Raw genomic sequence first — 72,089 nt, forward strand, 5'->3', positions numbered from 1 at the left:
CCTTTTGAAAGGATTACAGGCCCTGAACACTCATCCAGGTGTTTACTCTTACTCTCTTGCTGATTACATAGTCAGGTCGAAGCTATGCTGACAATTTGACCACTATGGGCCAATAAGAATGATGACAAGGCAAACTGGCCTGCAAACTATAAACAGGAGTGTGAGGGAGGGAGCTGTCACTCAAACCATAGCTTTCGCGCACGCCCCCACACAGCCCTGAGAAGAGGTGTAAGCCGTGTAATCAGTGAGAGCGTAAGCTGAAAACACCTGTTGGTGTTTCAGGACCTTTCATTTTCATATATCTTAAAATGGAATAACTGCGGCCTGTCTTCTTGTATAATTGAGCTTGTGCCTTCAGCGTTGCACTACCACCGTTTTTACAGGGTTCATTTGGAGAGCAACAGAGAGAACTCCCCCCCCCCCCCCCCTCCTCAAACACATGCCCCACCTCCCCAGCAGCTGACCTCTTGCTTTCGAAACAATGAGCCCCGGCATGGGGGGGAAATTACAGACGAAGCTGATAGGTGCAGGGAGCTGTCGATCAAGCCTGCCTTTCACCTGTTGCCCTGCAGCAGCTGTGTGATGACACACCCTCAAACCCTTCTGATCCCAATTTAGCCCAAAGCGTCACCACTACACTATACACAGTACAGGCACGTTTCAATCTCACTTGCGTGAAAGCGCCTGGCGTGCTCGCTGCAGCCATTTTGTGACAGATTGGATCCTATTCCACATCAGCGGTCAATCATGAGACTGTCCAAAGATTGATTGAATGAAGGAAGGAAGGAAGGAAAGATTTCAAAATAGATGAATGAATCAGTCAGTGAATGGAATGCAGAGGCTCTGATGAATCCTTTCAGAATATAACACTCCAGTGCAACATTATTACGGGTAATGAGCTCAGCTTGGCAGACAGCACTGACATGTCATTGTCCCTCTTTAGCTACTGTTAGAACCCCAGGCTGTGACACTTTGGGGGCTGTGTCATGGTGGCGTGTGCCCCGTCCCGTCCCCCCCAGTCACACACTCACTGTTCCAGTTGCTTCTTTCACTCTGGTATGGGGGCAGCTGCACTGGGACAGGGCCTCTACTCGGATTTGGCCCAACCAGACTCCATTGAGCTGCGGCAGGGAGGTGAGAAGGGGTGTGTGGGTGTGGGTCTAGGGAGCTAAATTTAGCGAGAGCGCAGGATTAAATTGCATTGCAGACTCTCTAGGACGGGAACCCTTTCCTCTCCACTGCCTTTTCCGTCCAGCGTCGGCTGCCAGGAGGACCTCTGTGTGGAAGCCGTCTCCTCTCCTCCGCGAACCTCTCCCCTCGTTTCGGTTTTCGTCCTCGCCTTTGTCTTTGTCTCGCTCCCCCCCCCCTTCCCGTCTTCCCTCCCTCCCCCCGCTCGCCAAAACCAAAATGGACCCCAACGCCATCAAGGAGGAGCTGAGGCTCTTCCAGAGCACCTTGCTCCAGGACGGCCTCAAGGAGCTGCTGAACGAGAACAAGTTTGTGGACTGCACGCTGAAGGTGGGCGACCGCTGCTTCCCGTGCCACCGGCTCATCATGGCCGCCTGCAGCCCCTACTTCCGCGAGGTCTTCTTCACGGAGGAAGGCAAGGAGGTGGAGAACACCAAGGAGGTAATCATACTCTTTATTGTCCCTAAATGATATTTATCTTCACAGGTCTGTTCAAGCAGCCACAACAAAAACAACACATAGCAGAGAAAAAAACATAACTCCAAAGACACATGCATAAACATGGCAGGGCAGTTTGTTTAATGCCTCGATGGCTGGAGGCCAGGACAAAACTCCTACTAAAGCGGGCCTTTTTCCAGGCTAAGGTTCTGTATCTTTGTTCAGGTGAGATGAGGTTGAAAAATGTCATGTGATACTGTAAGGTTTGTTTCTGTTGGGCATGGACAGTATGTAGAGTGGTTTTCAACCACTTTTCTAACCAAATAGATTGTGTGCTCTCAAGAGTTAATGTATTGTTAAACATCTGCATTACTTCATTTACAAGAAGTGTACACAAGAATTGTTATTATTATTTGTTATTCATCTCCTATATGGACCATCAGCATGGCATTGTGGACATCTTATTCAACGACAACAAAATAGAGGGCTGAGAGGCGGTCAAGGTGGTCCGTGGCTTAAATGCAGAATAAATAATGGACCTTGACATTGAAAGGGTTGAAACAACAGGTTGACTAATGCTTTAATTTGTCCCGCGGTCAAGGTGGTTCTGGAGGACGTGAACCCAGATGTCCTGGACATGGTCATCCAGTACCTGTACTCGGCCGAGATCGACCTGACCGACGACAACGTGCAGGACATCTTCGCCGTGGCCAACCGCTTCCAGATCCCGTCCGTGTTCACCGTGTGCGTCAACTACCTGCAGAAGAAGCTGTCGCCCGCCAACTGCCTGGCCGTCTTCCGCATGGGCCTGGTGCTGAACTGCCCGCGCCTCGCCGTGGCGGCGCGCAACTACGTGGCCGACCGCTTCGAGGTGATGCGCGTCGACTCCGAGTTCCTGCAGCTGGCGCCGCACGAGCTGTTCGCCATCATCGGCGGAGACTCGCTCAACGTGGAGCGCGAGGAGATGGTGTTCGAGGCGCTGATGGCGTGGGTGCGCCACGACAAGGCCAGCCGCGTCAAAGTCCTGGGTGACGCGCTCGACTGCGTCCGCTTCCGGCTCATGCCCGAGAAGTACTTCCAGGTACACGGGTGCACGATTATGAAATTATGACCGATATGATATCCAATCTCCGATTATTTGCAGGGTCATATCTGCCGATACTGATTCTGACCGATTTCGATATTATACAGAGGACCACACTGGAAACAAGCCTATAGGCCCTATAGGGGCTTGGCCCAAAGCCTGTTAATAAAGTATTCAATCAATCAATAAATAGCCTATAGGCTACTCTTTTCACTACTGAATGAGTAGTCAAATTAACAAATTAAATGTAGACAAATGTAAAGTTTATTTTAGTTTTTAGATATAAAGTTTTATTTTACTTAAGATTTTACATCATATCTGATTAAGCTTTTGTTCTAGACTAGACATATTGAACTCATTTTTTCATTTTTCACTGACTGATCCGACACCGCTATATGGCATTTATATGGCCGATTTCCGATTTATATCGCGCATCCCTATAACTTCCAGGACAAGGTGGAGACGGACGACCTCATCAAGGCGGACCCCGACGTGCAGAAGAAGATGGCGACCGTCCGGGACGCCTTCAAGGGGAAGCTCCCGGAGAAGCCGGCCAAGAAGGAAGGCGAGGAGGAGGAGGGCGAGGAGGAGGAGGAGGAGAGCTACCCCGGCTGTCTGAACGACACCGTCCGGCACGGCATGTACGCGCGCGACCTCATCCTGATGATCAACGACTCGGCCGCCGTGGCCTACGACGTGGTGGAGAACGAGTGCTTCCTGGCGGCCATGTCGGAGCTGGTGCCGCGCAACCACGTCAGCATGACGACGGAGGCCAACCGGCTGTACATCGTGGGAGGCCTGTTCGTGGAGGAGGAAAACAAGGACATGCCGCTGCAGTGCTACTTCTACACGGTAAGAAGACGCTTCTTATACCCATTCTGACCTGAGATCAGATTCTAAAAAATGTCTGTTTGAAAATGACGCTTGAAAAAGCTATGTTTCTATATGTCAGTCGTTCTTAGATTTTTCGAAAATAGCAGACCTACAAGTTCGTATGAGCTTGTAGATCTGCTATTTTTAAATAGCTAAAGCATAACATAATGCTAAAACCAAAATGGGTTCCCGCCCAAAATGGGTTAACTCCCGCAATGTGCGACGTGTCGAATCTATTAGTTTGACTCTTATAGGGGATTCACACTTGGCAGATGTTGTGGTAGTGTGAATGATGCGTACCGTTCCCGGGAGCGGATCTCCCAACCGTCCCCGGGAACGCATGGGGGGCGGGTCTCTGGAACTGTTTTTTTTAAAGAACGTGACATAATCTCTAGTCGACGAGCCAAGCCTCAACAAAAAAAAACACAGCCGCTGCACGACACGTAACACCAGCGCATTTCTCAACGCCGCCCGTCTCCTGTTGAATCTGCTTATACGCGCAGCACCACGCTGATCTTATTCTGCGGACTACACGTAGCTCTTGGGCTTTGCTTGGCATAGTTTCCAAAGTAAAACAAAATAATAATAATGCTATAAGTAGAATCCATAGCAAACTAATACACTGGAGCACAGAACTGACTGACACAGTGAATAGCAGGCAGGCTGACAGTGAAGTAGTATAACGGCAAAAAGCCAAAGAGGCAATGCAATTCAGTGTGTCTGGATTTATTTGAGACAATGTCGCACAGTTGATGGTCAGTGTCCGTGCGCGCCAGCCATCAAGCACACCGTCATCTGGAGGATTAAAGTGTGTTATGCAAGTGTACCCGGGTGCGCTGTTGAGTCAGGACCAGGCAACCGTATTCGGAAACGGTTCCAATGAAACGGATTCAGTCCGTCTCAGTGTGAATCCCCTATTAGATTACGATTAGGGTTGTGTCCGGGTAGAGGGTATAGAGGCACTCGCCTTTCGACCACAAGACCACGGGTTCGAACCCGGGCACCACCGACACAGCATATGAGCAGCAGGGCTTGATGTCGTGTGGTAAGTGCTGGGCGCTGATGGTAGGTGTTGCGCTCTACCTCAGCATTTCATCTCCCAGAGGTCTAGCGCATTGAAGTGGCGATAGACACCCGCACCTTGGCTGATACCCACAATAAGCCTCTCTGGCTTATTGGATAGAAATGTTTTTTGCATGTGTACAGGACGTTGCGTGCGTGCGTGAGAGAGAGAGAGAGAGAGAGAGAGAGACACTGGTGCAGTCATATTGTTTTTTTTTCTTTTTTTACAAAACCCAGTGTAAAGCAGCTTCACAAAATAAAATAATTATATTAAAACAACACAGAGTAAATCAAAACAACAAGTCCTCTGTGGTTCAAAATGATTGTTATTAATATGATATATTATTCATATTAATATTACAATAATTAAATAATGATAGAAATGTACAATGCACAGAAGGTGAAATCATGAAATCGATTATACTGTAATAAATCTAGATGTTCGTCATAATGTAACTATCACGAATCGTTAATGGAAATAGATAGATATGCTCAGCTGCTGAAGACACTGTTAGTCCTCCCATCGTCTGGTTTGTGAAGTTAAACTTTAATATTTGTATGCTGTCTGAGTCTACACGACTCCTTCCACAAGCAGGGCAGAGAAAGGCTGAGTAATAAAACAGCAGGGATTGGAGATGATGTCAGTTAAACTTATAACCTCTCACAGACCTCGCAGGGGTCTCACAGTATGGTGCTTTTATGTGATTTTCCTTCAGCATTCATTCAGTCTTTATTACTGATAGTGGCAGTGGGAGAGGGACAGGAAGGAGACTGGGGATGACGTGCAGAAAAGAGCCTGGGGTCACATTTGAACCTGGGCCAGCTGTGAGAATGACGATAGACAATATTTATCCCATTTAGACTTGAGGCCGATTCTACAAAATGTCTTCTAAATCCCAACGGTGTTCTGAGAAACGTTATGTTGCTACTGTATATCAGTTGGTTCTCAAATGTTTTGAGGTCACTATTAATTCATCATTATTTTTTTCGGTGAATTGAGTACGCTACATATAAGGACCCCAATGGAAACAAGCCATAGTGCTTTCTTAAGGGTAACTGTTTGCAATATTACTGAATTGCAATATTACACTCGAGGGTGTAATATTCAGTGATGCTTGCGGAACTCGACTTCGCCTCGTTCCTGACCGCATCACTGTCGTGGCAATAATCATGTTAAACAACACCCTCTCGAGTAATATTGCTTAAACATTGAACTTTGAGCAAAAATGTAATGTCTGCGCAGTAAAGATATGCATGCCAAGTGTGTTGATGTATTCTTGTCGTCGTGCATCATGAGAGGGCAAGCCGAGAAGCGTAAACTCCAGACAGTTAAATTCATTTCTCAGAGTTTTTACTGCATGTGTACTCATGACATGGGCCCTGGTTTGTCCCTGCAGTTTGACTCCCTGGCATCGGACTGGGTTGCCCTGCCTCCCATGCCCTCGCCAAGATGTCTGTTCAACCTGGGCGAGACCGGGAACCTGATCTTTGCTGTGGCTGGGAAAGACCTCCAGACCAATGAGTCCTTAGACAGCGTCATGTGTTTTGACACAGAGTGAGTCCTCTTACCTCTTCATAGTTCTCCTTTTTGTGTTAGTTTATCTTTCTTTCTTTCTTTCTTTCTTTCTTTCTTTCTTTCTTTCTTTCTTTCTTTCTTTCTTTCTTATCGATCTCACTCCATTCTGTTTGGCTGTCTGCAAAGTTTTCAGGTAACAATTGCCTTTGATGAAGACCGGTATAGGTCGAAAGTCGAAACATGTTGGTTTAATAAAGTGTTTCCTCCTTTTTAACTATTTTGTGTGCCCGGATAGATGATTTGAAAAATGTATTGATGAATAACTGCACAAAGAAAATATGTGACAAATGATGAGCTGCATATCCATGTCACCTCGCCTAAGCTGTTTGCTCATTAGGAAATATTACACTGCCTGTGAATGGAGTGCGTTTCAAATTTTATGTACTGTACGTACAGTGTACGTGATCACCCCACTACAGTAGAACATAATTATATACTAGCTGATCATGCAAAGCTTGGCCAATCAAATCCAAATCTCACGTTTGTGATGCACAGGGCAATTTTAATATATAGGATTTCAGACTGTGTAGAAGAGGGAAATATTTACTGTAGGTGTTGTCGCTTTACTTCCAATGATAAAGTTCAGAGTCAAAACAGTCCTGAGAGAAAACCAGCAAGGATATATACTGTAGTGTGAGACAGAGGGGGAGGGGAGACAAACATGTGACTGATTGTAGGCTACCTGTATGTAAGTGACAAATACGTAAATATCTCTTCTTGAGAGGGTGTGAGACTATTCCTGTTCGTCTTCTCACCTATCAGGAGGTTATAGAGGAGGGAGGGGGAGGCAGGCAGGCAGGCAGGCAGGCAGGCAGGCAGGCAGACAGACAGACAGACAGACATCGAAACAACAGTCTCTGTCTATGTGGTTCATGTCTGTTAAGTGTGAAAACGCATAACATGAAACAGAATGTACAGGAGGAACAACAGAGAACCTTTAACTGATGACCATATCGCCCCCTCTGCTCAGGAAGATGAAATGGAGCGAGAGCAAGAAACTCCCACTGAAGATCCACGGTCATGCTGTCGTCTCCCACAAAGGACTGGTCTACTGCCTCGGAGGAAAGACAGACGACAAGTGAGTAACAGTGTGTGTGTGTGTGTGTGTGTGTGTGTGTGTGTGTGTGTGTGTGTGTGTGTGTGTGTGTGTGTGTGGTGTGTGGTGTGTGTGTGTGTGTGTGTGTGTGTGTGTGTGTGGTGTGTGGTGTGTGCGTGCCTGCGTGTCAGGCCATATGTTGTGAGTCACAGCTGTTTGTGTTCCGTCATTCTGTTAAGCTCTTTGGAAGGTGGGAGTGTGCAACACAAGTTAGCAACAGTTTGCTCACGTTGCTGTTTGTTTGTCTCCTAGAATAACCAAACGTAAATGTATTGTTCGTGTAATTGGAAATTTGGTTTAATACATGAAACCCTGTGACCAGACATGTCTGTTAAGGGTAGAAGAACTACAATAGTTCTGGACTAGTATATCATCCTCGGATGGATAGTTATAACTGTGCTAACTAAACTAAACCCAGCTAAGATAACTGATACAAATGCTATGGATTCACTCGTTTCTGTCAGACTTAGCCTACTGACCTGTTACTTTTTATTGTTTTCTTGACAAGCAACTCATCATCTTCCTCCCCCACAGCAAAGCCTTCAACACAATCATTTGTTGTGCCTTTAGTGGCTTTAGTGGCACTCTGTCCTGTGCATAATAATTTGTATAAATTGTAACCCGTTTATACTCAGTGGAGAGACATAACTGAAGGAAAGGTTCTGGCACAACTTCACCCGCTAGCAAGATGCCTGAAAACATTCTGCAGAACTGGAAAAAATGTAATTTGCTGAACACTTACTTGCTGTACTGTAGATCAGAAGAAAAACGACTTTTTTCTAGACGTTGAAAAGAAAACTTTGGTAACACTGTCTATGAATGCATAGAGGTAGATCGGCCCTTCGACCCCGGGCTCCCCCAGAGCTAGTGTCCTTGAGCAAGACTCTGAACCCCTGGTTGCTCCCGATGAGCGAGTCGGTGCCTTGCATGGTTTCCTCCGCCAATCGGTGGACATGCACAATGTAAAGCTCCCTGGATAAAGCCACTATATAAATGCATGCACCATTTACCTTAAAGGCAATGCATCATCATGTGTTGTGATTATTGTTTTAAAAGGATTCAGAATATGAGTGCTTATAGTACAGTACAGGCGTACTGCAAGGACATTTGATACCACATGGCGTACTAATGGGGAGGATAATGCGACTAATAGGCATTAAACTCCATGAACTGTAGTGTCGGGTGATGGAGCTGCAGGTGCCGAGTTGCTTATATTTTTGCAGTTGCTTATGCAGGTGCTTTTACTGTACACTATGACCCCTCTAGACATCTCAGGTCACCTGGGACTGATCCGCTAACTGTTCCCAGACTTAAAGGACAACTTTAGTTTTTTTCAACCATGGTTCATGTTTTAGGTTGTTATTAGAGAAAGTAAAAGATGAGTCTTAATTTTTTTTCATTTGCTGCTTTCTTTCGTTTTAGGGATTGTAGCTGTTTTTGACAGGGGGGCGGGGGCATTCGAGCATGGGGCTAAATATGTATTTTTTTACAACATTTTATGGTGATTTATTTTTGTATTATTTACTATAGTCCTAATAAACCCCAGGAAATTACATCTGGCCACAGAAGATCACAGGATCTACTGAATGTGAAGGTAGCCTAATGGGGGAAGGCTTATACTGTGTGTATAGGCTCAATATGTCAGTTTGTCACATTCAATAGATCCTGTGATATTTTGTGGTCAGATGTAATTTCTTGGGGTTTATTAGGACTATAGTAAATAATAAAAATAATAATCGCCATAATATTTTGTAAAGAAATACATATTTAACCCCCCCAGTATGTAGACGTGCTGCGCGACAGCTTGGCTGACAACACTGCAGAGCTCAAGAACCTACTTGGATAGGAAATTGTGGAGGGCAGCGATCCAGGAATCCTGTGTTGGTGTTGGCTAGACCTCACTCTCGCAGCAACTAACTAACTGAACAAACAATTCATATTTTTTGTTATCTTTCATTTTTATCTAATACATTTTTGTGCTTTATATAATGGACTGTGAAATTGGCTTTGGTGTGAAATGCGCTTTACAACTAAATATCCCTTGCCTTGTTTTAGACCCTCCATGCATGTCACGACGTACACACCCCTGCTAAGGCCCACGACTGAACCCCCAAATCAGCATTTCCCCAAGCTGTGCCTACCAACCTTCCAGCCTTGAAATATGATATGATATAGTACTGTGTCAGTTTTCACTGACATTTGTCTTGTGACCCAGCTGCCTTGTATGCAACACATACTGTACAGTGTGCACACATTTGACGTAACACAAAACAGAAAAGAAAATACAATGACATACATATAAACATAAAGGCAAGAGCAATGTCCACAGCTCAGTCTAGTCCTGGCCAAGGACAAAATACCTCTTCAGTCTGACCTTATTGTTATGCTGGAACACCATATCTCCTTCCTGAAGGCAGCAACCTATACTCTCCATACAACCTATACTCTCCATACAAAACATGGCTAGTATTTGAGATGATATTCCTTGCTAACCTTAGGATGCCGTTATCATACATGGATGTATAGAGTCTCTGAAGTAGTTGTCCAAAAATATTTGAACAACATTTTCAGTTGTTGCAGCAGTTGTGAATTTAGGGCTACAGACAAGCATCCATACCAGGTGGTACTACAGTACTGGACACTCATAATAACAGAAGTGAAAAACAAAAGAAGAATCCGTCTACTAGCACCAAAAGATCTTAAACAGCGAAGAAAAGAGATTCTTTGCTTTGTTTTCTTACACACTGATTCAACCTGATCTTTTTCTACGTCAAAAGATGGTCTATTACTACTCCTAAGTATGAATATGAACATTCCTGGTTCCTTCCAACCTTCTTTGCTTATGAATTCCTCCACAGCAAAGCCCTCAACAAGGTGTTCTGCTACAACCACAAGCAGTCCGAGTGGAGAGAGCTGGCGGCCATGAAGACGGCCAGAGCCATGTTCGGCGCCATCGTCCACAACGGCAAGATTGTGGTGGCCGGAGGCGTGAATGAGGAGGGCCTGACCGCCGCGTGCGAAGTCTACGACTTCGCAACAAACAAGTACGCAACCTGAACGATAGCCTTAACCACTTTAGATTCTACTATTGTAGAGAGTAGATGGTGTAAAGTAACTAAGTACATTTACTCAAGTACTGTAATGTACACTTGAGTTTATTTGATTTTTTTTCTTTTTTTCTACAATTATTTGAAAACTCTAGTTTATAGTTGCTTTTGATTACAAAACATACTTTAATCACTTTTTAACCACTATTTTGGCCATTTGAAAATAGCCGATCTACAAGCTCACATTGCAAGTATTTTTATACATTTTATACATTTGAAAACTTGTGAAATGAGACATTCTGCACAATGAATACTATTGGTACTTTATGTACATTTTCGATACCAACACCTTTGTACTTTTACTTTTACTTTACTTACTACATTGCAGTATTGATACTCGAGTGTGAATGCTTTATTATCCACCACTGGATGGAGAGTACTATGGCACAATGTAATGTATGTTTAACATGGTGTGTGTGTGTGTGTGTGTGTGTGTGTGTGTGTGTGTGTGTGTGTGTGTGTGTGTGTGTGTGTGTGCGTGTGCGTGTGCGTGTGTGTGTGTGTCTCCTCAGGTGGGAGGCGTTCACAGACTTCCCTCAGGAGAGGAGCTCTGTCAATCTGGTGAGCAGCGGGGGCTCCCTGTACGCCGTGGGAGGCTTCGCCATCGTCCAACTGGAGAACAAGGAGATGGGCCCCTCAGAGGTCACCGACGTCTGGCAGTAAGTCCCTCTGTCACTGCTTCTCAGCTATGGGCTTCTCCTTGAGGGTGGTTACCAGCGAAATGAGGAATCACTCAAAGCTATTGCAACGCGGCGTGAGCTTGTATTATTATTATGAAATTGATTGGGTTTTTTCCGACACACAAGACATACCTACATACATAATACACCACTAGACTACACATGGGCATGAGCTTGTAGAAGTGCAAATGTTCTCCTATCTATAGAATCTTTTCAAGTGGGGTCCACTGCCAAATAGCCTAAATACCTGTATACTGTACATGTGAAGGTCCTGCACTACATGAAAATGTTTGAGCACCACTAAACCCCCCACACCCAACCCCCCCCCCCCCCCACCCCACACCGCAGCAAATTCAATCCTATTATTATTTTCACTTGCTAACTTGCAAATGATGTGGCAATCATACCATTAAAGTCCTCATATTGCTTATGGAAACACACATTTTCAAGCTTATCTTAATTGGTCCTCACTAATGCTCATTATTACAAATTTCACTATAAACAGATGCTATCAAATATCACTGACTGACTGTTGTGACGACACAGAGACAACTCCCTGACAATATCGCTGAGACAGTTTATTAATTTTTGGGGCCACAATGCTTATATGAGACAATTTAAAATGAAACTTCTATGGCCCTGGAGGACCAGGGGATGAGCGAGTGACATCAGGACTTCGGTAGATATTTCACCGTCTGTCCGCTCCGCTGTAGTGCTGACTTAATGAAGTGACATTATTCTGGTCTCAGCTGTCAGCCCTGCAGTCGCTTCTCGCCTTTATTAAGGTGTCTTACTGGTAAGATATGGTACTATATCTGTCTACTCGCTCTGTGTCTCAGAGGTGGGTGGCTGTGGATAGTTGGTAAATTTGCCTGCCAGTGACATCATTTGTGGGCATTCCAAGCTAATGGAAACCACCATAGACCAAGAATGCATGCTGATGCCACAGTAAAAAAATCAATAATCTTGTTTTAAACGAGCACAGATGATGTCATCGATAGGCAAATCTTCTAACCATCCAGTCCACCTCTGAGACAGAGCATGGATGACAGAGCAATAACGAGAACCCATACCGCATCTATGAAGATAATGTTGACAAATGTTGACAAAATGATCCCCCATCTGAAAATGTTTTGTGCCAGGGACCCCCAGGCAAACAATGCATGGCACAGGTCAGGAGCACAGACCAGTAATGAGGAGATGCTGACCATGGGAGATATATAACTCAATAACTGGCTACATCTCTCACGACGGTCATCGTGCACAGCTCGTAGCCACGATGCAATCACTTTTTTTATTTTAGTTTCGAAGTCCTGACGTTACTCGTCCATCCCCTAGTTCATGGAAGTAATTTCTCTATGGAGTCTAACATTGGGCCATCTTAGAATGGTCACGTGTAAGAACTGTGGTCCAAAAATAAACAAATTGTCCTGTGTCAGGTAGGTGGCTCTGCATCGTTAGTCAGTCACGCACACACACACACACACACACACACACACACACATATATATATATATATATATATATATATATATATAAAAATGACAGGCATGCTTTCCCAGTTGAAATGGGTTTTAAACAGTGACAATATTGAAACTTGTTTTGACTCCCTGTGGTTGTGCTCTGCCCTCATCCAGGTACGAGGAGGATACCAAGCAGTGGGGCGGCATGCTGAGAGAGATGCGTTACGCTGCCGGATCCTCCTGCGTGTCCCTTCGTCTCAACATCGCCAGGATGCCCAAACTGTAGAGCAGGTGTCCTTCATGAGCCCCCAAATGATGCCCCCCTCCCCTCCCCTCCCCTCACTGGATAAAACACTTTGATGACACAATTTGATTTGTATTATTTTAATCTCTCTGCTCCGTCATCAACATTTGATACTGACTGGTAACTGGTTGTTTAAAAAAATCACACACGTGTGAACTGAGTGGTGCAATTCCCCCCCCCTCCCCCCCCTCTCTCTCTCTCTCTCTCTCTCTCTCTCTCTCTCTCATTAGAGTCACTACCCCTCTCACTGTTTCTGGCGCCCCCTACTGCTATTATTAAGTCACATACTCGTGCTTACACAGACAGACACACACACACACACACAAACAAACAAACAAACAGACAGACACACAAACAAACAAACAGGTACGAGGACATTGCAAGCTGGTTGTAGGAGTGGTTTGCACCACTCAAAAAATCAATAAATAAGCAGTACAATAATTAGAAAGGAGATTTTGATCGATAGATCGATTAAGTTAATGTTTCTGACTCTTCGTCGTCTTTTTGTAAAATAAACGTTTGTAAACTTCTTTCATTGGTGTTGTGTTGATCTACGCAGAACGAGTCGGTGCATGTATCAACACGCTATAGCAGGGTGTAGTTAAGCGCCCCAGTCTGACAGGGGGCTCTCAAAAGATGCCATTCCCCCATGGTTTTGTTACAGTATTGTTCGGTTAAATCAAATATCCGGTCTGATATGTTCGACCTGTAACTCACTTTAAGACGCTCCAAAGCTAAAAATAATACAACGTTTCGACCGTGAGGTATTTGTCAAGACTTGACGAGGCGTTGTTTTGCTTGCTGTGTCGCTGAATAAAACTTTGGAGCATCTTAAAGTGAGTTGCGAGTCCCCTGCTTTTTTCTGTATGTTTTAAAGCTTTCATGACATTAATTTTCATTTATTTTTAGGTTTTATTACCGCAATTACCTCCACACAACCTGAACTTTGAACATTCAGTGGATTTTCTGTGGGGCTGGGGTTTTCTCTGTGTGTTCTGAAGCCTTTTGAGCTGCAATGAAAACAGGCAAAATCCCTCAACAGTGACATCTGCTGGCAAATTCTGATGTCAGATATGAGATTTGTGGACTCTTACATCACAGTCCACAGGCGAATCAAAGCACTTGTTTGAGCCAGAAAACCCCAGACAACAGAAAATCTACTGAATGTTAAAAGTTCAGGTTTTTGAGTGGTGCAGCCACTCCAAGGAACAGCAATGCATGTCCCTTTGTATGTATGTAATTATGTGTTTAGAGTACCAACAGGTGACAAAGTCACTGTTGAGCTTCACACTGTGCACAGGTGCATGATGGGAAGCTGAGTTAAGCTGGGCACCGCTCTAGTGACATACAATTCTCCATTCATTGTCAATGGGAATTTAATGTTTGTGTAAGACAAAAGTAGACACTATGATGTAAAATTCTCCATTCATTGTCAATGGGAATTTTATACACATCAGAGATTGATATTGACACGGGAAAAGCCAAGAAAATACAGAGAATTAAAATGAGGCTAGCTGACCTTTATTATTCATGCAGGGGAATTCCGTTTCAGCTCAGTGGTCACAATGAGTATACTCTGGGGAAGCACTTAGGGGTAAAAGTGTCTTCCTCAGGGACACTTCAATATTATATAGTGGGCTACGATAGGGGCAAACTGGTGACCTTCTGATTAACAGAGACCACCTCTCTATCTCTAAGCAGTCATCCAAATGAAGGAATTATACATTTGTGAAATTGTCGGTATATTATATGGAAATGGTTTCAAGATGGGTCACTGATTCCCATGGTTTTAATGTTGGAAAAAAACATGCCCCCTTTTTCTAATGCCCAGATGTTGCTGTTATTGCCCAATGCCCAATTTGTTATGCCCAGAAAGCCTCCCTAGCTAATGACAAAATAGGCCTAAGGCCACTCACACGGTCACAACAGATTGTTGTATAGCTGATGCATGAGACTTGTTTACTGATGCAAGCTCGCAATTCATTTCCAATGTGAGTCACATGGTTTGACACAACATTTTTGTTGTATGAGGTGAGAGTGAGGCCTAAAGCTACGTTCCAAAATTCAAATACAATCACAGATTTAGACCAAGTCAATAAGTAATAATAAGTAACACATACAGGTTCGCTGTGCCACCCAGTGCAAAGTACACGTTTAGGCTAAACATTATTCATAGCCTATTATATTGTATTTATCACTGTATACTATATTTACACATCCTATAACTATTAGGAGCAGTGGGAGCAATTCATACAGTGGCTGGGGAGCAGTCAGAGGTTAAGTGTCTTGCTCAGAGGGGCGAATCGGTGACATTCTGTCTCCCAGAAGGATTACCCATTCAAAGGTGCAGTACGTGATATTGTTTTCTTAAAATAAGTGTTAAATAGATATTTATATTCTGCAATCATTGAGTGTTCGTTCAGTAAAAAGGGCCTCCCTCCCAGCTGTCTCTACAGCTCTAGAAAATAAATCCGGGTACCAGATAGGATACACATAATAGATTATAGGAAGTGATTACAGAAAAAAACTCAACATAGAAAATTAGAACTGGACCACTATATCAAATGGAAGCTGGTAAATGAGTACTCTCTCCTGATTGGCCAAATGTATTTTCTGTTCATTAGACACCTGGGGAGTCAGGGTTCCCTGATCAAACACACTATAGCAATACTATCCGAATATAGACCTTCAACTTTATAACAATACACGTTTTGTTTAACTCCCAAACATATCACTTACTGCACTCTACCTTTGATGCCCCACTTTTTTCTTTCTTTCTTTTTTTTTTACACCCAAGAGATCTTAAACGAATCCTAACAGAAAGCTGCTTCACCCCCGTCCTGACATGCATCCATATGGAGGTGGAAGGAGAGAGGAGATGAGAGAGATGTTATAATAAACTGACACCTCCTCAACAGCTCTTCATCACGTTCATAATGAGAACAGATGGAAGCTCCTGTCAACCACACTCTGCCTGCAAGCACTGTCGTGCACTGCTGGGAGGCTCGTTGGCAACGCTACTATTGATGAGGGAGGAGAAACTTTATTTATTTACCTCACACTGTGGGCTTGTTTTTTTTTTTTTTACTTTACTTTTCACTTCCCTTTGAATGTAAAACAAGGATTTTACTAATCTGCACCCCTTGTTTCGTCCTCTAATGCATAATTCTCAATTTCTCACATAGTCTTTAAAGGTGTGCTAGAATTTCTCTCTCTCTCTATATATCTCCCTATACTGTATATATAGAGAGATATTTTTATAGCCCCCTCATCAGTGACCTATTTTGCTGATTCTCCAAAAGCTGTTAGAAAAATATAGGTCAGGTTTTGATATGTAATTATGTTTGTGTCTGTTCTGTTTGGTTTTGGAATAAGATGGATGATGGGGTATGACTCAAAACCAAACAATCTTTATTGTTTCAGAAAGTTTAGTTGCATTTTCACAAAGGCATTATTTTTAACTCACGAACCACATCATTGCTCACTCCCAGAATGAATATATCGTGTGTGTGGTCAAACTAGTTCAACGTTGAATATAATATGTACATTATACATTATGTACAGTATGTACATTCTATCATCAACAATGAATATTAAAATGAATGCATCAGTTGTCAGGCATGAGGCATCTGTCAAAAGTATTTCATTCAGATTCCATGCACACACACACACACACACACACACACACACACACACACACACACACACACGTGTGTGTGCGTATGTGCATGGAATATCTGATGCACTTGCACATGAATTTCTAGAATGTAAATGAGTGAGTGTTCTCAAAGCACCCGCAATGAGTGAAATGACCCCTAACTGCATTGTCATGCAAATAGCAACTCAGTGCTCTGGTGCTATTTGCACATTTAAATGACGTTGCTGTCCTGAAGAAACCACCTTTTGATATATATATTTTTTTTCATAAATCATTGCTATCAACACTAATCAACACCCTTTACGTCTGGGTGTTCGATAAAACAAAAAGAAAAATCTCCTAACTCCACTTGAGCTGGATGTTTTTTTTTTCATTTCCTGAAAAATGAACATGTTGTGAGTTTGGTGGTTTCTTCCAGACAGCAGAGACTATATTTGTTCGGCTCATAGACTTCCCTGTGAAGATGACAGCTATGATTGTAGCAAGGCGAAGAAAAGGGGTGTCAAACTCATTTTAGGTGGCAGACTGGATTTGTCAAATAGTGTCGCTGTGCGAGCGGAATTGCTTTCTGTATGTCACGATCTTGCAACAAAAAAAAAGGGGAAAGAATGCGAATACTCAAGTACAGTACTCAAGTAAATGTAGCCTTCTCATTGTCCTCCGCTGGTCACGACACACAAAGCATGAGGGATAACCTTATTCTACAGTACGTAGCCTATTACAGGTCTAGGATTAAACAGGAAGGTTTAGATTCTATAGCCTATATTTTATTGTATGGTTTACCGTGCATTATGATGGAGTGAGTGTCAGTGTGCATGGTGCTGTTAACACCCTGAGCGGCAAGGACAGAGTTCTCCGTTCAATCAATTAGTAACGGCCAGCGCTCAGGACGGACATTGATAAAAAAAAGTACGGAGATTATTGACATCAAAACCGATCGCATCGCTCCACAGGCTGGGAGCGTCTGTTAATTGCGCAACATTCAATGTTATTTTCCAGTGGGAGGTCATCGAAAATGTCCCTCCCCATTTTAGCGGATGAGATCGAAAATCTTAAAACGTGAATAACTCTTGATCTAAATCATTCCGTCCAATTCTAAGCAAAGATCATGTTGTTCGCCTCGGGAGTGTTTTGTCTACATCAAGCTACTTCAGCTACATTCGGGATAGCATTCGGTCCGTCGCTAAATGTGCTCCGCTGCTATAATAGCCTAATAGATTAAATAACCCCGGGCGTTCGGGGTGTTTTAATGTGGTTCAATGGTCTATCTAACTAACATACTGATTTATTTTTCTTTTGATTATTTAATTTGAGGTTTGGTCAGTACCATTATTTATTTTGCAAATAGAATAGTAATAAAAGTAGAAAAACACTTTGCGATCTGTCTCCCTGCTGTGTTTTCTTTAGGATTTTACTTTACACTTGCATGGCTTTATTTTGTAGTGATGTCCCAGTGTTTCCTGTTTAGGTCACTAGTTACCTGACTTGTCTCACCTGTGATTATTCGTTAGCTCCACCTGTGTACTGTATGACTGTCCCTGGCCCTATGGCCAGGAGTTTCAATGTTTTTCAGACCAAGGAGTGAGATGAAGCAGGGACATCTACTGCATATTATTTATTGAATCACATTCTATTGTATATTACACTTTTCTTTCAAAGTTTTCATAGATAGCTTCATAGAGTTGTTTGACCTATCATCAGTGGTGAGTAATTTAATATTTATTTTTGTTTGTTTTCACCAATATGTTGGATTCATGTTAATGTGTATGTTCAGACATTTGAGCACTTAAACCCTCAATGCATCTCTCGCCATAGATTCCCGCGTATCCCCCTTTTCATGCAGTGTAGCCCTTGCAAAATTCTGGATGTATCTAGATTCAAATTTGCTTCACGAATCACGATTCTCCATGTATTCAAACAGTAGATAGGTTAGTTTCAAAACTGTAGATCATGACTATTTATGGTCACCGACGCTCCGTTTGGGTTGCACACTTGCGTGCGTGCAACACACACACACACACACACACACACACACACACACACACCCTCACACACACACACACACACACACACACACGCACACACACACACACACACACACACACACACACAGAGGGAGAGCTATGGAAAACCTACAGAACAACATCAACCTACCTTTCCGCCTCAGCTGGCGAAGAGGTCAACTCATTTCTCATTTTTGAAAGCTTCCACATTGCTGTACACAGTACATCACTGTGGAGCATGAAAGACCCAAAGAAACTGAACCTGAGCTGCGCTGCGAGGGCGTCGACAGGCTCCTACACACAGCACCGTACATCCTTTGATGAAATTCTTTGCGTTACAAAGGGGAGAAAAATAATAATTCTAGGCTGTGTGGTGAGGTGACTTTAACAAGCTTTGGGTCAAACATGATGGAGAGAATTCTCATCTGACCCGGAGCTCCTGGAATAACTGCTCCTTATCAGCAGTTACACGTCCTCTGCAGTCTCAGTCATTACCTATAGGAAGCTGTGTGGTGCAGAACTAGAATAATGCTTGGAACGCCAGTCTTTACACGTCAATAGACATGAACATCCAGGACACAATGGTGTTTTTTTTTTTTTTTTACACGGCCAAGTCCATATTTCAAAGCAATTATTATGACAGTCGGGAATACTTCGCCAAAGCATCACCTTTGTGCTTCAGTGGGCCATTTGGTGGACGCTTTTATCCAAAGTGCCTCGGATTTTGGAGCTAGTTTTAGCACGCTAGTTTTGTCCCCCGGGGGACATCAGTCACCTTAACCCTGACAATGCTATTCTCTTCACTGAACTGCACACGGACTGCAGACCACTGATAACTGATTGTGTATCGTCGTAACCTCCTCCAGTTAAACAGGCCAAGGAACCCCTAGATGGCTATTTTAATGTATACTTTGTTTGTGTTGTACAACTCTACGAATATGTTCGTACTTAAAATAATTAATATACCATACCGGCAGGCTGTGGAGGAAATGATTCCAGCTGGGTCTACAGTAGAAGGGCTATTTTAGTCTGAGAACGATCATTCCCTCTTCCGTCATCTAATGCATCAACCACGCGTCTTCCTCCTCCTGAACCCACGAGAGGTTAGGATGCTGAGCCCAGGAAGCGCATATTAGAGCCCTATTTCTCCAGATAGAAAATATAGGACATTAATATTAAGCAATCATGTTGGCAACTCCCATTTCACGGGGATCGTCTATACACAGGAAGGCGCACTGAGCTCCAGGCACTATTATGTATATTGTCAAATGATGGCAGGGGGGGAAGAAAGAATTGCGTCGGCCCGGCCCCCTCCGGACACCCTAGGATTTCTGCCGTGCCAGAGCCATGGTCAATTGAACTTCAAATGACCGATTTGGCTGGGGAAGTGCCAATAACCAGCCAGTGCCTAATGGTCGAAATACCAGCTTTTTTCTCGCTGTTGATGCAAGAGTGCTGGTGGAATTGTCCCTGACAGCCTGTCTTTCAGGCCCCGCGGCGCTTGTGTGTGTGTGTGTGTGTGCATGCTTGAATTATATACTTGTGAGTCCTCATAAGATGATTAAAAATACTTTTAGATTTAGGCTTACATTTAGGGGATAATTTCAGGTTACGATGACTCATTTAGACAATAGGTTTAGCGGTTGGCCTTACAGTATGCCTGATTTAAAAGTAGCTGCATTTTGCACGATAAGACACAAATGGCGTAAATAGGACTATACATTTTAATATCATCACAAGTATAGTAAAGTATAAGTGTGTGTGTGTGTGTGTGTGTGTGTGTGTGTGTTAACATGCAGGTGTCTGTTTACGTGAAAGAATATGAAGGACTCTAGCTGGCACGCAAACGTTTCTATTTATAGAAAGCATTCTGAGAGGAAGCGGAATATGTGCATGTTGGACGCTCACGCGCACACGCACACACACACACACACACACACACACACACACACACACACACACGTATGCAAACAAAGGAGACGGCTCATTATGGGAAACCACAGATCAATGGATGCTGGGTATCTTTATTGAGCACACTTCACTTCCTGCAAAGAAATTGCCTCCATTTTATGTACAAAGCAGCCTAATCAATCGGGTATACAGTAGCACGCCGTGGAATGTTGCCATGTCTGTCTTTTCATGTCTCACGCCACAGATAAATTAGAATATTTCACTGAGCCACAGAGCGATAAATATAGATCACAGACGCCACACCCCCATAATTCCCCCTTCATCATTGTCCTGCTCCCGCTGAAATGTATGGGAACTTTTTTTCACCGCTGCAAGAACGACCAACAATAATGAATGAATTAAACCGTACAGGTCGTGTAATTGCATGGGCTGTCCAAAAAAAAAAACAAGAATCGACCACAATACAAAAGAAAGGAATGTGAACATAAAATATAAAACGCTGAAGTCTCTCAGACGAATACATCCATTGTTAAATATTAAGACACCGCTCGGCAGTCTGACTCTTTGACTTGGGAGTCAAAGGCATGGTTGGATTAGAAATAAAAGGATGAGTGAGAGAGACAGAGAGACACAGTCAGATGGAGGCGCAGAATGAATCACCACCCGTCGGTTCACAGTCAAACTGCGCATCCGCACTTTTCACATGCCACTTCCTGGTTCTCTGACCGTGCCGCTCCTCACCACCGCACCACTTGGCTACTGTAGTCCTCTGTGGTGACGACCGCCTTCAACCCTTCCTCTTTCTCTCCCTCGTTCCACCCCTCCTCCTCCTCCTCCCCTCCTCCTCCCCCCAGCCTCCAGAGCTGGGCTAGGTATGTCCGTTGGAGCCTCCTCTGCCTGTGCTGTCTCTCCTCCCTCCTCCGCAGGCGGTCCTGGCGGTGCTGCCGCTGCCGGCTGTGCTGGTAACGCTGGAGGAACAGCTCCTTGGCGTAGCCGTACAGCTCGGCGTCCAGCGCGTTCAGGGCCTCGATGCGCCGGCGCACCTCCTCGCTGATGCCCACGCCGGCGGCCCGCGTGCTGTTGATCTGCGTGAAGGCCTGGATGAAGCGCAGGCCGAACGTCCGCTCGAACAGGTACTGCGTCTTGCGCTGGAACTCCGTCAGGCCGTAGAAGGCCATATTGCGCAGGTTGGCCTTGGCGCTGGCCAGCAGCGCGCGGCCGCGCTCCCGCTCGCCCATGGACGACATGTTGTAGCAGCCCACCAGGCTCAGGTCGGCCAGCATGCGCACCTGCCGGTTGTTGGCCAGGTTGGACGGGCAGTCCATGAAGCTGGACAGCGGCACGCCGGTCCAGTCCTCGCCGCTGTAGCAGGCGGGCAGCTCCAGCCGCGTCGGAAGGCGCCCGTCGCACATGTGCAGGGCGGTCTTCCAGGTGGCGCCGCGCTGCACGTGCTTCCACTCGCTGAGGTAGCGAGACACCGGGTCCCGCAGCATGGTGATGTAGTAGAAGTTCCTGCAGGGGGAGACAAAGGCACAGAGACATGCAGTGAGCTGACAAGTACCACCACCAATCTCTTCCTTTTGTTGTTGGTTGTGGGCAGGGTTTAATAGTTTTGTAAATGGAGCAATTAGTAATGAGTAAAGGTGCTGAAAAACAGAGAAGTTAACAGTGGCATGGACAATCAATTAACAGGGAAGCAAACTTGGTTAGTCAAAAAAATGCATCTAGGAAATCTAATATTGGACCTGCTATGGTGAAACTGGTGAAACTGTACACATATTGTATTTACTGTTCTTTGGAGTAATTATTTTAAAAGGTGTAGCTGGTGTAACTTTATATAACTTTCCCTGTCAAAAATAACATGAAATAAGAAAATACAAATAAAAATGATCTCACCCCATGAAAAATGGAGGCAAACCTAACAGTCAATTTCTTAAACCATTCACGACACTACAGCTGGCTCAAATTGCTCCGGTTAGTTAGATCATTTCATACTGATACACACATGCATCACAATCTCTTAAAAATACTGTGAACTGAAAATTAAATTCCTTATATTCCAGTCAGTCTTGTCAGTTCTGAGCAAAAATAATATCAGAACTCTTTCTTTTGAGAGAATCCTTGGAGCTCATGGCGGCAGCGCCTGGGCGATTGCGTCCTTTGTGCTCTGACTGAGCACCTGTGGAAATATCACCTCAAATTCCACCACCAGGTCACCACGGGGATTGGGGTACTTGGTCAAAGGGAGCCCTTCCCATTTGATTCGCCGCTGAATCCCTGGCCGCAAGACATCAGTGTTTGCCACAGGTATGGTCCTGCCATCTATTGAGGGCACATTGACTGTGCCACCGCACAAGGCATCTCTGAGGGAGATCTTGGCGTTGTAGTAGATGTCGGAGCCGCTGCGGCGAAACACAGGATGCGGCTTGTCCTTTACAACAAACACCACATCGGCGGGGATGTTGGTGGGGGTCTCGTCGCCTTCTTTGGGAAAGATGATTTTGGTGCCCTCCTTCCATCCCCTCTTTATCTCCACCTCGAGGATCTTGACCTCTGTTCTTGTCATTTGCCCATCGGGCAAATGACAATCACCCGCAATCAGACGCTTGCGGGTGATCCTCATCTTCTTGGTGCAGCCCGAGAACACCTCCTCCAGGGTCACGTTCAGATTGTGAACCACGGGAGGGTCCTGCACGCGCACACTGCTAATGCTGTGACCCTCCGGACCCCCCCTTCTCCCACTGTTGAATGAACGGAGTAAGTCCCCCCGGAGTATGTTCCCTATTCCACTACTCACCCCTGACGGAGTCATGTTAGCGCCGCCAAAGAGTTCTTCAAACGGGTTGCTTCCACCAAAGAAGTCTGAAAACACGGCATGAGGATCCCCATGGAAGGTGTAGTTTCTGGTAGTTCCACCATGACCACCTCCACCTTGGTGGGCTCCTCCCCCTCCTTGTTTGGCGCCTCCACCCTTCAGACCCTCTTCGCCGACGTGGTCATAAATACGTTTCTTCTCTGGGTCGCTCAGAACATCGTAGGCCTCCGCAATCTCCTTGAACCTCTCCTCGGCTCCCGGTGATTTGTTTTTGTCGGGATGGTACTGCATTGCCTGTTGGCGATACGCTTTCTTTATGTCTTCCTTCGAAGCTCCTTTCCTAATGCCCAAAATGCCATAGTAATCTTTGCCCATGTTGAAAACCGCCTCTTCTGTTTCAGTCGGTAGAATACTTACTATATGATTTAATCTTGTTCGGTTATTCAAATGTTGAATTAGGTAAAGCAGGTATGGTGGTCACCACTTCAGCACGGCGACCTTTTAGACTACTTTGTAATGCAGATCTACACTCGGACGTACACTCTGTCTCTCCCATCTCATGGCAGCATGCCATGTACCGTACCCACAGATCTCCTCTCATGTAATGTTTTTTGCCTCGTGCAATATTACCTTTTATAATGAGACGTGGACCGGTCTGAAACCCTGCCCAGATGTGTCATATGTCATAGATATGTCATGGGTGACTAATGATGTCATAGGTGACAAACTGACAAAACTGACAAATTGAAGTCTGAGCCGTTCTGTTCCCCTGTGGATCCTGAGATCCACGCGATTGGATCTTTAGGATCGTATGATCCAGCGGTGGAAGAAGTACACAAGTTGTTTACTTAGGTATAACTATCTATACTATAATGCAGAAACACCCTGTTCTCTGGTCGTCCTCCATCGTTGCTTCCAGCCATCCCGGTTCTCCATACATCTGGCCAGCTCGCTTTTTTTTAATATCCCACGATGCAACCCATTTTTTCACCCAGTATCAATTATATAATGTTATCCTGGGCGCTACACTTCCTCTGCCAACCTGGGGGGGGGGGGGGGGGGGAGCAGCGGACTGACCTCATGCTTCCTTCTATGCATGAGGAGTACAAGCTGCTTAATTCTTTTCACCTGACAGGGGGGAGAGTTTCCCTGGCCGGAGCGCGTGGAAGGAACATCTTATTCCAACCAGTTCCTTTCCCCTCCATCAGGCGCCCCAGCTGGCCAGGGGGAGGTAGTTTAGAGACCAGGATTACTACATGTTTTCTGTGAGGGTACCTACCCTCGGGACACAGGGAGAACATGCAAACTCCACACAGAAAGGCCCTTTCACCAACCCCGCCTCGGGTATGGGCACTGATGACGCAGAGGAGAGACCACATCCCCAGCACCCACAGCATCGAACCCGGGACCTTCTGGTAACAGCACTACCGACTGTGCCACTGTGCCCCCCATCTGTGCCACCGCCCACCGTGCCCCCCATCTGCAAAGCGCCAATGATCTGGCCACATCTGACATCAGCAAGGGGATTTGGTGTCTAAGGGGAAAAAGGTGGGCCAAGGATAGAGCCCTGGGGAACTGGGGTCAAGGACAGAGGAATAAATCCCTCTTGTTCTTGATTCGTAAGTTGTTAATGAGATTATAACTGGATAAAAATCAAGATGAAATTTCTATGCATGCGTGTGTGTGTGTGTGTGCGAGGATTTAAATAAATCTGCTGAGAAGTCAACCTGCATAATTTCCCAGAAACCAATTATTCCTCGCCAGTCAACTGATGGTGGATGATATTCACACCTCTCACACGTTCTGTTGACATATGACAGAACATTGGGGTGAATGATGAGTCATACAGTATATGATCGCTGTACTGTACAGCAGTGCTTCTCAAAGTTTTTAATGTCAAGGACCCCCAAAATAATATACTCATTAGCCTGCCCAGTTGAAAATATATGCCAAGGACCCCCATAAGAGATGATTCTTACGGCTCTAGCAGTGATTTTAAACCATTTTCATTTCAAGGTCCCCTATTTAATGGCATTTCTATCTCTGGGACCCCCAATGTATATTGTAAAATCAAAGTTAATTTAACTCTGAATTACAAATGGAACTAACTCTGTGTACACATTTGTATTTGTATTCCCTGAGTTACAGACCCATAATGGTCCTTTGGTTCCATTTGTACACTCTCTGAGTTACAGACCCATAAGGGTCCATTTGGTTCCTAATTATCATTTAGCTGGGGACCCCCTGGAACTCTCTCAAAGACCCGTAGGGGTCCCCGGACCCCACTTTGGGAACCACTGCTGTACGGTATGTCTCGAGGACGCGTGTTGAAAATATAGAAGATCATTCCACATAAATGATTTAAAAGTGCAGGAGACTTGTTTAAATTGAATTCAAATCAAGAGGTGAGATGAGGTGAATGGATGAGTGACATGTTTTCTTTGATCACAACAAAGGTATAAATAGGCCTACATATATGGCTTACACTGATTACTACAATGAAAGAGAAAGATCACACCCGCATGAAATAGACACTATGCCTATTTGCTCAGACACTGACGTAAAATTCTCCATTCATTGTCAATGGGAATTTAATGTTTGTTTAAAACCCATTCTGGGCGGGAACCTCTTTTGGTGTTTCAAACATTATGTTATAATTTAGCTATTGAAAAATAGCAGACCTATTCAACTTTTGAAAAATCGTTAAAATGTGCCTCAAATCTTTCCGAAAATTGTCATGATTTAGAAAACATTTATTTAAAATTTCGACGTCAGGCGTAATGGGGTAAGACGAAGGTGGACGGTTACTAAAAGCTGCATGTAGGAGGGGCTAGAGCCCCTAAAAAAAAAGAACAGAAATAGTTTACATTAAAGCACATATCACCACACTGGCGCACTGACAAGTACCACTGATTAAACGCAAGAGGTGAGACTTAACACAATTAGTGAGGTGAGACTTGACACGATTTCTCTCTCTCTCTCTCTCTCTCTCTCTCTCTCTCTCTCTCTCTCTAACTACTATACTATACTATACTATACAATATATTTTCCTCAAACAGCCCGTCGAAAACAAATTTAAACAAAACATTTTATATTTCAGATATTAACCCACTTAGGACTGAAATGTTATGTTGCAATATACTGCAAGCAACAAGAACCCCTTTAAGGGGTTCTCGTCCTGAATGGTTTCATGTCATTCTCTCATTCAGAGCCATACTTGCTGCATCAGAATAAGGTTCATGTCGTTGTTAATGAGAGCTTTAGCTTTGGTGCTAAGTTGCTAACAGGACAAGAGTTAAAAAGTATGGCTGGCTGCACAAACGAAAATAAAACTTGGCAATTAATTCAAACATCTTATTTGTTCTGCTGTTGCGCCTTTTCCTTGTCTCCCCATCATTACACATGAGATTAATAGTTCATACAACCAGAACATTTTTCAATCCACTTAAGTCCACATGCCATTGGCAAGATAGGCTATTATGGCACCAATCATAATCACCATGGCATTAAGAAAATGATAAAATAAAACCTAACAAACACATAATTTTCAACCTAAAGTCATCATCATCAAGAACCATGATTAATATTAGTGAATACAATATTAATCAAACATAATCATGATGATGATTTTAGGTTTTTTTTTTTTTTCTCATGCAGAAGGAGAGAGTAGAATTTGTTTTTTGTTTTTCTTCAAAGAACCCATTCCCACAATTCAAAGACCATAACTGAGAATTGCCCTCATCTAGTGACTTCACGAGTTCACGTGTGACTTTTTAAAGGAGACTAAAGGGAAAGCTTTGAGAATGTCAGCCATTATGCATGACATTTCAAGTGAAAAGAGAGTGCAGATGAAGACGGAATTCAAGTGGGGAAAAATGTCATCCCACTGCTCAGAGATCGCAGTGATTGACCTCACCTCTGCTAGAAAAATAACGACCGACAGAAAGGAAGGAAGGAAGGAAGGAACTAAAGAAAGGAGAAATACAGTACGATGCGATGGATAGATAAAGACGCAGAAAATAATATAGCATTCTATCACCGGAGCACTTCGGTTTCATACTGCGACAATATATTTCCTGAGCTCCATTCATTCAATATAATAGCAAAGAACTCTCATAGTCAAGGACATTTATCTAAAATGCTTCAATTTTCTTTTACAGTTGTTCATACATGGCCGCCTTCCAGCATGCTGTGAACCCCAAAACTACTTATCTTAAATTACCTATAAATATTGAAGAAGTCCTATTCAAGGCCGTTTTTATCTGAATAGAATGATTGTGGTTATGATTTAATTTGTTAAATTTTTAAAGAAAAAAGCATTTCTTTTTTTATATGAATGGTTGATTTTCAGAAGACATTTCCAGTGAAAAGACCCAGTAATTTTTCACCAGCCCATCTTTCTCTCTTTGTGTCGCTGTCTCCATGCTGCCCTTAACAGGCATTCACCACCTGAAACTCCCTCGCTGTGAGGAACTCGCTTTGAATTGAATCTGGCAACAAGCAGGATGACAGAAAAGGATGGAATTTCTTTCCCTTTGTGTGCGTGCGTGTGTGTAACGTAAGTAACTACCGGTAGTCACTTTGACATTTTGAGTAATACTATTACATTAACTTTTTTCCAAAAGTAACTAGTTACTACTTTCACAAGTCTTGGTGGTACTATGGGTTTGAGTGTTTATTTATAATGGTAGACTTCGTTGCGATGGAGTTGCTTTGCAGGCTGCTGATCCGGTCTAGATCTAGACTCTAGAGCCGATACAGAAACGATGCGCACTTGTCTGTACGTGTGAAGTATCAGATGTAGTGCGTGTCTGCGCGTGCCTGCATGTGTGCGTGTACTTGAATGTATGTGTGAGCATGCACGTATCATATCATTCCTATGAGACACAGACAGTACCTGCATGTGCGTGGGAAGGACACTCATGCACACACAGGCAACAGCAAACATTAATTTGTGTATAGTATTATTTTTTTTACATTGACACAACAAAATCTAGTATGGGGGTCTCTGGCTTTTTCAGATGGGGGTCCAGTCCAAATACATATTAATTTGACGCAAAAATGTCTGAGAACCACTGGTGTAGAAAGCAGTAATTTTGACAAAGAAACTCTCAAAATCAGCAAAGCAATGCAGCTGCAGGAATCAGATCAAACCTAACATCTTTGATGGCTATTTAGAGAAACCAAGAGAAAGCAGTTGACCTTCTGCCGCAATGATTGTAGAGTGAAGGCCAGCCCTGAAAGGTCAATCATCAAGTAGACAACAGTCCAGTCTAATGGAGATATAGAACAGTCAGTGTCAGGTCAAAACCGTGGCTCTCCAAAGCTTTCAAACGCAAACATTTTCAAGGTTTTCTAATATAACAGATCTGTAAGCTCAGCTTGTTTTGCCACTTTTCCGTGTACACTAGTATGACAAAGGGCATTGATTTATGAAAAAATAAAACATAAAAGAGATGAGATATGGAGATACAGAGTTTTTGCCCGACAAGGACAAGATACAGTACGACATGCAGTACCGGTATGTGTGGCACACAAATGATGATATAATGACTTGAACACACACAGACAGACACCCTCTAAAGATAATGGCCACCCAGAGTGGAAGCTAAGTGAATTACCCGTCCATTTCAACCTTACTGAGTGAGCAACACCAGATGGAAGCATCCACACACACACACGCACACACACACACACACACACGCGCACACACGCACACACGCACACACGCACACACACACACACACACACACACACACACACAGTCACTCACATAATCCCAGACCTGCTTTTGCTATGCTTCCTGGAAATAAACCCATCTACACCCCCCCCCATACCCCTCCCCCTCTGTTTCCTGTGCTCTATCTACAGTATCCAGCTAACCACGAGACAGCCAGGATCAATACCTGTCCACACACACCAGGCCTCTCCTTCCAACGTGACCTATTGACTGAGAGCCGCTAATGTCAAAGTGCTCCGTTTACTCCGCGTGACGGACTGTGTGTGTGCGTGTGTGTGTGTGTGTGTGTGGGGGGGGGGGGGGACGACGACTGGGGGACAGAGGTCAAAGCGATGCAAAGGTCATGCAACGTTGGTTTAACCGAATGATGTGCGTATTCTGCCCTGCGTGTTCAATTGAAGCAGGCTTTTACGATCCTTTTTTGTTCGCAGGTGTAAGTAATTGCAGAGGGACGCCTCCGTGCCTTCACTTTGCGTGTACGACATGCCCCCTGCGTGCACGACATAACCCTATAGCGTAACCTTATTGGCTACTCAAAAGTAGCTGATCTACAAGCTTGTCGATCAGCTTTTTTTTTAATGAAATTCGAAAAGCTTTGATGTATATTGAAAGAATAGGAAAGTAAGTCAAAGTAAAGTAAATTTGTCAAAATGACACTCGTAAGAAAAATAAGCATGGCATGAAAATTGAAAGACATTGGGAACGTATAAGGGTATGGCCATTAACTTGAGTTACCAAACTTTTATGGAGCTGCTGTGTATTTCAATGTGACAAATGTCTTCTTTTTCTCCCCCTAAAAAGATACCACTTTATTAAATGAGCAAATGTGATTTAAAACACAGTTCTGGCCCAATCATGTGGTTATACAGCGGAATACAGCTGGTTCCGTTTTTGAATGAGATTAGAAGCCCCACGGTTGGTTGGCCCTGGGGAGGTAGTGGTAGTAACAATGGTTGGAATATAGAGGTTGATGGCGTGACTCCTGCTACTGGAATAGAATTTTCGGCATGGGTTTCGTGCAATTTGAATTAAGATCAGACACTATAATCATCCCTACATTATGGTCTAATAAGGAATCGCATAAGAACTGTAACAAAGCCTAATAAGACATAACATGTTCTTTATTATGCTTTTATTTCATGTTACTAACAGGGACATTATATCTAATTTAACATAATCTAAACATCTGTACTGTAAATTGAACACGAGCCCAACTTCTACAGATGATATGTTCATTATCCCGTGAGGGAAATCCAGGTTGAGTGAGTGTCGACGCAGCTTTATGTAAAGCGCGTAAGTGAGTTGGGAAATTATATTCCACTCTTCCGAGCCCTGGTGCCCACTCTGTTTTGGAGCCCAGATTTCTGTGCAGATGTTCTGACATCTGCATAGACTATATTTGGCCATGCCTGTTAAAGAACTCCATATGGGCAAAAAAGGGACACAGACATAACTAGAACTGCACTCTGTCGAGTGCCTACTTGCTTGTTGCACACAAGTACGCCATAAATGGCGGTCGACAGTACTTGCGGGCTCTGCTTGCGCATGGGCTTAGTGTAGTGTTGTGTTGTGTTCACCCCGCATGTGGGGTGGAAATTGCATACACACATGTTCAGAGTAGACATGTCTTCAGAGAAAATGGGGGACACTTGTTTTACCAGTCTGTGGGTGTTTGATTCTTCAGGCTAAACTTAGCTCGCCCTCACAGTGATATGAAAGTGCATATTATACAAAGTAGGCCTACTTGAGACGTTGTAATTACTGGGGCTTGCCTCGGGCATAATGCAGTACTATAACAGTCATTGTCATCTTGTCATGCGTTTGCGTGAATACATGGATTTAATGCGTGTCTGTGGCTATACTACTGCAGCAAAAGGAAATTGCGCATGCATACAAATAAAGGAAATGCTTTGTGTGTGTGTGTGACTATATGACCCAATGTCTCCCACCTAGAATAAAGCCCTGTCGCTTTTAGCACCGCATTCATGCCCGGTCACCTTCCTCCACACAGCAAACCTGCAAACAACCCTATTGATCAACCCCCACTCTGTGTGTGTGTGTGTGTGTGTGTGTGTGTGTGTGTGTGTGTGTGTGTGTGTGTGTGTGGCTCTCTCTCTCTCTCTCTCTGTCAGTGCAGCTTGCTTCTTTTCTTTCTCTCATGTTTTAGTTTCTTGCTTGCTCTGTTTGCTCTCGTTCGCTCTCTAGTCTAAAGAATGACTTTCAAAATGCACCCAAAAGCTAACTATGGAATTGGAATATGTAACAAAGGATCAATACCAGCTTTTCTAATTTGCTGCTATGTCAGGAAGAACACCATTGTCTGATCACAAAAACTATATATATATATATATATATATATATATATATATATATATATATATATATATAGTTTTTGTATTTTTCCTATCAAGAAGAAATACACACAAATTAATTGTGTTTCTCGAAGTGCCCTTGAAAAGAACATACTTCACCTCTAAACTGTTAAATAAATACACTGTAAAACATAATTACCAATGCTCAAATTTTTTTCTGTGACTTCATCAAAATGGCCGGTAGACCGTTAACAAAACCTCTAGTAGCACATTCTGCGAAAATAGCAGATCTACAAGCGCACGTGTTCAGAACAATGCTGTGCGTTGTGAGTTTGTAGATTGGATCTTTTCGGTTGAGGATATTTTGTGAAGAGGGACACAAGGATTTTCTGTAGTATAGACGGCAGACGCCTCGGGGACTCCCGTCAATGAAGTATACAGGGTTGAAGTGGTTAACCTTTAAAAAAAGAAAAAATGACATGAAGACAGCATATCAATTTCACAGCCGAGTTGAGGTGTTGATAAGTGGAGCGAATCCATTGAAAGGTGTTTCTGTGCCCACGGGGGATCCTTACACTGGGTCCTTGTTGGGGACCCAGTGTTGGGGGTTGCTTTCTGACAAAAAAGAAAAGAATGCAAAAAAAAGACACACACACACACACACACACACACACACACACACACACACACACACACACACACACACACACACACACAAGCTTTCGGTGATGAAGAGGCACGCTTTGTTTCACAACTAACATCTAATGTAGGAAAATGGACTCCCAGTTCCTCTGAGGGGACACGGTAAATTAGGGACATTCATCAGCAGTGGCTCCCTGGGCAGAAGCTGGGATGTGTTTAAGCAGCCTGATTTGGGACGTGTGTTGCGCTTGGCGACGTCACATTTAAAGAGGGATGACAAATATTAATCCTGTCATTGGCGCGTAGGCAACTTGGACTGTGTGTGTGCATGCGTGCGTGCACACGCATGTGTGTGCGTGCATGTGTGTGTGCGTGCATGTGTGTGTGTGCATTGTGCAACTGTGCGTCCAACTGTGCGTCCAACTGTGCGTCCAAGGTAACTTCATTTTTTACATCTTGTGTACGAGTACAGAACAGTAATTATTTCGTTCTGTGTGTGTGCGCGTGTTGGCAAACGTGAATGAGTATACAAAAGGTGTTTATGGACCACCAAACATCGATTTTCAATATGTCTTCAGTGAGCGGGTATGGAGATAAAACACTCGCCCAATGCCTCTGGCCTGGCCGGGAGCCAATTGGCCATGTTTACAGGTGGGAAGCCAACAGGGTGTTCTCTGTCACTGCAATTGACCATTTGCAGACCGCGGCCATCTTGCCATCAGAGTTTGGAAGCACTTGATTTCAGTAAAGCAACATCCTCCTGCTGCCTCCTGCTTGCATTATGTGCAAATTCAAAACAGGTGGTATACGCAGGGCAGTGAGTGATATCTAACGAGCACTTCCAAACTGCAACACACTGCAGTAATCACCTTCAAGGAAGGCCTTGCCCTGCGTACTACCTGACCTGTTTTGAATTTGCACATAATGCAGGAGGCAGCAGGAGGTTGCTTTACTAAAAACGAGTGCTTCCAAACTCCAATACTAAAAAAAAAAAAAAAAAAAAATAGTGGCGCAAGCAGGATTCGATACCAGGAGCCACTGAGGCCGGTGCTGAGATGGGGCATTGGAACTGTAATTAGAATATGTAATATAACACCCAACTCATGTAAAAAGAAAGAAACCCTGCCAGAATAATCCCATATTTCTGGCAGAAGTCCTTGATGGATGATTTCACCATTCTGCTCACGCACACACACACACACACACACACACACACACACACACACACACACACACACACACACACACACACACACACACACACACACACACACACACACACACACACACACACACACACACACACACACACACACACACACACACAATCATCAGTAATTAGCCAGTCCATTGGTAATTGTCTACACCTGCTTTTGTTGCTACTCACCACCTGTGACCTGTTGCTCTAGTTAGTTGTGAAGGCTTATATATCAGTGAGTTTCAACAACATCATTTGTCAGTTTGTCTCAGTATACTCATGTCGGTGGTTTTCGTTTGACTGTGGAGTTTTGACTGCCTGTTGAACTGTTTGGATTTACCATGCCTCCTTGTTTGATGACTGACCTCGACTGGTACTGACCATGTTTTTCTTTTAGAAATTAAGTGAAGGCTGCATTAACATTATTATGCATGTTTTCTTCATTTGAGTCCTTGCGTTATTCAGAGAATTATTTTGAAAATTTGTGAAAGGTCTTGAATAATTTGGAACACTCTTAACTTATGGGGATCCCTCGCACAAAATATTTTAAGATAGGGGTTCACTAATCCGAGTTATCAGTAGTTTTATTTTTCAGGGTTCATAGCCAAATACACACTGCATCAACCTCCCCAGGATAGCAGTGGACATTGACAGTGACACTATAGTATAGGTTAAAGGACTATACTACAGTACACCTTTAACAGACGTGTAAACGCAGCTGAAGGTAATGACATGCAATTGTGTGTTACTTTTTTTTAGGTGTTTCTGCGGATCAGCATGAAGTTAACCGTACATGCTGGCACACATGAAACACACCCAGAATTATTACCATCACCTGTATTTAGTATTAGCCAAAAATGGCTGCTATTTGCAATGACTATAGATTGGGTAAAAAGGGTTGTACAACAGTGTGCTATGCACTGTGAGCAATAAAGAAAAAAATTAAATCGTGTCTGTAATGTAATAGGGACACCATGTTGAAAGTGTTACACTTTCTCTCAGGTTCAACATAACTCAGAGTGTGATGCATTAGGACGAAAAGTCTAAAGAAATAATAATTATGAGACATGAGAGTCCTAAAGGTTAAAGGTCACCGACGTGACAATATGGTGGATGAGATGAGCGCAGTGCAAGTCTGACTGCATTCATCTCTAGAGATGTGAAATGGGATCCATGTTCACTTCATTTGTCTCTCTCTCTCTCTCCAGTATCTCTCCAGTATCTCTCCACAACTATAGAAGCACAATTGCGAGACGATGTCACGATGATGGTCTATGATCTGATGTAAGTGATCCTCATCTCTACATGCACGCACGCACGCACGCACGCACGCACGCTCGCACACACACACACACACACACACACACACACACACACACACACACACACACACACACTGCGATACGCACCGTGCGTATACGCACACACTCACTGACTTAACACAATCCATTGTGTCAACCCTGACCACAGAATAGAGGGTATGTGCATGCATGAAGTGAATGGCAGATCGAGTGGCAAATCGAGTGGCAAAGTGAGTGACAAAGTTAATTTAATGCAATCAGATAGGACTTTTCTGTTTGGATGTATGGGTTGTCAAGGCCAGAAAATAGTTTTTTGCCACTCAGTAGTCAGTAGGCATTCCCGCATAACTTCCGGGTATGATGATGATGTCACACGCATACACTCTATTGCTCGGACACAACCAGTCCGGGACACAGCCAGCCAGGGACACACATTGCTGTGCATTGGAGTGGCTGCACCACTCGAAAAGCAATAACAGCCGACCATAGTGCACTTTGCCCTCCATTACATGCACAGTACACGACCTCACCCATGGGAGAACGGACGAACAGGCCAGCCACGTTACATGATCCACCATATACAGTAGACGCAGGCAGGCAGGCAGGCAGAGGGAGAGGAGATGATGCGGAGTGGGCTAGCTACTTCTGTGATCTGCACTGCTCTCAGATATGGGATGCTATTCTGGGCATTCAATGAAATGCTCCAGGGATGGAGTTGAGGGAATGGAGAAATATTTCGAGGAAGACTGGGTGTCTGGGCTATCTGCGAGCCACGGAGCAAGGGCGCATCCTTTTTTAATTTATTTTTACATTTTTTGCTGAGGCCAGTTGGTTGAAACTAATTAGGAAGGAGGAAAAAAAAGAACGAGGCCTCTAGAAAATCACTGATGCGTGTTGATCATTTTGGGTTAAAAGTAACTTAAAACACCTACAAAAAACCTGTAAATCTCTCACACACACACACACACACACACACACACACACACACACACACACACACACATGCGCGCACACATCATGCACTTACACACACCAACACCCACACACACAACCTGCCGTTTGCGGCTTACCAGCTTTAGAGCCTTAGCCCTAACCTTTGCCTGACATGTTAATCTTTGCAGCTTTGTGAAGTGTGGGACACTCCTCAAGGTTCCAGCTCTAACCGTGGGATGGCTCCTCCTGGAATTATTTTTTTGCTGTGCAAGTTACATCTTTTCATAACTTTCTGCCTCTGACGAGAAATCCTGTTTTTAATTAACAAAATGATGAGGAACACCAGGAATAGCAAGCTGTTTTGTGTTTTCTGCCAGCATGCTGGCAGAAAATGTGAGAAATATCTCATGCTGCATGAGATATTTCTGAAAAAGCCTTTTGACCTCCTGAACCCTCGCAGCCATTATATGGTGGGGAACGGTCGGCCCAAAATAGATCTAAAAGCTCACACTGCATTGTGGTGAGCTTGTAGATCGGTTATTTCCGGCAAAGACATTTGTGTAGAGGGAAAAAAGACAGAGTAGAGCTCTTCACGTGTCCAGAAAATGTAGCATCTCCTACTTTGCTCACGATTTGCACAAAGTTGGGCCACGCACGAGAGTTGCCGTGGTTGCTTTAACCTTCGAATGTAATTTGCTTTGAGCTTTGCTTTCACCTCGTTGAGGTCAACACTGTTAACTGTTGTCGGGACTCGGGATCCATGATATAATGTAGAATCGAATGCCAGTGTTTTCAAATCAGCCCGTCCTGGCTTGAATTGCATGTCCATTGCTCTTGCGCTGCTGATCCTAAACCAGCATAATCATCACACAAGTAACAGCTGCATTCATGTCGCTGCTACACTAAACTGATCCTAGATCAGCCTAAATTATCACACAAATCTTCGGTTCGTTTCTCCCGCAGTGCAACAGAGCGCACCGCAGACAGAAAAAGTCACAGAGAGACACACCTGCTGTCACACACTGATTACATATTTTACTAACATTTCACCCGTGTGGGTCTGTGAAGAGCACTAGTACAGAGCCTATTCTAGTCGTCGTTTTAGTTTACTAAGTAGTAAAGTGGTTAAGATTGATGAGAGATTCAAAATTGTATTCAAAAAACAAAAAAGATAATGCAGTTAATTAAAAAAAAAGAATCTTGGCAACATATCCATGAGAATTCCATGAAGAAATGTTATGGTACAGGACATACATGGGCAACAGGCGGCCCGGGGGCCACATGCGGCCCCCACCGTCACTTAATGCGGCCTGCAGGTTAATATCAGAATACTGAGATATTATTGATTTCAGCTGTTACAATTCCAAACATGCAAACATGACCCGCTTTAATTAATTCAGTCTACATATGTCTTTTTTATGTCTTTGTATTTAGTTAATAAAGTTAACATAACTATAAGTAAATGCATTTGAAATTAAATACAAATGGTTACTTTTCAGGATTTCAATGCGAAAATAGCAAAAAACATAGCTGTGGCTAACACCACACCACAGCTTTTGTGCTGTGGCTGAAAGAGTGAGGCTTTCACTCCTCGGGTCTAACCTGGGGAATGGAACGATATGGAGGATCACCGCAATGAATGGGACAGGGGCGATAAAGAGAGAGATAAACAAAGTGCCTTAAAGCTGTGATTTGCTAGGAGAATTCCGTGCGTAATTCGGTAGATCCACGAATGCTGTGGCTGTGGCTAACACCACAGCACAGCTATGGTTGTTTACCATACAAACTGCTTCCCCAAATAGCTTTAGTTTGGACAAGAACTGTTGAAATGCAGCTGGCAGGTTTCAGAAAAAATCTGGAACTCCATTCTAATCCTTCACCAACGCCTGCACCCCTCCTCCCCCCTCATGATAAAATAAAACCTGTGTACAACTGTCCCTAATCTTTCTTAAGGAGTGTGGAGATTACACAAGATCCTTATCGCACAGGAATATAAAACATCATTTCTCACTGTCCTGAAGTGTGTGTGTGTGTGTGTGTGTGTGTGTGTGTGTGTGTGTGTGTGTGTGTGTGTGTGTGTGTGTGTGTGTGTGCGCGCACGCGCGAATAAAGGATATAAAAGTAACAAATTAAACTAGTTTTTGACTTTTTCGATGATTCCCAATTAAACAGTAATACAGTAGGCCTATATGTCAAAGACTTATATACTTATTACATTACCCCATAATGTTTTTCCTCTCCCTGTCGATATACTGGCACCTGGCTTTTACCTGATCTTGCAGCATCACAAAAACTTTATCTCATTCTTACCCTTAATTGGATTGCTTGTGGAAACGGGAACTAATTGTATTAATTTCAGTAGTCTGAACATTAGCCTAATACCTAAAATGAAATATTTAATCTTTTATTTAATCTTTTATTACTCTCAGTTGTGAGCCAAAAATGATGTCTTGCATGTGGGGGTGAGGGTGAGCATCTGAGTTTTTGCATTGTTGTGCTCTTGTGTGGTGCATCCCAGGTCTTTCTACCGTGCTGTTATGTGAACCAGCAGTGGACTTGCTTGGAAGCTGTCTTTTCAGACATATTTAATGGCTTTTGATCAATGCAACTCGCAAGCGCTAAACATGATACTGTAAGTTACCATTCGAATCCATCGATCGATCGTAGAGATAGCCGCTCGCCTCTTCAAGGGGGAACGGAAGTATGATCTCCCCGATTCTTGCCTCCCTCCACTGGCTCCCCTGTTGGTTTATAGGATTCAGTTCTTATGTGTCTGTCTTTAAGTCTACATATCAGAGCTTCTACCTCCCAATGACCCCACAATAGATCCGTTTTCCGCTGTCGCGTCCAAGCTGTGAAATCGATCTTCCACCCCATGTTAGAGCATCTCAAACCTTGCCTGTGTTGAAATCACGTGTGAAAACTCACTTGTACTCCTTGGCTTTCTATGATTCAGACCGAGAGTTGCTGTTTTTTCCACTAGGCAACGTGTTTATGTTGCACCCTCTTATGTGTTTTCTTCCCCTTGTTTATTAAGTATTTTAGTATATTTTTTGTGTACAGCACTGGTTCAACCCTGTTGTTTGAAATGTGCTTTATAAATAAATTGGATTCGAAGTGCTTTAGGTATTATGTAATAATGCCTTAGCCTTGAAAGATAAGATAAGATAAGACTGAACAATAAAAAATAATTTACGGCTGTTATCAAAGCAAACCTGGGCTTCCATAACACCTCAACGGTGCCACTGGCTGATCAACTCCATGCCACGCCCCATTGATGAAATTATTTGTTCAAAAGTAGCCCAGACCAAGTATTAACTGCATACATTAATATACTTTTCTCATTTCTCGTTTAAAAAATCATTTTCTTTTAGTCTCGTAAAATATTTTAATTCATTGGGATAGGATTTTTTGATTTTCATGAGCTGTACGCCATAATCATCAAGATTAAAACAAAAAAAGGTTTTAAATACTTTATGCACAATGAATTGAGAATATTATGACATTTTGTATTATATTACGGAAGATTCTTTTTTACAAAATATTCTAATGGGATGGACCTGTATATGTATGTTATTTCTTTATTTCTGGGTCCCTTTATTTAATTATTATTTCAAAACGTAAACAAATTATAATAATATATTTTTTTTTAAATCCCCAAAAAGCTAACATTTCATGAAGTAAAAACTAAATTAAATTCAAGAAGTAGTTAAAGTAGCCGATCTACAGTTCACAGCTTGTAGATCTGCTATTTTCACTAGTTTGGGCCCCGGGCAAATGTCTAATTTCTTTCTTGTGTCTGGAGATAAAACGTCTGGGAACTACCACTTGATCCACAGCAACCCTATTCTTGGGGAACAGACGGGCAAACCTACTATGGAACACCTTGCCTAGAACCCAGATCTCTGTCTTTTGAAGCCTATTATGTACTTTGCCCAGGACGGAGACTAGTCAAAAGATGGAGAATTAATTGTTTGATATCAGCGAGCAATATACACTATACAGTCTAGGAGCGTCATTTCCGGTTGGTCATCAAAAGTGTTCCCCCTCCATTATAGTGGACGGGAGGAAATATCTCTGAATCTAAATCACTGATCGAATGTTTCGGTTAGATGCTGCGCTATCTGCACAAACAAGATGGAGTCCTGTGTCACCTTGAACTGGGCTCTGAAGGTGCAAATAGCTGGGCACACCAATTTACTTAATTATATCGGTTAATGAGAATAAAATAAAATGATTGTCTAAGGATGAGTTGATGCACAGAAGAAAACTAAATGCTCGCGGCGACCCTCTGGTGGCTCTCGTCTTTTTTAATTTAGTTTAAATCCACCTCTGATAATATGCATGCCTGCATGACATCATTGAGTTTCACAGATAGCTATTTTTAACTGCAGGTTAGATGTTAATCATGTTATCAACAGGTAGGTTTATTCAGGGCTGCCAAGTCTCACCCTTTTGAGTGTGACAGTCACGCAATTTAAATCTTTACCATGCACCACGCCACACATGCCATTTCACACGCATTGTTTTCCATTTTCACTACATTATAAATAACAATTTTCTCTGCGGCTCCGCCGCGTAATAACGCACGCTCATGTGTGCGTCCTCACAAACGGCTAAATAGCCGATCTGCATGAGATCATGCAGCGCTGATATATGCAGTAGGAGGGTAACCAGTGGACCACCATCCACCAAATCGTCAGCAGGGTCCCTGACTGTGACGCATGGAAATGAGCCATGCTGAGTTTAACATCGCTTCGAAATATTTTTCAAGACAATATAGCCCCCACAAGTTACAACAAGTGAGTAAGTGACTATCTCTCTTCTATACTGGTGTGTGGCGTCTCTTGCGTGATATGAGGAACGGTGCCAGTAGCCCGTGCACATTATAGGGACAAAGGGCTAAATACGTATTTTTATACAAAATATGATGGCGATTTATTTTTTTATTATTTACTCTAGTCCTACATTCAGTAGATACCGTGATCTTTTGTGGCCAAATTAAATGTCTTGGGGTCTAGTAGGACTATAGTATATAACAATACATATTTAGCCCCATGTTCGAATGCCCCCGCCCACTGTCAAAAACAGCTCAAATCCTCATCTTTTACTTTCTCTAATAACCTAAAACATGAACATTGGTTGAACAAAGCTAAAGTTGTCCTTTAAGTACTGTACGTAAGTACAATTGTGAGGTATTTGTCCTTGGCTTTACTTGACTAAATCCAATACTTTGGACCCAAATATTGTACTCCACTACATTTATTTGAAAACTTTAGTCACTAGTTACTTTGTAGATTATTACAAAACATACATTACACACTTTGGCCCTATATACATTTGGCCATTTGAAAATAGCAGATCTACAAGCCTTTGTGAAATGGGACATTCTGCAATATGAGTACTTTTACTTTTAGTACTTTAAATATAGGCCTATGTTGAGTAAAAGTAAAAAAGTATCAGCGTCATTATATGTTGGCTCAACAAATAGCAGATCTAGAAGCTCACGTGTGGCATCAGCTAATGTATAAATCGGGCATTATGATGCCATCACGGCCTGCCAAGATTTTGACTAAAACTAACATTTCCGTCAAAGAATAAACACTGCCTTAGTACATGTCCAAGTGTTCCTTATTCGTCTGGTAGTAGTGCGCCATTGCCACAAAAACAAAAACAAAGCATGGGTTCCCCGTAGCGCGTAGACTGAAGCGCCGAGTCGCAGGCTAATTATTTTTCAGGCTGATCGCCACTCTCTTGCCTCTGATCGGAAATAATGAGGTCACTAATAAGGTTACAACTCCCCGACAGCCAGGGGGGGGGGGGGGGGAGAGGGGGGAGAGAGAGAGAAAGAGGGAGGGAGGGAGGGAGAGGGAGAGAGAGAGAGAGAGAGAGATAGGGAGGTCAGGGTAATGTGGGCAGCAGGTCGGACGGCCGTCTGCCCAGAGCAGTTTAAGGACCCGTTGTGGCACGAATGCTGTGGCACCACCCTGAGCCGGGCACCATGGGAGCCAGCTGACCGATGGCATGCCAATTAAATGTGTGCGTGTGCGTGTGTGTGTCTGTGTTTGGAGACAGGTTCAATGCAGAGATGGATAGTTCTAAGACGTGTGGAACTCGTTATGTGAGCGAGGAAGGGATGGGATATGAAGGGAGAGGCTGATAGAAGGAGACGGGAAGGAAGGGCAGAAGTAATGTCTATGCTCCTGCAGCTCAAAGACACAACTCTAGAAAAGACATCTTAGACAACAGCTTATTGCGACAGTAGGTTACTATGAAAACCTGCAAGTCAGTCCGTCCGTCACGCCTCGTGACATGCTCCATATATGGCTGTCTCCATATATGAAGATCACGACACTGACCTCATCAAACCCTGGTTATCCATACATGGAGAAGACTGGATCATCACCTAGATTTGCATATGGAGCCGGCTAGCAACTCTACATCTGACCTCAAACCCTTAGATCTCCATATATGGAGCTGACCTGTTCTGACATGCCATCATCATCATAATTTTTCGATTGTGAAATCCATGATCTCGACCGCGGTTGAAAAATGATGAAGCATACATCATCAGAGGGTCTGAACACCGTTTCGGATGTCATCAATGCATTGAAAGGGACTGCATTCTGTGCGGTTGATCACGGCTACTGTTTTGACAGTGACGACGCGCGTTGTCAAATGATTGCGTGGCGGCGGGTTAAGACTGAGGTTAGGGTTAGATTTCTGGTTATTTTCTCCAATGTCTGAGGTATGAGCCGGTTAGGTTTCTGTTTGTTAGTTAGGGTTAGATGTTGTTTGTAATCGTGATCAACGCACCGAATGCAGCCTACTGAATGTCTCCAAAACGTCACAATATAACGTTTTGCGCTGGAGACGGTTGCGGTAGGTCAGTAGACACGGAATGCATTGCTCTGATGTCCCTGTTCAATGCATCGATCACGTGCATCGAATGCTCTACTGAAACACAAGTCAGCGTAAATGGGTTTTGATCGAGAAGAACTCGGGTAAGTCTCTGATTGGCTGGGCTGTAACGGAGGTCGTTCGTGGTTGGTAAATATGTCTGTCAGACCTTCTTCTTTTTTTTTAACAACCTTTCAATAGCTTTGTCCCAGACGTGATGTCCTCAACAACTTTTCAATAGGTTTGCCCCAGACTCGATGTTTCTATCTAATGGTCTGGCTACTACGAAACTAATGGCAACCATCTGGCATAGGCATGGTACATGCTACATCATGCTTAGGGTGACTGTGTGCAATGACTTGGGGGTCAAAAGGAAACAGATGGAGTTTCTGGACACACCAGCAGGATGTTCCTATTCCTATTGCCATAGATACCATTTAGGATGTGTCCATCCATAGAGCATCTCTATTTGTCCCCCGCCAAAAATGTTGAGAACCCCTAGTCTATAGCAGTGGTTTTCAATCAGTGGTCCGGGGACTCTTGAGAGTATAAAATGGTTTACACTCTCAAGAGTTAAATTATTGTTAACTAGCCTACAAAATTAGATATAGGCCTACTGTATATAGTGTTCGCCTTCAGAGCGCCTACAGCATCAGCCTTGGTTCTAGCTTTTGTACAAGTTATTTTTGGTCCTCTCTGGGATGTGCAGTCCATAAGCAGTCCATGTGATTTATATACTGTATAACAAGTATATTCTTTTAATCAGATTAATCACAGTGTAAAAATGTATTAATCATGATTAATTACCATTCGAACTATGTCGAAATATGCCATGTTTTTCATGTATATTGTTGTGGGAATAGAAAGATAAATGACAGAAGGCGGATATATACATTTAGCATACGTATGTAAAAAGAAATGGTGTGGCAGGATGGTGTCCCTCTGTCTCTAACCCTGGTGTCGTGCTATGTGATTCTGCCTACTGTATGTAAATTGTGCAGCCTTTTTTATGGCAATAACCAACTTATGTTTTCCCCCATCCAGAGCAGAGTGGATGGGATGTATGGGGCGGGTCATCCAAGCATGGATTAATTGAGTTAAAACTTTTAATCTAATTCATTTCACAATTTAATTAACTCAGTTAACTCCAATTTTGACAGCCCTAATAACAAGTATAGAATCGGGTCCTGTTTATCTGCACGCCATTGTTTATTTTAGATCCCCATTAGTCTCTGCCTCAGCAGATACTTAAATTGAGGCACATTGTTGTTGGCTTTTTGTGCACCTGCCAAGACTTGTAGAATTCTTATTTTTTTCCCCCAATGTGCTTTAGAACTTTTCTTTATCTTTAGAAGGCAAATTGAAAAGAGTAAACAGTCGCACTGGAATTGTTTCCGTCTCATGTAGGACTCTCATAATTAATGTGTAACATCTCAACCTTCTCATACCTATAACCTTGGGATTATTGTACTGCAGTAATATCTAACATACTGTACTGGTTCCTCTCTTTTATCATCCCCTGCCAGACATAAAGGATAAGGATTAAAAAAAAAGAAAACAAAAAAAGATTGGGATCAGGAACCAAATACAAGTAAACGCACCAAAGTGTTTTTTATCTTGCAGAGTAAAAACAAATATGATTAAATGTTGCATTATGCAGCTGTAGCCCCTGAAATGAAAGCAACGCACACACAGAGACACACACGCGTACACACACACACACACACACACACACACACACACACACACACACACACACACACACACACACACACACACACACAATCACTCGCTCACACTCATACATGCACATCGGACACTGCACTCAAGCACCATACTGCTTTAAAAATGTGTAAGGTTTGAGTTACCCTGTAGTGCATGACTGTGGGGGTGGGATGGCGGGGGGGGGGGGGGGGGGGGTGCTAGGACAATGTGACAGCAGAGAGACCTCTCAGGCCTTTACAGACACATACTGTACATGCATAAGGAATGGCTCACAGCGGCGGATTGCTGCATGCAAAGACCACTGCACACACTCCAAAGACCTCACTGTGCCTTTGATTGAACATGGCATCCGGGAACACTATACACATGTCAAATGTCTTTCTGTCTCCTCCGGGCCAATCAGGGTCGCCTATATGCTGTGGCTCCCCATGAATGTTCCACTGCACTTTAACCACTTATCATGCCCCTATTTAATGTATAGTGTGACGGCGTTTTTAATATTCTCCTATGCCCAAAATAGGGAGACCATAGTTGAAAGCGGTTAAACAATTGAGGTGTTCCGATCGATCATCGGTCATCGGCAATTTACCAGATCTGGAGACGCCAATCTTTTATTCCATTTAAGTGGTATAAAAGTCAATCATATCTATCTCTAAATGCACCACGTCTCTGTATGTCTGTCTGTGTGTACGTCTGTAATGTAATCAGATATCTATCTCTAAATGCACCACGTCTCTGTATGTCTGTCTGTGTGTACGTCTGTAATGCACGTAACCTGAGAACCGTTAGCGGCTAGCGGTTAGCCCCACCGACTCGCCAGGTGTCGAGTCGGACCCACGGTTGTCCAGAACCGCCACAAAAGGCCTCTGCCCGGCCTCTGGACAGGGCCCCTACCCAGTGTCAATATATGGAGCTGGCCTGTTTTGACATCACAACACCCCATATTTGGGCATGCCTTACATCACAACACCTCATATGTGGGCCTGACACAGAACCCCATATATAGCAATGAAGGGACACAAATAGACAGAGAATCTCCATATATGGGCATAAAAGGGTACTCTGACACGCGTTGCGTACAACGGGTATTGCATATAGCCGGGTGGGGCATGGATCTCCAACTTCCATCGTTACCGACTCAGTGCTCTACTGCCACCGGTCTAGTCTATCTATGAATGCATCAAGTCCCTGTACTGTACGTATGTGTGTACGTCTGTAATCTACGTAACTCGGGAACCGTTCACCCCACAGACCTCAAATTCAGTGCAGTGCCCGGTGTCGATAGCTGGTTGTCCAGCATCAGCCCAATAGCCTCTGCCCTATATATCACCCCTATATATCTTCATATATGGAGCTGGCCTATTCTGACATCATTCTGACATCTGCATAGACTCCATATTTGGGCATGCCTGACAAAGAACTCCATGGGCATGAAAGGGACACAGACATAACTAGGAAAGTGCCCTTCTGGGCACAGGTCTCCACCAGGAGGATAGGACAGTGTGAGATGTTTGGCTCTGGGCACAGGTCTCCACCAGGAGGATAGGACTGTGTGAGATGTTTGGCAAAATGTTTAGGAGTAATATAAACATGTTTTTTTGTTTGTTTGTTTTTTGCAACGATTTTCTTCATTCTTGTTGAGGAAATGCAGAGCCAGATCACTCATAGCATCTCTGAGGATAGAATTCTGGATGAGCAGGACATGTGCAGCATTGACTCGTCTTGATCACATGACTACAGAGATCATGTGTACTGATTTGCGTGAGATTTGGATGAAATCTGTGCGACTAACATAAGCAATGTGTTTAGCAGAAATCGGCCTCATGGTGGCGCTATAACCGGCAGATGTGAAGGAATGCAGGGACAATGTTTTTCCATGGCCTCTAGGGAGTGTGCATACATAAGTTGTATGCCCAGTTGATAAGTTGATGCAGTTATAGCTAAAAACAGGAATTGGCCTGTTATAGCGCCACCATGAGGCTGATTTGAAAAACAATGAGTGGCATGTCGTCCTCGGCCTAGTGGAAATGTGCGTGTATAATTGCACGGAAATTGCACACTATGTTCGTGATTTGTGGCATTTTGTTCGAAACGGACCAATCATGTGAGCTTTGGAAGCCAATATTAGCCAATCAGGATGGAAGATGGGAAATGATGCAGATCCGTGTTGATCACATGACTATGGAGATAGTGTATACCGAATTGTGTGATGTATGGATAAAATGTGTACGAGTAATCTACAGAAATGTTTTGCCTAAATCGGCCTCATGGTGGCGCTATAACAGGCCGTTGAAGCATATTTGGGGCAGAGGTTCGTCGTTGGCATCCAGGGAGTGTGTGTGTGCAAAGTTTGGCGATAGGTGAACCAATAATATTGTCCAGCGGTTGCTCCATGCGCGCCCGCCCCTCCAGACCAGAAGGCACGCTGGCTGGGTCAGGCTACAAAAAACCTGATCGGAGCAAAAAAAAACACTTGCTTCCATGGCTATAGACTAGGACACTAGGTGACTGGTTACACACGCTACGTATGATGGAGTCATACATAGTTGATGTTTTTACTACTAGCACATTGTAATATAACCACTAACATATTCAATTAGTATTGGAATTCCCATTGAGTGGGTGGAACGCTACAAATACCTTGGCTTTTGGTTGGATAAACACCTTAACTTCAAATTTCATATTGATTCCTTGTGCAAAAAGCTTAAATTCACTCTGGGTTTCTTCTACAGATTGAAGGCTTGTTTTGCTTGTTCAGCTCGTAAAAAACTGGTCATTGGTCTCTTTGGATTATGGTGATACCATTTATAGGTTTGCCTGCTCCCCAACCTTGACCAAATTGGTTCCCTTGTACCATGCTGCATTGAGATTCATAACAAATGCACCTTTCAGAACACATCACTGCACGTTGTATGCTGCAGTCGCTTGGTTCTCATTGGCAGCTCGCAGGCTTCAGCATTGGCATATTTTCATTTATAAAGCCATTCTGGGTGACCTGCCGTCTTACATTTCATCCAAATTCGACTTGGTCCAAAACGGCCTAAACCTCAGGTCAAATGCTTGGCTGCGGTGTGTAGTACCAGCATTCAAATCCGAGGGGGGTAAAAAATGTCTGGCCTTCTTTGGCCCTTGGTTGTGGAATGATCTACAGTCCAGACTAAAATTGGCTTTTAAAGTTCCCTTGAGAAGTACAATGTACAATCCAACACCTGCACATGTTTGGATATGTACTAGCCTATGTTCATGCCTATATATTTATTATATCGGCTCAGATCGTGGAGATTGTGTATGTTGTATTTTGCCCTGCTACTAAAAGGTAGGACAGGTGACTTGTTGTATTTATGCATAGGTACTTTAAGGTGTATTATGGATGTTGTATTTGCTGGTTCAAAATGTAACATTGACGATGTGGTATTGAAGTGTAATTTTTATTTCTGCCTCTTGGCCAGTTCCCACTTGTAAAAGAGATGCAGTCTCAATGTGATTTTACTGGTTAAATAAAGGTTAAAAAAAAATAAGTATTGTTAGTATTGGAGTGTGTTAGTATGGTAACAGAGGTGTTGATGACAATCAGTGTTGGGCAGTAACAAGTTACTTTTAATCTATTACTATATTGTGTTATTATTTTACCCAGTAACAAATAGTGTAAGGTATTAATTACGTGACCAAAAACAGTATAATATTATTACATAATATGTCATAATATTATACTGTTTTTGGTATTATATTACTATGCAAAATAAATAAATAAAACATTGCTCTCATAATTTTGTTGGCTGCCTTTTGAAAACATTTTGTTTAAAAGGTCAAGCGAGATTGCTGCTTTATTTTATAGCCTTTTTGGCTGATTGGTGGCTCTTATTATTATTATTCCAAAAAATTGGATTCAGTTCTAAAAGAAGCTGGCTAAGCAGATTGTGTTGTTGTACATCTCTTTTTTTGGGCGGGGGAGGGGGCAAAAGTAATGTAATAGAATAATAATGCATGCATAGTCCACCATGGGAAACGGCTGGAGGTGCCACAGGCCTATAGCAGGAAGACCAGACAGTGGCCTTGTGGTTACAGTGTCCGCCCTGAAACTGGACCAGACAGTGGCCTTGTGGTTACAGTGTCCGCCCTGAAACTGGACCAGACAGTGGCCTTGTGGTTACAGTGTCCGCCCTGAAACTGGGAGCTCGGGGGTTCGATCCCCGGCCGGGTCATACCAAAGACTGTAAAAATGGGACCCAATGCCTCCCTGCATCCGCATCAATGGGTTGGGTTGGGGGTCAAATCAACAAATGATTCCCGAGCACTGCGCATGCTGCGGCTCACGCTGCGGCTCACCGCTCCAAGAGATGGGTCAAATGGGGAGAACAGATTTCACTGCGCTAACGTGTGTGACTAATCGTATGACTTTGACTTTGACCATCCATCTGTATGAAATGATGTAAAATATATTATATTACTCTTAATTTACAAGTAATAAGTAATATTACTATTTCAAGGAGTAATGTGTAATACGTAACATATTATACTCTCCTCATTAGTAATATTGCCCAATACTGCTGCTGATGAGTACAAGTACAGTAACTCAGTACGTCAATATTTCAATGTGTAACTGGGGAATACATGGCTATAGGCTAAAGATATCCTCAGTTTGCATGTTGAAAGGGTCTAGATTAGAAGGCCCTACACACGATCAAATCCATGGTCGGGTCAATCCTGGCAGAGTTGGCTTAACCACTGTGCAAATCATTAGTGTTATAGTTTCACTGCAAAGCGAGTAAAATCAAATTACCCTGCTGTCACTCACAAACGGAACGGAACCAAATGGACCCTAATACTTAGGCTATAGCGGTGCATCATGGGTCCATTTATACACACTCTTCGGAGTTAAATTGATTTCAGTGCGTATAGCCTTCTCCTCCAAAGCCCTCTGTTCAGAAGCATATGGAGATTGGCTCCCTAAAACATAAACCCTAAAACTTAATAGCAAATTGCCTTCATGAGCCAGCAGCACACCTCAGACCCCCCCCCCCCCCACACACACACACACACACACACACCAGCCTTCTTAAGCTCTTTAGTCCATTAAGCTTAAGTGCATTGGGTCTGTAATTACAGGGAAGTGAAACAGCTCATGAGCTGAGGACAAAAACCCATATATTCTCTGTCTTCTCATTACGATGGAGGTGTCCATCCATCATGCTATCATCCAGCAAGCCTTGCAGTATTCCTTAGTGTTTCATATACATTCTTTATGTACAAATTGTGTACAGTAAAAGATGGGATTGAGTGAGTGCCAAAAAAAGGCTAGTTGTCTTCGACGTACTGGACTGCACTGTTGTAACGCTGTGTGTGTGTGTGTGTGTGTGTGTGTGTGTGTGTGTGTGTGTGTGTGTGTGTGTGTGTGTGTGTGTGTGTGTGTGTGTGTGTGTGTGTGTGTGTGTGTGTGTGTGTGTGTGTGTGTGTGTGTGTGTGTGTGTGTGTGTGTGTGTGTGGTCCTGACCTAGGGGCTGGGCAATGTAGTGATAAGAGCACAGCTGTGCGTGTATACTGCCCAGGCCTGCTGGTCATTTGTATCATTGAATTCAAGCCAGCATAGTAACATTGGTTTATAGGCAGCTGTGTATGGTTTTTAAATGAAATGAAATGAAATAAAATTACAACACAGCGGTTCTCAAGTGAACCAGTGGTCCGGGGACCAGCACTGGTCCTTGAGGGTGTTGAGTGTTCCAGGTGGTCCCCAGCTAAATGATGAGAGAGTTGGTAACAAACATGGACCCTTATAGATCTTTAACTCTTAGTGTGAAATGAAACCAATAAATGGACCATTTTACGCTCTCTCAAGGCAGTAAAAGTATTGTTAAACATCTGCATTACTGATTAAGTTACAATAAGTCTGTACAAGAAAATTGAAGAATTGTTATTTTGATCAACGTTTGCCTGCATGCATGCAGACTGCAGACCCCGTTTTTTCTAAGAAATTAACACATGATTTTAAACTGTGATGCTTTTTTTTTGTCTCAACACACACCTGGTGCTGAGACACTCACTCATGCACTCACTCACTCACTCACTCACTCACCTTTTGGTCTTCACCATGGCGTTCTTCTTGTCCCTCCTGTTCATCACCACGGGCACGCAGCTGCTGAGCTCGGTCCAGTCGGCGTGCAGCCCGCAGCTCCAGCCGGTGGAGAAGCGGGAGAAGAGCCACGACTCTCCGGCCCTGCTGCCTCCGCCTCCTCCGGCTCCTCCGCCTCCTCCGGCTACGGGGCCGGGGCCGGCTCCTCCGGTAGGGCCGGGCCGGTGGCAGGTGCACTTCCTCTGGCCTTGGGCGCAGTCGCACGGCCGCTCCAGGCGGATGTTCTTGACCAGGTGGCGGCCGAACGTGGTGCCGCCCGTCTTCTGGATGTGCAGGAACACGATCACGTCGTCGCCGCGCATGTCGAAGTCCACGCGCCGCTCCAGGTCGCGCTCCGTGAAGTTGAACTTATTGGACGTTATCGTGGCGGTCGAGGCGTCCTCCTCGTGGTCGTCCGGACCCTCCTCCTGCTGGGGGTCCGCGCTGTAGAAGTCGTACCGGGACGAAGAGGAGCGCTGGAAGAAGACGCCCTTGTTGTTACCGTCACTTTTGAAGTAGCAGGCGTTCCTGTCCGCCGGACACACGTACTGGTAGCCGACCATGAGGAACAGGACGGCGGCGACGGGGACGATGACCAGTCGGTTGAACTTCTCCTCCATTGTGGAATAAATAAAGACGAGGTGATTGTCTGTCACTCCATCGGCACGATAATAAACGACGATAATAACAACAATAATAGCATGATGTCCGGATCGCAGATCTCGTCGCCGCCTCGTCTCATTGTGCAGTTTGATTAGTTTCTATTCAGATTTAAGAAACGGTGCACTCCATCTGTAATGCTCTGAGTGTGCACTGTGCAGCGCACAGTCAGTGTGACAACTTCTTGCTATAAGGCTATAAGCCCCTATCTGATCTCTGTCTATACCTTCTCTCAGAGCAGACCTATAAATTCTCACATGCCTTACCTACCTGTCTGTATCGCATCGGGCGGACTTAATTGTTATAAACTTGACAGGCGGCGCGTGAGAGAAGGCAGCATCCGCTGCTCCGCAGAGCAGAGTCAATTATTTCTTTAAAGACCAGAATTCGGAGCAGGGAAAGGGAAACATACATCCGAACATGTAAAAATAGAAAATGTGTCCGTTAAGTTGCACTCCATGTTATTAACGGCATGTTATTCTGTCATCCTGTGATCAAACTGCAGGGGGAAACATCCCGACTGATTGCTGCTGATCAGCATCTGCGACACTCAGCTGTGATCCGTCCCGACTGTGCCACTGTACGACGGTGACGTAGACTTCTCACACACACGCGCGCGCGCGCAGACATGCACGCGCGCAACGGTGCAACTGCAGATGTTATGTGCACATCTACTGTAGGCTACACACCACATAGAGTATTGCTACACAGTACACACTAATGGTGGTTCTCAAAGTGAGGCCCGCGGGGACCTTGGGGGGGTTCCAGCAGATAATAATATTAAACTGATATGTTGAGGCTATATTATAGCCTCAACATATCAGTTTAATTATCTACAAGAAGATCTGCAAGCTCACAAGCATGACGTTGCAATTGTGAGCTGGTAGAATGGCTATTTATTTAAAACAAATCTTATGGCCCGGGCGGCTGACGTAGCCGCCTGGAATGAAGACGTGAATAAATAAATAAATTCCATAATTTAGAAAACAAATGTTTAAGAAGTAGTATAAAAATAGCCGATCTATACAAGCTCGCAACGTGGTGCAAAGCAACGCTTGTGGGCTTGTACATATGCTGTTTTCACTAGTTTGGGTTCAGGGCTAAAAAGTCAAGTGTTTATTCAACGGAGTGTAAAAAAAAACAAAAAACAGTGATGGTCTTTTTCATTTCTTTATTTTCTTTCAACGTCCTTATACATTGTCACTTTAGTGTCACATTGAGAAGTTAACCACTGTTATATCCTAGACCTATAACCACCTCTCGACTCTCAGCAATTACAGTTTTTGAACAAGCTGGGTCTCAGCTGAAGACCGTTACAGACTGCGGTTTTGTCATTAGAGAGTTCAGCCAAAGGGAACTGTGTGTGTGTGTGTGTGTGTGTGTGTGTGTGTGCGTGTGCGTGTGCGTGTGCGTGTGCGTGTGCGCGTGCGCGTGCGCGCAGACGAGCCATTTCAGGACCATGGACAGATCCCAGACGTCAAGTCAATAGACCTTTTCACGCTTGACAACATAAACATTGTAAATGGCTCCAAGTTTATTTCCTGTTGCAGTGTTTGTGAATATCAGTAGCTGACAGGAAATAAAAAATGGACGCAAGCTGTTACCTAGCAACGCAATTCCGCTGACAAGGAATATAATTGGCACTGTGTGTGTGTGTGTGTGTGTGTGTGTGTGTGTGTGTGTGTGTGTGTGTGTGTGTTCGTGCGTGCGTGCGTGCGTGCGCGCGTGAGAGAGAGAGTCCGGCATTGTCCGGCTGTCTGTTAATGACACACGACATTACACATTATTATCATTATATATTTTTTAAGAAAGTGGTGATTTTACAGACAGATCTGACTCAACCATTTTGTCACAGCCAAAGAGCAAAGTATAACAGACTTGAAAGTATGATGTAATGCAGTGGTTCTCGAACGTTTTATATCAAGGACCCCCAAATTATTATGTATTTTACCCCCATCTGAAAATAGTTTTGTGCCAGGGACCCCAAGATTGATGTTGTTAAACAAAACAAGATATTTTGAACATATAGCCGATCTACAAGCTCACAGAGTGTCGCATCGTGATGCGTTGAGAGCTGCTATTGTAGATCTGCTATTTTCAAATATGCATTATGGTTTAAGTGGGTAAAAAGTGATTTTGATCCTATGTTAAAGGAGCATTCAGTGATTTGGGTGATTTGGAAAACCCCCCGGTCTGCCCCGGTAACAGTGATATTTGAATTAAGTGAAATCACTGAATATACCTTTAACTAATTTTACTGGGGGCCCCCGGAACCCCCCCCCCCCTCCACGACCCCTGGGGGTCCCCAAACCCCACTTTGAGAGTCACTGATGTGATGTAATGGTATTACATCACCCATTGTGATCATGTGACAAACAATCAACATACTGTATGGCTTATACGAGCAACACGTGACCGCTTCATTATCGTATGCATTTTATTTAAGCCTCTGCCAATCATAAGCTTTTCTTGTTTGAGTCAAATATCCCTCCATCAAAGGATTGTTACTGGGATGCACTTTATGCTGTACAATCCTCTTTTTATGGAGGCTTTATTAGATGCTCTCTGCCCTTTGTTCCGACAATGGTCTGAAGCATTTCTATAGCGCCTGTATACAAAGCTCTTTACAATGTGCATTACATTCATTCATTCTCACACACAGTCAGTCACACACAACAGAGGAAGCAGCAATGAATGCAAGCCACCACCCTCATTGGTGGCATGCAGGCCAGCTAGGGGTCCAGTGTCTTATTCAAGGACACTTCGACATGAGCCCACGAGGAGCCAGAGATCTATCTGCACTGCCACCATGTTCTTTCCACTTATTCTCCTGCCTCATACATAGATAGATAAAGAAATGCAGTCATGATTTTATCACTGGTTACATTTAATTGAACATTTTGAGTTGCTTCCTGTCCAGCTGAGCTGGCCACTCGGCTAACTAGTTCCACCTGTGGAGACAGAATGTTTGGTGATAATATGGCAATAATAATAAGTGCAATACGTGTAAAATATGAGTGCAATGTGTTTGAGAGGTGCAATATGGGTAAGTTGGGCTGTTCTGTTTGTCAGTGGCTGCATTTTGTAGTAGAATCTCTTAGAGTGGTGTAGTTCAGGGATATATTTTTCATTTATTTTAAATATTTGTTTTGGGGTTCTTTTTTGGGTGTTTTAGGTGTGCTTACACTGTCTGTGAGTTCTTCTCCACCTATGACCTATGAGGTGACATAGTCACCCAGAACAGGTCCCCAGGTTGATTCAGTCAGGGTGCATGATGGTCCCTGGTTAACAATCAGTTGAAAAAGTATAAAAGGGTGTCAGCAACAAACATATTCAGTTGGTGGTAGGATGTGGGAGCCAGGCAGCATCATTTCACATGTTTGAGCTCCTGGTTTAATATGTCCTTTGTAATTTTTTGTCAGTGGATAAAAGCATTTTTTTGGTTGCACTTTATGTAGCAGAGTGGCTTAGAGCCTCACCCTGATGGCCTGACATTAATATCTCCCCCGAGCCAAGTGGTTAAGATGTTGGCTTTCCACGCGGGAGACCCAGGTTCGATTCCCGGCGTTAGATTTACAATAGCTTGAAACTGCAACATTGCTCATTCCCATAGATGGATGGATAGATAGATAGATAGATAGATAGATAGATAGATCAAGTAGTTCTATGCACCAGCTGAGTGTCATGATAATCAACTATTAGAACAGGTGTGCTGCCTCAGAGGTAAACATCCTCATACTGACTTGAAGGAGGAAGCCTAAAGTTTTCTCTCCAGAAGCAAACCTGTCTCTTTTGTGTGCGTCTAATATCTATGAGACTAAAGTGAGTGTTCAGTGTTATATATTTGTTTGTGTTAATATTGGTCAGCAGAGATGTTTTAAAGTAAAGTCACAATATGGGACCTGCCCTATATATTGTGTCAGCTCGATGTGATTGTGTACATTTCTGCATTTTACTATTTACTATTTCTTATTCGATTTCACATCCTGTCTTCGTACCATAAACATTGAGTCCTCATTATAATCTTTCAAGGTGATGATAGTTGACATCTGCATTCAATTGTACTTGATTGTATTTTACATACCTCACTTCCTGTTGTCTGGTCACATGAGGAAGGCCCATCTGGCCGAAACATGTCCGTTGTCTGTTCGTCAGAGGTAATAAACGGTCAAAAGGACATTTATTGTGGCTGGCGCTTTGTTTCCATGTTTGTGTTGAGAAGCAGGCTGTGTTGCTACTGCTTTTTACCACCCCTATTTTACAGACAGACTGACAAACTGACAGACAGCTAGATAAAGTGCTGTATGCTTGTGTAACCTATATCGTAACATGGTGCATACATCATTTTCATATGGGAGCACTTCTAAACTGGAGCGTTGATCAAACTTTGAACTCAGTGTCGATGTTGAAAATGTGCATCAACCTCCAGTCTTGTTATGCTGGCTGTGCAGCCGTGATATTTACGAGGCCCCTGGCACTCACAGCACAGGCCTTATGAGAAATAACCCCACAAAGTGCTGCATCAGCGGACCTCGCCGTTAGACAGGCCTCGAATAATGGAATAGGAGCTTCCAGGAAATTATGATCGAATTGCTTTTGGAGGGAAAGGGGTGGGGTGGGGACCTTTTTTTAGTCATACATTTTTCATCTGTTCCTGTTTTGTTTTTTTTGCCCGGCCAGTTACGATGTGGGCCTCGGAATCGATTAAGTTATTCTATTTTGCCCATGTTATTAAAATTGTCAAAACAACTCTTACAGTGGGAACCGATCACAGGCCATTCGTTTATGGGTATTGCTAAGCAGGTTGGCAGATTTGATTCTATTTGCGGGACAGGCACTGGCCTAAGGTTGGCCACCTGCGGTGACACCTCTGAAATTACTGTGCTATCCTGGAATATATCATCATATATTATAGCCTATCATATTTACAATTTACAATTTAGGCATTTAGCAGACGCTCTTAATCTAGAGCGATTTACAATAACCAAGAACAAAATACATGGTAATACATCAAAACATAAAAGTCATCATGAATCCTATACGTAAGAACCTAACAGTGGAATATCTATCTAAGGAAACTATGTGTATACACTAGACTGACTAGAGTGCTATTTCTACATAAAGTGCCATTTAAGTTACATAAGTTGAACCTGTGCATACATATAGGAGGTCGAGGCCAGGGCAAGTACTACGGCAAGTGCTGTGGGCTAAGATGGAGTCTGAAGAGGTGCGTTTTCAGACTGCGGCGGAAGATTGGGAGTGAATCTGCAGTTCTGATTGTAATGGGAAGTGCATTCCATAGTTTTGGAGCTAGAAGGGAGAAGAGTTTGGGACGTGTGGAGCGTTGTCCCGGTGTTTTTAGCGAAGGTACCTCCAGCTTCCCTGAGTCGGCTGATCTGTGCGCTCGAGAGCTTTGTAGCATGCGATCATACTTGCAAGATATGGCGGTGTCATACCAACCTTTGATGCTTTGAATGCCAGCATCAGAGTTCATCTCATGGAAATATTTTTTGTCGTTACTGTGTGTGACAGAGCAGCCTCTGTCAGAGTAATTTATGCTGTTCAACAATACACATTCATTGTATTTATGCTGTGTATGTTGTGACATTTGGAATCTCAGTCCCACAGAAGGTTCACATTCTGCTGTGACATGTGAATCTAAAATACTTATGTTTATCTATGCAGATGCTGTAATTGGGAAGCTGCCTTGATTGCCTGAAGAGAGCTCTGATTGATTGCATTAGGAGGAGCAGCTTGGGTGTGACTGCTTAGCCAGGGGTGGAGTCAGGAGTCTATATAAAGGGGACATGGTTCAGTAGAGAGTAGGCTGCCATGGGGAGAGATTGATTCTAGCACCTCTCTGTTAAGTTATGTTGAGTCACATCGTTCTTCTTTTATTCAGTTGTTTCACCTTTGTTGTCCAGGCCTGGAACATAATTAAATTTATTTTTCACCTGCAAGTCTGCCTCATGTCCAGTATGTCATTTAAAGGTGTGTGTGTGTGTGTGTGTGTGTGTGTGTGTGTGTGTGTGTGTGTGTGTGTGTGTGTGTGTGTGTGTGTGTGTGTGTGTGTGTGTGTGTGTGTGTGTGTGTGTGTGTGTGTGTGTGTGTGTGTGTGTGTGTGTGTGTGTGTGTGTGTGTGTGTGTGTGTGTGTGTGTGTGCCACAAATGCTGCAAACGCTGACCCTAAATAACGATTTGTGTATCATCTTGCATTCAAATTCACAGAAACCTGCATTGTGAGCTTATGAAGGGCCTGGGACATTTGCCAGAACTTCCAGCAGGGACGTCGGATTGGACTTCCCTCGTCATGGTCATCCTGACACGTTGATCCAGATCTGCTAGGTGAGTAACTATAGGCCCTCCACAGAGATGTGGTCAAGCTCACCACCGTTGTCCACCACAAATGGGTGTCTACTCACCCATGGCTCCATAGACATGTTAAGTGACCATCTATGCGTGGCCTGAGATCACCAGGCAGAGCCCTTCTGTTCACAACCACTGCCATAACACACACTTGGCATACATTCGTTCTCCGTAACTCATGGTGCTTGCCGTGTTAAAATCTTGGTCCAACTGTCATTATTAGACCGACAGCCAATTACTCAAACCCTAACCCCCGACCGCATGTCCGACCGCATGTCCGACCATTGTTTCTGCATGTCGGTCTGTTGGCGTGCATCCCAACCACATGTTACACAGTTAGCTGTCAACTGTCGCTAATTGCTGGACGCTGTTCTGTTTGCAGTGTTTGTGGATCACAGACCACTGATTCTTGTCCACTGTTGCAAGATAGACCCACTCACATTTCAAAATCAGATGGATCCAGTCGTGCGTGCGTGCGTGTGTGCGTCTATGTGTGTGACTGTAGATCTGGGGAGAAATGTACTAACCAGAAACCAGTTTAATTTGCCAATAGAATAAAAATATCCAAACTCATCAAATTGCACTTATTTAGTACATGGCAGTGATGCCATCTCATGAGGGTTTTATCCATTATGTTCAGAGCTCCTCTGCCCAAAGTTGCAATAGGCAGCAATATTTGCAATGCTATTGAAATATGGTGACTATCACTGAAGCATTAAATGCCCACAGCACAAGACTACGGCTGTTGGACTGGAACGGCAGTCCGAAAATAGCCTAATCTGTGCATGACAATGTGACACATTGTGAGCTTGTAGATCTGCTATTTACAAAAGAGTTTTATACATTTGAAAACGTGAAATGGGACACACTGTATAATAAGTAGGGATGTCCCAATAACACTTTTTGTCGTTCCCGATCCGATCCCGATAACTCCTTATTTATATTTACCTGCCATAGTGTGAAGTTGTGAACACCTTACCCCTGTGTGGGATCGGTGGTTAGACTGGCATATTTGTTGATCCCGGTATGATCCGATAAGGGCATATCTGTCAGTGTTCCGTTACTGGTATCGGTATCAGGACATCTCTGTAGCCTACTTTTACGCTGGACTTTTACTTGTAACAGAGTAATTCTATATCGCCACAGGGATTGCGTCCGTGCGTGCGTGCGTGCGTGCGTGCGTGCGTGCGTGCGTGCGTGCGTGCGTGCGCTCTCCAGACTGTGGCTCCGTGCCACTCTGTCCCAGTCTTACTTGAACACAAACTGTCACTGTCAGAAAAGGGGACATTCTCCTCTGCTTGGCACTGCATCAAAAGAAGCTTCCTGGAACCCATTGGTGGTGAGCTGGTGACAGGGCAAAGAATATTTTATCTGCTACGGCACTGTTTACCAATGAGTCTTTTTGTGTCTTTTTACATTTTCAAAGGATTACAAAAAGTTATAAAAATCTCAACCTTTTCATCAGTTAAATGAATTCCGTTATTTCAGTAAGTAAGTAAGTATGAATAAAATAACATAATTACAATAATTTGTAGTGGAAAATAGCAGAGCTTGTAGACCTGCTCTTTTTACCTTTGGGTCCGTTTTTTTGGTCTGTTTTGGGACGAAAATTAGGCTGGCCATTGTGGAGGAAGTAAACAATGAGATCTGAACACGTCACACGGTCAGGTAAAACCATAGCTTAGTTTGGGGGAGGCCACTAACTCTTCTATTGCATTGTGGTCTGAGTTGTCCATAAATCTCTTTATCTATCCTTAAACCAAGTATATTAAAATACCGATAGATTAAACAATGTGGGCGCTGGTAATCCAGTCTGGCAGTGTAAATAAATAAAGGCGAAAGACCCCAAAAGATATCTTAAAAAAAAAAAAAAGAAAAAAACAATGTGGGGTCACAACTACACAAATCTAACCCCACCCGCCCTCCCCCATATCCACAGTGAGTGTATGAGAAAATAGGTAGGTTTTCTAAATACATTAACATGCCTGTCTCGTTTATCATCTTCCCAGCACGAAAATGAATTTTATATGGGCGATACTGCCCACTTCCACTGAATAAATGCTACACTGGTTGAGTCAGCAAGGTCAATCAACACAGAAGATGATCCCAAGAAGGACCGCATAAATGCATTTCTTTCTAATTTAGTGGTCGCTAAATCCACAATGACCTGCTATTCAACATGAGTTTCTTGCTTTCTTGCTCCTTAATTGCTTATGCTATTCTAGTTGTTTTTGTTACACTTTATCACTTGCGCTCACATCTCACCATAACACTGACCACACCGTCCAGGTTTCTAGACGTGTTAAGTTAAGTCATTAATTCGGTTCCACCCTGTTTAATTTGAGTCGTTAAAAACATTGGATTATCATGCCGCAACCTTATTGGTGTCTCTACCATTTGTTGTTACGTGGTGTGGTTTAAGCACTTGAACCCTAGCTTCCCCTATGTTGGTACAGAGTAGTGAGTATAGAGACAACTCGGGTTGGTGGTAAAGTAAAGTGGTAAGTTGTTTTTATCTAGTGGGTAGCATCAGGTGCATGATGCTTGTGCTTGCTGATTAGTTTGTTTGGTCCAGCTGTGTTCTGTGTTGCCTGTGCACTTCAATTACCAGATCAGGTGTGTTTTTTGGGGGAGATGTGTGGTGGTTTTGTCTCTTGAAGCATTAGGGCACAGCAGTCACACAGATGCGCTTCTATGTCAAATATTTGAAGTTTGGAATTCATCGCTGGTGAAATTTGACCGGGCATCAACCAATAGAAAAACTAAAAGAAAAACCCCACTTGGCATCCATTTTTAGTTTCAGTGAGCCAGCCATCCCAACGTAAATTTTAAAAATGACACGCCACGACCTGCAAGACAACATGGGGAGTTGACGTGCCTGAGGTTTTAACGTGCATTGGCTACAATGCCCCTAGCAGTACCCTAGCTGTGTCAAAGACTTTGATAAGAAGACGACCTACAGAGCCAAACTAAATTGGCAGAGGGAATCCTTGAATGTTGATGGGTGATAAGAGGCAGTGGCATGAGATTGAGAAACTCTGCTTGTCTTGGGTATGCCCAACAGTATTGGATGGGGGTGGTCCCGTGCATGGTGGTCGCAGAGAGGGTCGAGCTAAGCCAAGGCATGTCTGGCTGCAGTATATGGAGATATACAGAGTGCTACAGTTGGAGATAACCGCGGTGGCAGACTTTGAGAACATAGCCTGCCCAGTGATTATCATGGAGAGCAGCTAGCCCTTTACAGTGCCTTTTTCCCTCTGGGTCTCTCACTAAAACGGTTGTGGTAATTAATGGGGTTACGTTTAGGAATCTTTTATTGTTTGTAGGTGCCTGAATTGTTTTTATTAAGTGCATGCAACCACTTCCTTAAGTGACTAGGTGTGTGTGTGGGTGTGTGGGTGGGTGGGTGTCTGGGTGTCTGGGTGGCTGGTTGCGTCTGAGCGCGAAAACAGCATGGTTGTTTTTCACCACCTGTGCGCAACCTAAAGCACACACACGCACATATTAACTGTATATATGGTGATTTCGGGTGTGCCAGTACAGTACAGTGACAGTACAGTACAGTAGAGTGGAGGGTACAGTAGAGGGACCCCACACGGTAACTGTCATTTCTCAACCGTTTCGGACGTGGGGCGGCTCGCCGGAATCAGGCCGGCACTCTGTGTGCATTCCTGTGGGTCTGGAACCCCCCCTTCCCATATCAGAATCTGTTCTGTCAGAATGTTTGAGATTGTGTCCCGCCCGCCAAGTAAAAACATTCCCTCTCTGTATTAAATGCTGATGTGGAAGCTGATTTCTGAACCGAGAGGCCATTCTGTCCTGTTCATGCTTCAGAGACAGCTGGGTGTTTTTTAGCAGGGTCAGATACTCTTCCTCTAACATTACCCCCTCCCCCCCCCATGGAATATGCTTCGGCCTACTGTATGAAATAATTGTGTGATGTTTGCTGATGCTAGTCTTTTGATCTGACCATTGGTCTGACCATGGATCTATGGATCTATGTGACACACACACACACACACACACACACACACACACACACACACACACACACACACACACACACACACACACACACACACACACACACATACACACACAAACCTTCACCAATAACATCTTTATCTGGCATTACTGTTCCTCAGTCTGAATTGACAATATCGTTTTTGCTATCATAATAATGAGAGTACGAGATTTGTAATATTGCATGGAGATGGAGCGTTTAGTTTTGTCTTCTGAGGTTTGAGCTAATGAATGTGTGTCCGTACTGGTGTGGAAAGCACAAAGGAGCTGGCCAGATGTATGGAGAACCGAGATGAATTGGAAATGCCGATGGAGGGCTCGTCTGAGGACGACGTAGAGAGAGCGTGCATGTGCGCGTGCGCATTGTGCCAGGTTAAACAAGCCTTTGAGCTGAGTCAGGGAGTCTCCAGGAAGCAAGCCCAATATCTTTGGCAACGGTGTGCCAATCTGCAGCCAAATTTACATTGCTTGACTGCACAGGACAGAAATTCAGTCCATGCACTGGAGTCCAACTACCTTTAATAATAATAATTATTATTATTAACTACCTTTAGTCTTGTTTGTTCCCATTCTTTCCGTCGATATGGCACGGATGCCAGTTCCACAGCAACTGGGTTTCTTATCGTATTAATTACAGTGAGGGAATAATTAACGAACGTTTGGCCAAATCGAGGCTTTTCAGCTGCACTAATGATGACCTACAGTCTATGCATTAGCATAATTCAGGTCTGGAAAATAATCTATGCTAACTCCTTTGAGTGATGATGGATTCATTAGTATTTGTAGGGACTCCAGACGTGAACAATAAAGAGAAAATATAATGATATAAAAGATGTTTGCAGCAACTCTGCAGGGGAAGACTGAACCGCAATAAATCATTATCTGTAGAAAACACCATCCCGAGGGTACAAGCGGGGGGGCTTCAAAGGTATGGTATGCTTTTATTATTGGAATGCAGACGCATTTCAGAAAATAGGAGGACAGTGCACAGGGACAATCTCTGGGAGGCCTGCTATTGCAAGTCGATTACGTAGGTAACTGTTTAAGACAACCACACATCAAAGCCTTGATATACAGAGAACAAGGGAGACGGTGAGAACATTTACAAGTGGATTATTCCTCACTGGGTAAACACAGAATATTCTATGCAAGCAATGGGTGGGGGGGGGGGTGTATCTGCAGTTTGAGAGCGGTGCTGCTAGCCAGATTATGAGAGTTTGAGATGAAGTGAGTGTGAGATGCAAGGTGATACAGTCGAACATTTGAGCTCCGGACATGGGGGATAGGTACCGTCTGTCTGGTGAACTAAACCAAAATCAAACATCCACTGGGCTTTTCTTTTCTTATAAATAATTTGACATTTGGGAGAAACGAGTCCAACACGGTGCACAGGGTGGATAAAGTCAAGACCAATGGCAACCTAGAGGTGTGCATATAGTTGAGCCAGGTGTAATGTTAGAGACCACAGAAGTGAACCTTTCAAGCCTGTTTTCTCAACTCGCTGTTTTCTGCAAGACATTACTCTATAAGCCATATCTCCAAAACTGGTGGGCCAAACTGAACAACCAATATGTCAATTTGAAGCTATGATTCCCTGCTTTCATACGACATGAAAAAACAATTTAGTCACATTATTATTATTAATCAATAATGTCCTCCTTGATCTTTACTTTTGATTGCCAATATTGGATATTGAGTTAGATGTCTAACATACAACGTGTCATGGCTTCTGGATCGGACTAGTGAAGAAACACAAGGTTGCCGTATATTAGATTATGATGTAGTGCAGGGGTGCCCAAAAGGTAGATCGTGATCTACCAGTAGATCACAACGGCTGTGCAGGTAGATCACATGACATGGCCCCCAAAAAGGTATAATTAAAATAGGCCTATAAAAAGCATATATTAATAATCCAAATTCACAAAACGCCTCTTTTTGGCATCTGTCATTAACTGGGCGGGAACCCCTTTTGGTGTTTTAAACATTGTTATCATTTAGCTATTGAAAAATAGCAGATCTACAAGCTCATAGCGCGCCACCGAGTGGCGCACTACGAGCTTGTATGTCTGCTATTTTTTGAAAAATCGTGAAAATATTTATTTCAGAAAACTGGAGGATTTAGAAGATTTTCTTTTTAAATGTTGAGGTCAGGCCTCCCCCGACTATTTCCCATTGTTTGTCTTATATGTAGCACCAGTGCCGCTATTACAAAGCCCCCTCAGGTACATGTTTAGGGTTGTGGTCGGTGGATCATGTTGAGCTTGCCATTTTTAAAGTAGTCCTCAAGTCCAAAAAGTGTGGTCTAGTGTAACAAGTCGTCACACAAACAAACGGAGCCTCATTTACAATAGATTTACTATCACTTTGTCAGTGTCACTAAGAGATACTGCACAATGTTTTGTAGATTATGGAAATACGTCATGTAATCATGAAACAATAAGGCTTGTAAACGAGGCTAGGGGAAAACGTGCATGCCAGTACAACTGCCATAACACTGGATGTAAGCCGGCAGATTAATTGGCAGGATAAATTGCTGAATAACTTATTACGGTAACCGTGTTCCCTCGGCTCACACCGCCTCTGTACAGCAGCTTAATCTGTATGCAGATCTTTCATGTCTGGTTTTCTGGAGGACATGCCACAGTGGCGTTACTAGACCTTGCATCAAAATGGCTTCTTATTTGGAATGCTCATTTTAAAGTTTTGCATCTAATTTCATCTGCAAAATATCGTGATGTTCATTTCCAAAATGTTATACACCCTTTTGGATAACATTGTGTGTGTGTTTGTGAGTGTGCATTTGCGGGTGCGTGTGTGTTTGTTTTTCAATATAACTGTCGACTTTCACAGAGAGTGAAAGTCATTTTATGGAAATAATACTGAGATTGTTTAGAGTCTCTCTGTGTTCTGTCTGTCTGTGAATGTGTACAGTATCTGCGTGACACGCTGTGTCTCAGAGGGGTCCACTCGTTATTCCAACGTCCCCAATAGTCGAGCTAAGGGATAGGGTTAGTTAATGAGGTCAGTCGGACCGATAATCGGAATAATATGACCGAATGTGGCATCAGCAGACAGCAGCAACACACTGTGTTGCCCCTTTGAGTTTGAAAGTTGGGTGAAGATGCAAGTCATTGATTAGTCCCAAATGAGCAGTGGGCCCAGTGGTGGAAAGCAACTAAGTACATTTTACTCAAGTACTGTAGACTACTTAACTCTGTATAGACAAATTCACAGAGGCTTGCCTGGGTGCGGCCATTACTGAGGTGTACATTAAGCGCATCAGCACTGATTAGCTACACCTGGCCTACGGAGCACCTGCTCCATGGATTACACTTCAGTAATGGCCCAGGGCACCCCTCTGTGAATTTGTCTATAGACGCCACCTACCACTGGTATCCAGTGGCAAATATAGGCAAATATTGTTCTTGTACTCCACTACAATTATTTGAAAACTTTAGTTACTAGTTACTTTGTAGATTTCGATTATTATTGCAATTTAAAACCACTTTAGCCCTAATATACATTTCATATTTTACAAATATTATATTACATATCTACTGTATAAGCTCACAATGCGTCACATTGTGAACTAGCTTGTAGATCTGCTATTTAAAAAAAGATTGACATACATTTTATACATTTAAAAACGTGGAATGGGACATTCTGCATGAGTACTTTCTACTTTTGCTACATATCGTACATTTTGATACCAATACTTTTGTACGTTTACTCAAGTAAATGTTGAATTCCAGATTTTTTGTTACAAGAGTAGGCCTTTTCCGCATTTCTGCATTGCTGATTGATACTTTTACTTACTGTAAGTGAGAAATGTGAGTACTTTTCCCACACTGCCCGAACGTGGCATCAGCAGCAACACAAACTGTGTTGTCCCTTAGATTTTTTGCAAATTTCACAAATGCTTGCATGGTTTTTGGGGAGATGCTAGTCATTGATTAGTCCCAAATGAATATCCATAGCAGAGCAGTGGCCTCCTTTTACCTGTGAAATATGCATGCTGCCTAGTTGTGCTACCAGATTTGGGACGCTCCTTCAGTAAAGACGTACGTACACACACACACACACACACACAGAATACAAATATTTAGTCTGAAGTTCGGAGACTGTGTTAACGATGAGAGATGCTCCAGATTTTTAGAGGTGACCAAGCCTCACTGTTTTTGTCTGTGGCTGTAAAACTACTGTTAAGTAGTCCGTTCCTTAACTATAATTTCAAATGGATGCAAATTTATTACAAATACGCTGCCGAAAATGCAAATATGCATACAGCATGTTACTCTAAATCACAGTATGTAAATTGGGCCCTTGATTGACAAATTGGATTACTGCATCAGCTCAGCAGCACCTCAGTAAACGACATTTGCATCATTGAATGAGGTACTAATTCAGGTATTACGTGAGATTAATGATAATGATAATTATTATTTTTTCTCCCTCTTCTTTTTTTTCTCCCAAAATGCATAGACAGCATTTTGGAGCACTGTTCTTCATTTGTAATCGGGTCAGATCTGTTTAAGATGCAGAATTGCAGATTTCCAGAGGGAGTCATAACACTTATTGTGTCCTGTGCCCTGAAGCGCACCACTTCAAATGCTCTAGTCTATAGTGTATCCACGCACCACTTCAAATGCTCTAGTCTATAGTGTATCCACGCACCACTTCAAATGCTCTAGTCTATAGTGTATCCACGCACCACTTCAAATGCTCTAGTCTATAGTGTCTCCTCGACGTGGATTGCTATCGAATGACAGCGGCAGCCCCTGAAGTGCAAATATAAGAAGATTGCTCCGTAAGCCTTAAAAGATCGCATGTGACAGGGAAAACGATGAGACCATTTCAAAGCCAGCTTAGCATGAGCCCCCCGGAAAGACTTGCAGCTGTAGACTTGGAACCTTATCTTTCATGGCCAACGCTGGGAGGCAAAATGTTCCCCTACTGACATTTAAAACACATGTCTGTGATAACATCATATGCTCTTTTCTTTCTCTCTCGCTGGCCTCCAGAGAGCATCTCGGCGCATCTCCAAATGCCATGTTAAGTGCTTCTCTTGTCTCGTACTGCGCACACACACACACACACACACACACACACACACACACACACACACACACACACACACACACACACACACACACACGAATGAGAGGTGCATTCTGAATTTTGGAAAAAAAAGGGCCCTTGTCTGGATCACTGCCAGGGCTGAGACAACCAAAGTGATGGTTATCTTCTCTTCCTGTGCCCTCAGTCATTCATTCACACTGTCAAAAAAGAAAAAGAAAAAAGGATTTAGCCACTAAGCAAAGACTATTCCATATGCGGTTCCATAAATCTCAGTGATGCACTGTAGGGTGGTTTTTACAAACCACCATGTATAACAAGAAGACAGATTGCATAATTCGAGTCCGTGACTCAAATTCAGGCCCTCTCTTGCAATAGAATGTAGTGTACATCCAGAGAGGGGCAGAAACAACACATGCCAACAAAGCGCTGCAGATTTGCAGTGCTTGCCAGTGATTAAGAAGACGGCCAGCTGACAGGATGAGTGTAAAATCCCGTGTTCAGTTCCCGCCTCCCGGCTTGGAACTTTGGGACCATCCATCTTCCCTAACAGCACCGTCCTGGCGTCCTCCCTCTCCCAACTTTGTGTAATTTTAATCTTGCATTGTATGCCAGAGCAGTTGGGTAGTTAGATTAATTTAACGTTTTCAGGTAAGAATTCCTTCCACACTGGATATATATATATATATATATATATATATAATTTTCTTTTCCTCCATTATTTGTATTTATTTATTCAGCACAGTATAAAAAGAAACCCACAGTGAACAATAAATATAAGAAGGGTAAAGTGCTAGGCTGAGGCAAAAAACCCAAGGGGCTTATTCGAGGCCTCTACCTATATAAATCATAATGAAACATTGTACAAGAGAGAACACATATAAAGAACATATGAGAAAGACTTTGAAGAGTTGAATTCATACTGTGTTGCACAAATACAGAGATTAGGCCCCTTGCTGTACATGGTGGGAACGCCGGAGGAGAGTGAACGTCTTACAATGTGAAGGTTCCCGGTTCAATCCCTAGCTCCTCCTGGCTGTGCCTTTGAGCAAGACGCCAATTTACAATTTAGGCATTTAGCAGACGCTCATAATCCAGAGCAGGAACAAAACATGGTAATACATCAAATACCAGTACATAAAAATGGTCATCAAAAATCATACGTAAGCTAAGAAACTAACAGTGAAATATCTATATAATGAAACTATGCGTGCAGCGTATACACTATAGTGTCTACGCAAACTAGATTACATAAATTGAGCCTTTGCATCGCCTGACGCCTGTAAGGTCGTCGAGGCTAGGGAAAGTGCTACGGCAAGTGCTACGGGCTCCCGATGAGCATGGGTTGGTGCCTTGCATGGTTTGAATCGGACACCGTTGGCGTGTGTATGAATGGGTGAATGTAATGGCGATGTTAAAGCACTTTGTTGAAAGGCGCTATATAAATGCACCATTTACTTAAGTGTCCTATACCTGTACCTACTGTACCCCCATGAGAGGAACAGAATAAAGTCAATGGAGACGGGTCATCCGAGACATTTGCAATAATCTGTTCCTTCCATGCACAGTAAAAATCGTGAGCTGTAATTCAATTCTGACAGTGTAAAAACTGGCTCAGAAGGGGATCTTTGCTGTGCGAAAGGGCTGCAGAGTCGTGTAACTTGTCGTGGGGGACACCAATTATTTTAGCTGCTCTGGTCGAATTTTGTTTTTAATTTGTCCTGGCTTGTGACAGTAAACACATTAAAGAAACAGATGGTCCCATACTGCAGGAGTGTCTCCACCACGCAACGGCATGGGAGAAGAACGAGCTGTAGCTGTAGCTGACAGGTTGGGTTGGGTTTTTTTTTTAATCTCCGGATGAGAAATACGAGTATTGCAGTATGTTGGCAGCGTTTGTGAAAGTCCATGGTGTTGCGTTGGAAGAGATTCTTGTCCACAGTAATGCCTTGTATGTATTTGATGCTGGTGTTATGTAACCGCTGTCTCTGTAGCACTGGATGTATGTAATGTATGACGTATATGTACGTTGATCAGGGTATTATTATATACTGAGCGTTCCAACTATGTGGACCATCAAAACTGATTTCCCTGCATCTTTGTCTCTATTTTCTCCAAAGAATGTAATGTAACTCTGCTGTGAGCTGCCTTAGAGCCTTCACCTCTTAGCTCTGTGGGAGGAGAACATTCGCGGAGGCTCGTCACTTGTCCTTTGTATCTATATATACTGTATACACCCCATAACCTTGAGTGGAGGCGCCTTGTGTGCCCCGCACACTATTCTAGGGAGACAAAGAACCAGTGGGCTGCCTCTCTCTCTCGTTGCCCCGCTGGGCCCTTTCATCTCTCTCCTCCAGCGAACGGATGATTCACCACTTCTGACCCCGTGGCCTGGCGTGTTGAAAATAGACAACAAAAGTGTCCCGAGATGAAAGAAGGCTGCTAGGAAGTTTGTATAGGTATATAGGCTGGAGGATTTCTGCTCTGCCACTCGGCTCCAAGTCATGAGCGTCCTCATCAGGCTTGTAAGGCCGTGCGTTGAACTGTCTTGGTAAGTTGCTGCAGGCACGTGTTGTTGTTGGCAGATGAAAATGGTGTTGAGAAAGCCGTTTTTTTTTTTTTTTCATGCCATGCGATTTGTTTATCATGAAAAGTCAATCAGCCTACTGTGTGTGTGTGTGTGTGTGTGTGTGTGTGTGTGTGTGTGTGTGTGTGTGTGTGTGTGTGTGTGTGTGTGTGTGTGTGTGTGTGTGTGTGTGTGTGTGTGTGTGTGTGTGTGTGTGTGTGTGTGTGTGTGTGTGTGTGTGTGTGTGTGTGTGTGTGCGTGTGCAATCATGCATGGAGTTGTACACGTACACACACTTTCTAGAACACACACACACACACATGCATCGGCCTCCCTTCACCCCTGTCGTCGACTTCTCCATTTTGTTCTTTTTAAGTTGACACTCATGTAAATCATTAGTGGAAGGATTACAAGATAATGCACACAGGAGCGCTCAAGGAATCCTTTCTGTCCTCTGTGGAGAGGCAGATAAGAGCGGCCCTCATGAATAAAGATGTTGAGTCTTTACTCTGAGTATTCGGAGTGTACTGGTAAAGACGGCCATTATTCATTGGCCCGTCTTGTGGCACTGGAATGGCGGGAGCGGGTGGGTCCCATAAGGGACTGTCGCGGAAGTGCAAGCCACTGTAACCTATAGCGGGGGAGAGAGAGGTACCTTCCCCAGCCCCGGCGGAGAACTCCACGCAGGAAATGAACTCGTAAATCACCCGGCAAATTGAGTGCGGGGACCGCGTTCACTCATCTCCAGAGGTCTCTTCCTCGCGCCTCGACGCCCGTTCCGCTTCCTCCGCAAACCCACCCCGGCTTTCTTTTTTTACCGCATGACTAACGCCAAAGCTGTGCTTCTCCACCGACGACGAGGCTGCCTTCCGGCATCTCGTAACTCTTGTCAAAATGTGTGGATTTTTTTTTCTCCCAGCTCAATCATCATGCTTGTCTTTTCCTTGTGGCTACACTGCGGGAATAGCTTGACGACGTGTGTTTTCAAAAAAAGAAAGACAAGACGCACATCCTTGCGCATGCAAAAATAAATAAAGTAAAAAGTTATAGAGAGGCCTATAAAAAACCAAAAGGCGCCCTTAAGGGGGACATTCAAGATACAGGGTTGTCTGTCACCATTCTCTTCTTGAACCATCGCCACCTCATTAGGATGCTGCAGGGATAAGTGTTTTGTCTCAATTGGACACAGGAATGCAGCGTGTGAGAAGAGGCTCGCCCTGCCTCGCCTCAGGCTATCTTGGATGTCTCGGCACTCTGTCTGAAGGAATTAGGATGCTTATCTGTCAGGAGTCCATCTGTGGGCGTCTGGGGACCTGGCCAGGGAAATGGCACTGACAGTAGCCTGTTTCTCTCGCAGCTGAGGGACTCAAAGAGAGAGTTCAACATGCCCAGCGCTCCCAGGTCATCTTAAGAAAGCCTGTATGCAACGTGGTGGAAGTGCCACAGCAGCATGTCAACAAGCGTCACCCTATCCCAGGTAGTGAGTGGCATGGTTCGATGGCTGTGCAGGTATCTCGGTTGGTCTGTGCGTCGGTCCTTCTAATTTTTGATAGATTGAATATATTAACAATTTGTAGAAATAGTACAGTGGTACGATTTGACAATGAAGGATAAAACAAAAAAAACCTGTATCTTCTCCTTCTTTCGTGTATCATCCTCAAATGTCCAACTCAGTATCGAGTATAGTCACACCCTTGTCTCTGGTCCCACGTGGAAGAGGGTGGCCTCCGAAGGAGGTCTGTACAGGGGGCAGGTGTTAATTATGTGTTCGGCAGACTGCTCAGGCTTGCCACACTCGCATACTGCACTCTGTCAAGCCCTACTTCATTGCTGATTTGAAGCAGCCAACTCCATTGCCGGCGTGGTAGGTCCTCTCCTTCAACGACCTATATAGGCTATAGGGGCTTGTTTCCATTGTGGCCCCGTGTGTTGAATTCATCGTAACATTTAAAGACATAATATACAGCAATATACAAGACATCAACATTAGTAGCAATACACAATACACTAAATACTGTATGTACAGTAAACAGTTGGTTGGGGAGGGGGGTCATTTCTGGTGTTAAAGGACAACTTTAGTTTTTTTCAACCAAGGTTCATGTTTTAGGATGTTATTAGAGAAACTAAAAGGTGAGTGTTAATTTTCTTTCATTTGCTGCTTTCTTTTGTTTTGGGGATTTTAGCAGTTTCTGACAGGGGGCGGGGGCATTCGAGCATGGGGCTAAATATGTATTTTTTTACAAAATATTAAGGCAATATTTTTATTTATTTATTTACTATAGTCCTAATAAACCCCAAGAAATTACATCTGACCACAAAATATCACAGGATATATTGAATGTGACAAACTGACATATTGAGCCTATACACACAGTATAAGCCTTCCCCAAGTAGGCTACCTTCACATTCAGTAGATCCTGTGATCTGCTGTGGCCAGATGTAATTTCCTGGGGTTTAATAGGACTATAGTAAATAATAAAATAATAAATCACCATAAAATGTATAAAAATACATATTTAGCCCCATGCTCGAATGCCCCCACCCCCCTGTCAAAAAAAAGCTAAAATCCCTAAAACGAAAGAAAGCAGCAAATGAAAAAAAAATTAAGACTCATCTTTTACTTTCTCTAATAACAACCTAAAACATGAACCATGGTTGACAAAAACTAAAGTTGTCCTTTAAGCTTAGGTGACTTTTCTAGGACCATGCAGTTACAAAAGCTCTTTTATGGCGGTTTGGAAGGAGGGTATTAAATCACACTTTTTGACAGTAGTGGAAATAACATTTACTTACGTATTAACGATTTGGTTTTTTTGTGGCTTTTCTGCCTTTATTGATAGTATCAAGTGAAGATGGAAAGGGGCAGAGAGAGAGAGAGAAGGGGAGAGACATATACAGCAAAGGTTGTCATAAACAGGAGTCGAACCAAAGCCATAGAGTAAGACAGAGTTAGGACATTGAGGGGGCAGAAAACAGCCCGGTCACGTCACGTGGTTCATGTAACTCGTTTGTCACTAAAAGCCTATAGACTCCAATGCATTCCGTAAACTTCCGGTTCAGGCCTTTGTCACTATATTCGCCAATAAATACTAATAATCTTTATTGTCCCGAAGGATATTTGTCTTCACAATCTGTTCAACACCCACATCAAAAACAACACAGAGCACATAACACCAAGACAATACAAAAAAGAAAAAGAAAACATGAGGTCCCCACTGTGTACAGAACCATCCTATCGGCGGGGCAGTTTGTTTAATGCCGCGTGGACAAAACTCATACTAAA

General features: G+C 43.6%; 3 protein-coding genes across 3 annotated transcripts; 1 reads left to right on the forward strand and 2 right to left on the reverse strand.

Annotated features, from left to right (window-relative positions):
• The first annotated feature begins 1,145 nt into the window (after positions 1 to 1,145).
• Positions 1,146 to 13,402, forward strand: klhl41b (kelch-like family member 41b). Its single transcript, XM_083758875.1, has 8 exons — positions 1,146 to 1,629; positions 2,228 to 2,707; positions 3,161 to 3,562; positions 6,043 to 6,200; positions 7,192 to 7,299; positions 10,176 to 10,361; positions 10,937 to 11,083; positions 12,742 to 13,402. Exons 1-8 carry the CDS (start codon positions 1,408 to 1,410, stop codon positions 12,851 to 12,853), a joined length of 1,815 nt encoding a protein of 604 aa, XP_083615001.1. The 5' UTR covers positions 1,146 to 1,407; the 3' UTR covers positions 12,854 to 13,402.
• Positions 13,403 to 21,058: 7,656 nt separating this feature from the next.
• Positions 21,059 to 50,735, reverse strand: LOC310854279 (heparan-sulfate 6-O-sulfotransferase 3-B-like; the record flags this gene model as incomplete). Its single annotated transcript, XM_083758878.1, has 2 exons — positions 21,059 to 21,955; positions 50,080 to 50,735. 2 exons carry the CDS (start codon positions 50,733 to 50,735, stop codon positions 21,181 to 21,183), a joined length of 1,431 nt encoding a protein of 476 aa, XP_083615004.1. The 3' UTR covers positions 21,059 to 21,180.
• On the reverse strand, positions 22,572 to 23,633 carry LOC310854281 (dnaJ homolog subfamily B member 1-like; the record flags this gene model as incomplete). The annotated part of the gene is made up of 1 exon (XM_083758880.1): positions 22,572 to 23,633. The coding sequence occupies one exon, from the start codon at positions 23,631 to 23,633 to the stop codon at positions 22,572 to 22,574; it is 1,062 nt and encodes a 353-aa protein (XP_083615006.1).
• Positions 50,736 to 72,089: the final 21,354 nt, after the last annotated feature.

The sequence above is a fragment of the Protomyctophum parallelum genome, assembly GCF_964188405.1.
Source record: "Protomyctophum parallelum genome assembly, chromosome: 23".
NCBI classification, from domain to species: domain Eukaryota; kingdom Metazoa; phylum Chordata; class Actinopteri; order Myctophiformes; family Myctophidae; genus Protomyctophum; species Protomyctophum parallelum.

Excerpts from the sequence above, each read along its gene's own strand:
- klhl41b (XM_083758875.1), top strand. The coding sequence starts at position 1,408 with ATGGACCCCAACGCCATCAAGGAGGAGCTGAGGCTCTTCCAGAGCACC. Across the intron at positions 2,708-3,160 it reads TGCCCGAGAAGTACTTCCAG|GACAAGGTGGAGACGGACGA; the intron begins GTACACGGGTGC and ends TATAACTTCCAG. Across the intron at positions 6,201-7,191 it reads GTCATGTGTTTTGACACAGA|GAAGATGAAATGGAGCGAGA; the intron begins GTGAGTCCTCTT and ends CCCTCTGCTCAG.